The 71,529-nt window shown below is 45.4% G+C and overlaps 5 protein-coding genes, 1 long non-coding RNA gene and 1 other non-coding gene across 8 annotated transcripts in view; 5 read left to right on the forward strand and 2 right to left on the reverse strand.

The window, feature by feature from the left end:
* LOC136488113 (disease resistance protein Pik-2-like) overlaps positions 1-3,594 on the forward strand; it is a 7,714-nt gene extending 4,120 nt beyond the window's left edge. Inside the window, exon 3 of the mRNA XM_066485145.1 lies at positions 2,779-3,594. Within this exon, the coding sequence (XP_066341242.1) occupies positions 2,779-3,594 (816 nt within the window). The remainder of the gene's footprint in view (positions 1-2,778) is intronic.
* A 6,848-nt stretch (positions 3,595-10,442) lies between these two features.
* Positions 10,443-11,216, forward strand: LOC136488114 (uncharacterized). The gene has a single exon (XM_066485146.1). It carries the CDS (start codon positions 10,443-10,445, stop codon positions 11,214-11,216), a length of 774 nt encoding a protein of 257 aa, XP_066341243.1.
* A 12,272-nt stretch (positions 11,217-23,488) lies between these two features.
* LOC136488115 (uncharacterized) lies at positions 23,489-26,567 on the forward strand. The gene is made up of 3 exons (XM_066485148.1): positions 23,489-24,739; positions 24,819-26,180; positions 26,274-26,567. The coding sequence occupies exons 1-3, from the start codon at positions 23,489-23,491 to the stop codon at positions 26,565-26,567; spliced, it is 2,907 nt and encodes a 968-aa protein (XP_066341245.1).
* A 6,278-nt stretch (positions 26,568-32,845) lies between these two features.
* Positions 32,846-33,391, forward strand: LOC136488116 (uncharacterized). The gene has a single exon (XM_066485149.1). It carries the CDS (start codon positions 32,846-32,848, stop codon positions 33,389-33,391), a length of 546 nt encoding a protein of 181 aa, XP_066341246.1.
* LOC136490420 (small nucleolar RNA R71) lies at positions 33,140-33,246 on the reverse strand. Its single transcript, XR_010767711.1, has one exon. It is a non-coding gene; the product is annotated as a small nucleolar RNA R71 (small nucleolar RNA).
* A 9,680-nt stretch (positions 33,392-43,071) lies between the features above and the next one.
* LOC136487783 (uncharacterized) lies at positions 43,072-45,449 on the reverse strand. Of its 2 annotated transcripts, none has more exons than XR_010767359.1 (4): positions 44,863-45,449; positions 43,935-44,371; positions 43,771-43,841; positions 43,072-43,303 (listed from the first exon to the last, which is right to left on the reverse strand). It is a non-coding gene; the product is annotated as an uncharacterized lncRNA (long non-coding RNA). The 2 variants fall into 2 exon arrangements; XR_010767358.1 differs by having other exon boundaries at positions 43,771-43,849.
* An 18,866-nt stretch (positions 45,450-64,315) lies between these two features.
* On the forward strand, positions 64,316-64,849 carry LOC136488117 (uncharacterized). The gene has a single exon (XM_066485150.1). It carries the CDS (start codon positions 64,316-64,318, stop codon positions 64,847-64,849), a length of 534 nt encoding a protein of 177 aa, XP_066341247.1.
* Positions 64,850-71,529: the final 6,680 nt, after the last annotated feature.

Below are 71,529 nucleotides of genomic sequence, written 5' to 3' on the forward strand. Positions count from 1 at the left end.
CCATCGAAGTGCGGTGGTTTGCCGGAACCACGCTCCATGTCGCCTTCGTGGATCACGGACCGATTAAGGTGGAATGATCCTTAACCGACTCTGATACCAATTGAAGGACCGAAAGCGGCGACCAGAGGGGGGGTGAATGGGAGCCACAAAATTTCTCGTTAAATATTACGGCCACTGTCCCAAGTTCACCGCCAAACGTGCAAATAAAACACCGTGATGTCCACGACCCAAATGAGTGGGTGGATATTCTCTAAGAGCACAGCGGGACACCACAAAGCCAATCGCAACAATCGAAAGTCAAATCGAAGCTCAAACACGCAAATTTCGGATAAACAAGAAACTGGACCGGTACACTCTATTTTTGCAACTGGATAATAGTACTGCAGTAAAACCACACGGCTGGGAACGGCTCCTGCAAAAACTCACTGCCTGTATACTGGAGCGATAACCAATCCTGCAAGGACGAGAACCAAACAAGTGCTGCACTGATGGAATGAGAACAATGCAGCTCGCAAGTAGTACTCCACCAGCCAAACGAATGCTAGTAGTCCACTACGAACATGACAATGATTTAGGGGGTGTTTGGTTTCCCGGACTAAATTTTAGTCCATGTCACATCGGACGTTTGGATGCTATTTAGGAGAACTAAATATGAGTTAATTATAAAACTAATTACACAGATGGAGACTAATTTACGAGACGAATTTATTAAGCCTAATTAATCCGTCATTAGCACATATTTACTGTAGCATCACATTGTCAAATCATGGACTAATTAGGCTTAAAAATTCGTCTCGCAAATTAGCCACAATCGGTGCAATTAGTTATTTTTTCGTCTATATTTAATACTTCATGCATGTGTCCAAACATCCGATGGGACAGGGACTAAAATTTTCCTGTACGAACCAAACACCCCCTTAATAATCAAACAAAGTTTTGGTTCCTGTAGATCGAAAGTGACTACTCATAAATTGGAAAAAGCAAATCACGATCAAGCGAATCTCTTGCTTCTGTCCATGATGGCGTTACTTGCGAGAGATCAGACAAGAGATACTACAAGCATGTAAGGGGAGGCCACCACCGGTACTCTGCTCGACGCACAGGCAGTGTGCGCCGATTTGCTCAAGAGATGCAGTACCCACGAGTGGCCATTGCTTCCTCTGGTGCTCTGCGTACGGCAGCAATGAGTCAACTGGTCAGAGCAAGCGCTGCTCAAACAAGCAAGCTCAGCGCTTTCGCACCGGCTCTGGTAGCGCTGCAGCTGAAACACATCCCCACTTGAAGAACAATGAAGAACAGAGAAGTCACGCTGCAAGAACAGAACAACAGGCGGACACAAAACTTCTTGATTTATGACCCAAGCCAAATCCAACTGCCACGAAATCGAATCCAGGTAATCCCAAGGCAGTAGATGGGCTATCCCTAAGAAATAATCGCCCAAAGTTTGATCAATCCATGGGAATTTCAGATCACGGCCAAGAACGAAAATAGACGAACACAGTGAAACAAGAGCAACAAAAATCACACGAAAAATTGACGAATCCCAGAGGGCACGAGGAGGATTTGGGCCTCCATTCACACACCAAAAATCACAGAATACACCCACGAATTTTTCAGTTTGGGGGACCTCTCTTAAGAGCCAAGTGAGGAAGAAAACCTAGCCTAAAATGATAAAACGAAAAATGGGAGAGGTGAGGAAGATGGGGGCTCCCTCATCCTATTTAACAGGGCTATTACACATTCCCAGTTTTACCCCTGGATACAAATGAGTTGAACAGCTAAGCCCAAGGGCGTTGTTGTCCAACCCGGTGTAATCTTGATCCAACGGCCACCGCGCCTTCTCACCGGTAGCTTCGCCTCGACGCGAACTCCCCGATGCCGCCACGTGCCGTCCACCCCTCCTCGGAACCTCCGCCTAGGTTTTGAGGCCCAGACCCGTAAACCGTCCATCCGATGGTTTTGAGACCCAAACCATCAAACCGTCCACGGGTAGCGTACTCCATACGCGTCCCCCGCCATCCGACGCGTGTCACCGCCGTCCTCGACCGGCCGGCACGCCAAGTCCTCTGAGCCTCGCTCGACCCGTACGTCCGCCGTCTTGACTCGGTCAACACCGTCACTCCCATGTCTTCTTGCACTTGTCGATGTCCCAAGTGTCAGCCACCGTGGCTAGTCACCCGGCCTCTGGGTCCCTCGGTCCAAGCCTCACGTCCGTCCTTCACCGCTCCCGGTACGTCGGCACGGCACGTCCTCCTTGACCTTCACCTCGCCGTCGACCACCGCATCCTAGCTCCACACCTGCACAACACAAGCCAACAGACATGTCGCACACATAGCTTTCGCCATGGTAGGGTTAGTCACCACTCAACCCACTTCGTGGATCACATTGACAATCACTCATCACAAAATGAACACACAAGGATACTTGTCAACCTTGTGTTCGCAATTTCATCAGGAACATCGTAGTGTAGAGTTATGGTAAATTGTTTTTCTAAATACAGATTGGGGAATCTTTCTGTAAAGATTAGCCCATAGTACAACGGAGTCTGTCACTACTGGCAAGAATTTCTCTTCTGCCTCTGGATTTCTAGATTGCTAGCGTAAGCGAATTTTCTGTACCATGCACCCTTACGACATAATGCTTGAGCAATTTCATTTCATTCACATGACTCACCAGCAAGGAGACAATTTCATTATCTATCAATAGACATCAAAGAGAAGTCTAATTGATGTTTGGCATGCCCAACTGATTTTGATCTACAATTGTTTGAACAACAGGTATCCAAGAAGACAATCTCGTCTCGCGACGATGATGTGCTGAAAAGCCTTGTTCCAAAGTCTGGTGGACTTCCCAAAGTTATAGTTGCAATTGCCAGCATGATGGCCCGAATGACAGTTGGATGGATGGATCGAGCACGCTCTATCAATAATAAATTTATACAAGAGTTGAAGAACAATGGAGAGTTCGGCGGACTGCAGGGTCTGTTTTGTTGGATGCAGCTCTACTTCCGCAACTGCCCAGATTCTCTCAAGCCATGTATGCTCTATCTGTCAATTTTTTCTCCAGACGGTCTAATTCGGCGGAGGCGACTAGTCAGGCGCTGGATTGCAGTGGGATACTCTAGAGACAGCCATGAAGAATCTACTGAGGAGAAAGGGGAGAAGCAATTCCTCGACCTCCTTAGTCTGAGCATAATCCAGCTGCCATCCACATTGGGGTTGGATGGCAGAAGGACAAGGATTGTCATGCCAAGTCAATGGGTTATTGGGTTTTTCCGGGAGTACATCGTCTCACAACGAATGGAAGAGAACCTTGTGTTTGAACTGGATGGCACTTGTTCCGTAACCACTCAGCGCACAGGACGTCATCTATTCATATCAAAAGATTGGGACAGGGACAGAATTGTTTTCAAGAACATCGACTTCTCCAGGCTACGGTCATTAACTGTGTCGGGAAAATGGAAATCGTTCTTCATCTCTGAAAGTATGAAGCTGCTTCGGGTGCTTGATCTAGAGGATGCATCAGATGTAAAGTATTGTGACCCTAAGAAGATTGTGAAGTGGTTTCCTCGCATCAAATTCCTCTCCCTGTGAGGATGCACCGAAATCCGTCATCTCCCAAGTTCAATCGGTGATCAGGGGAAAAAAATATCAGCCGATAGAATCCAAAATTTCCTAGATATCCCGTTTACCGGCTAGGCCTGAATTTTTTCCTCTATCGTCTGGAATGTTCATATTTTTAAAATTTTGTCATCCAAATAAATGCCAAAGCCCATCCAATACTCCTGTCGCTGCCCTCCTCATTGAATAAGCAATTGATAATATGTTTTATTTAGTTTTTTATGTTAAGTGGTTTAGAAATGATCTATGTGCTTTCCTGAACAAAATGAGTCATTTTTTGTCTAAATTTTTTCTGAAATTTTATTTCTATCGCCGATAAATTTCCGATATATCCGATATTCCTGTTTATTGGTGACCACCGAGATTTTTAAAATACCGGTAGAGAAAACCTTGGGTGATCTGAGGCAGCTCCAGACCCTGGATGTTAGACACACCTCCATAAAAACTTTGCCAGTAACCTCACCAAGTTACAGAATCTGCAGTACCTCCTGTTGGTTTGATCTCCCAACCATAGTGGCCCAACGGCCACTTGGGCCTTGATCTCGCGCCCTGATCGGGGGCGCCCAGTCCATCTATGGCTGGCGGGCCCCCGTCACACTACGCATTAAATAGAAGTGAGGGTCAGCGGCTCTCTGTACGAGGTTCGCCTGAGCCGTACGCCCCACCTAGAAACCCTACTCCGATCTAACAGAGGGGCGCAGCCAGTGACGGGAAGCACCGCCGCCGTCACTGCACTGCGCCACCACGGTCTTCACTGCGTCGCTCTCTTCACCGACCGTCGCAGCCTAGCGTAGAACTTCACCGATGAACCTGATGGCCGGATCCCCTACTCAATGGATGGTCAGTGCCTAACCCTAGCTCTTCCTCTCCCTCTCTGTCCCTCTCCGTTCACACCATTACTACGAGAAACCCAATGAAACCCCACTGGATCCACTCCTAGATGGTCCCAAAGTATCTAACAATGGCATCAGAGCCGGTTTCCCTAGACGTGGATCTTGTCAGGGGCGAGAAAACGATTAGAAAAGAAAAGATAGGTTAGATCCGGTTCGGATCGAAAGAAAAGAATTACAAAGGGTTCATCGAACCCCAAACCCTAATCGGGTGAAGAAACGGGGAAAGAAGGGGTTTCGATTTCTAAAAGTATTCGAACCCTAACCCTAACCCGCGTGGGGAAGAAGAACAGACTCTAACTCTAGCTGGGTGAAGACGGAAGGGGCTCGGCTTCAAGACCGCTTGATCCGAACCCTAAACCCGTGACCAGATCTCGAGGCAAAGAAAAGAAGAAAGAAAAGAAAGAGAAACGAACTTCGGTTCGGTGAAAATGAAACCCTAACCCTAAATGAACACAGAGAGAAGGACAGATTGGAAGGGGTTTTCTCCTACCTGGGGATCCCCTGCGCCGTCACCACCGCCTGCCGTCGCACTGGACGCCGCGCGGGGAAGTGGAACACCGCCGACCGTCGTGGTCACGCCGCCATGCGGCCACGTCTCGGGCTCGGCGGTAAAGGGCACCACCACAAAGCCGCTCGACGACGGCGCGCTCAGCCTTGGGCGAGCGCGCGCGTCGGCGAGGGGCCCCATAGCGGCGCCGCCATCTCTCCTCCCAGTCGCCATGGGCGGCTACCTCTTGCTCGATGCGGGGCTAGAATAGAGGAGAAAGGGAGGGAGATAGATAGGCTGGCCGGCTGGAGACTCGCAGCGGAGGCGGCGGCGCCACCTCCTCGCAGTTGCCGGCGGCCACCGCCACTTTTTTTCCTCCGCCGCAGCCGCTCCGTTCGGTGGAGAGAGAGGAAAGGAAGAAGAGAATGGACTAGGGTTTGGGGAGGGGCGACTGGCGGGCGGGGTTTTGATCCCGCGGAAGTCACGCATGGCCGTCCGATCAAAATGAATGGCCACGATTCGCCGGGCTAAATGAGGCCCAGGCAGGAAGACGAATTCCCGGCCCAGGCCCAGGTTGCGGCCTGGGCACGGGGGAGAGCAGCGCACGCGGCTGGGCTGCTGGGCCGCACGCGCGGGCAGGCCTTCGGGCCGAGCAGGCTTCAGGCCGGCCGGATTACTGCTGCTGTAGGCTGGGCCAGAAGAATAGTAAATGATGTTTTGAAGTTTATTTATTTTCAGAAGCATATTTGAATGAATTTTGATCAATTTGAAGGTTTAAATTTCTGGTAAAATTGCACCAACGTGTTAGATTTTTCAGAGAGTAGAAAAGTACAGTAAAATGCTTCTAAAAAGTATATAAAGAAATTTTGTCAAGTTTCCGCTGCAAAGTTAAAGATGTTGTCTTCTTATTAAATTCAAACCAACGGGAGAATTTAATTTGAAGACCAGTTATAGTTATTCGGTAAATGATGAAAAGTTTATCCTCCAGTTAAAATTGGAACCAACTGGAAAATTTTTAATTGGAGGAATAGTCGGTTGATAGTTAAGATAAATTTTAATATTGTTATTTTCTGACCAACGTTGATGATAACAATATTATAAGTTTATTTATGAGTTTAAGTTTAAAGTTAAATTATGGTATTGTTATTTTCTGACCAACGTTGATGATAACAATATTATAATTTTATGAGTTTTATGTTTAAAGTTTAAATCTCTGATGAATTTTGCATCAAAGTGACCAATTTTTCAGAGAAAAGATAAAGATCAAGGAATGCTCTTAAGCTAGAGAAATGTATTTTTATGTTTCCGCTGCAATGAAGTTGATTGCTTCTAATTAAATTCGAACCAACGGGAGAATTTAATTTTGAGGAGTAGTTCTATGTTTTCAAGATTATTGAATTTCTATACGTTAATTCCATTTCTGCCCAACGGTGATGTGGAATTAATGTAGAAGAATGGTGTTTTATTCTATTTCTGCCCAACGGTGATATAGAATAGTACATAAAGATTTCAAAGTTTAATGAGCATTATTGTTGAATATATTTTTTTCAGACAAAAGACCTCCATGCTTTCATTCTTGAAGGCAGTAAGAGAAATGAGCTGGGTACTTATGACTCAGATGATGAAATGCCTAAGGGCAAGTTATGTATGAAAGAATGTCATTGTTTAAGAAACGGTGTTCTCTTTAAAGAATGGCTTCAAAAGAAAAGAATTCTAGGATATTGATCCAAGAAAAGAGATAGATCAATGAGAGTCTTCATTGAGAAATGTCTTTTATGTACTCTCTATGAAGAAGAATTTATTTTCAGTTTCACTTATGAGAGTTGTAAAAGTCATATACATGTTTAATTTGACTAACATTGGATTACACATGTGTGTTAAAGAATATTCGGATTTATTTCTGAATTTGATGATTGAACACGAGCCAATCCTGGCAATTATGTCTGTTCAAGAGAATTATCTCGCATGGCGGGAAAAAGTTTGTGATTGTACCCGCATGGCGGGAAAAGTTTGAGAAAATACCCGCATGGCGGGGTAAAGTTGGCATAGTACATATGTTAACCAATCCTGCATGGCGGGAGAGTTTGGCATAGTAGTTATCCCGCATGGCGGGAGGAGGATGTGATGATTCATGTGCTCTAAAGAAATATCCCGCACATGGAGAGAAGTTTGGGATAGCTCTTATGCTATTCTAATATTTACCGTACACTCTGATTGTGTCATGGTCATAAGTACTCAATGAGTTTGAGAACAAAAGAAAGTTGCATGTGAACCAAAAGATAAGAATGATATGCAAGTGTGACTTGCAGAAGTATTGATAATAATAGACTATGTTGAGTTTTGAAGTGTAATGAGGAAAATGTACTCCCATACGAATTTTGTTTGCATGATGTAATCATGTGGATGAAGTAAGTAATCAAAGTTTCCTTATTCACAAGAGTTCTGAATGTTTCGAAATTGTGGTAGAAAAGTTCATACCACATTTTGAGGGGAAGAAATGTAAGATTAATTAAGAAAGATAATTAAGAAAGATACTTCCCCATACTTCAGATAATGCAATGCATACTATGCATTGAAGGTAAAAGTAATCTATAAAAGATGAATGTGATCGTTGAAGGAGTAAGACGGTCATAATAACGATACCCCTAAAGTAAAGAAATAGCTAAATTCCTGGACCTTTTACAGTCCCGATAGGAAGATAGCATAGTCGACTAGTATTCATACTGGACGAGTCTCAAAGTTATTAAGGCGGTGCTTAAAGCACCATTCGAGTTTTGAAAGATTAAACCCAAAATAAGAAATTTGAAGATACACCATCTTTAAAGAAGATGGAGTAATCTGGGGGAGCATGGTATGTAGATACCTAAAGCTTGAATAGAAGTGGGATTACATATCCACTACAGTGTTTTAGAGCAACAAATTGCTTAATACATGTTGATGTTGTATGACATACTTAAAGAAGATGAATAAGTAAATAAGGATCTTATAATACAGGAGGCTATAGAACAATTGCCTTTTGGCAATGAAGAGTAACAATAGCCCCATATGAAAGAAGTGCCACGAGGCCCCAAAAGGTCTCAAAGAATAAGAAAATCAGATATTTCTTTTGACTAAGAAGTCAATGTTAAGAAAGAAATTCAAATAGAGGATAATTCCACCTCATTTGAAAAAGCCATGAGAGGCGTTCACTCATCTAAATGGCAAGAAGCAAAGGAAGATGAAATGAAATCGATAAATACCAACGATGTTTGGGACTTATAAGTAATTCCCAATGGAGCCAACACAATAGGCTGTAATGGGTCTACAAGACAAATGTGACTCCAAAGGAAATATGAAAAGCTATAAAGCGCCACTTCTGGCGAAATGATTTACACAAAGAGAAGGAATAGATTATAATAAGCTTGCAAGGATTCTTTTAGAATCATAATGGTATTAGTGGCACATTACGATTTATAGTTACATCAGAAGGATGTAAAGACACATTCCTCAACAAGGGATTTGTATGGAAAAATTTACATGGCATAACTCAAAAGGTTTTGTCGTGGAAGGAAAAGAACGTAAAGGGATGTTGCCTAAAGAAATCCATTTATGGATTAAAGCAAGCTTCAAGACAGTGGTTCTTGAAGTTTGACAGTACAATAAGAAAGTTTGGGGTTTTAAAGAGAATGTAGAGGACAATTGTATTTATGCAAAGTTTAAACATGGGAAATTTATTTTCCTAATCCTGCATGTGGGTAGCACCTTACTCGCTAGTAGTGGTGTTAATCTACTGTTGGAGAAGAAGCAGTTCTTGTCCTCAAGTTTCAATGAGAATGGTCTTGGTAAAGCATCATTCGTTCCAGGAATTGGAACTTACCGAGATAAAAGGAAAAGGGGTATTAGAACTATCTTAAGTGTATACTTAGAGAAGATTCTAAAGAAATAAAGTATATATGTGAATAAACCTGCGCCTGTTCCTATAGTCAAGGGTAATAGTTTTTGGAACTTTCAGTGTTCCAAGAATAAATGTGAGATCGATCAAATGGACGTCCTATATGCTTCAGCTGTTGGAAGCTTACTGAATGCTTATAAGCAAGAACTTACCCTTACACAGTTTATGTATCCGGGATATTTTTGGCAGAAGTCCAGTCCATATATAGATCACTGGAATAGAGTTGAGAATGTTTTATAATTGTGCAAAGATTTATAGGCCTCATGGTGAGTAAGAAAGAATAAGTACTCTCAAATAGTTGTGGGTACAAAAGTTAAATTTTGGCGAGATGTTTAGTGAAACCCACATAGTAGCTAACACTCGCAGTTGGAGTTTTATTGTGGAAAAGCTCCAAAGAAACAGTTGTGGTGTCATCAAAGATGCATACCCATGGTATAGCTTGTTATGAGGCTTAAGGACAGGCGAAATGGTTAAAGGAACTTACACCCGGAATTGATAATGGTATACGACAGCAATAACCATTTAAGAAGTTCGCTCCTATAACAACGGGTCAAGTGTGCTGCGAAACACATTGACGTTAAAGTTATACGTTGTGAAGGAGAAAATCCAGAATCATACTAAAAGTATTGAGCATATAAGTAACAAGCAAGTGCTTGCGGATCCACGTACAAAAGGCTTACCACCCAGTGTGTTTGGAGAACACACAGTCGACATGGGTTTATGGTATAGCCTATGATTTCCGGACAATAAAGGGCCCAAAGTTAAAGAATCTGTTTCAGAACAGAGACGTGTATTGTAGCTGTTAAATCTATCGGCGATTGACCATGACGATGAAGCATGCTCTATGCACTAATCTGTGATGGAACAAATAAAAGTGAAAGGGATTAAAGTCAAAGTTTAAAGTTAAAGTATGAGTTGAGATCAAGGGGGAGAATGTTGGTTTGATCTCCCAACCATAGTGGCCCAACGGCCACTTGGGCCTTGACCTCGCGCCCTGATCGGGGGCGCCCAGTCCATCTATGGCTGGCGGGCCTCCGTCACACTGCGCATTAAATAGAGGTGAGGGTCGGCGGCTCTCTGTACGAGGTTCGCCTGAGCCGTACGCCCCACCTAGAAACCCTACTCCGATCTAACAGAGGGGCGCAGCCAGTGACGGGAAGCACCGCCGCCGCCACTGCACTGCGCCACCACAGTCTTCACTGCGTCACTCTCTTCACCGACCATCGCTGCCTAGCGCAGAACTTCACCGATGAACCTGATGGCCGGATCCCCTACTCAATGGATGGTCAGTGCCTAACCCTAGCTCTTCCTCTCCCTCTTTGTCCCTCTCTGTTCACACCATTACTACGAGAAACCCAATGAAACCCCACTGGATCCACTCCTAGATGGTCCCAAAGTATCTAACACCTCCAGCAACACCTCCCCAGCAGACCACGGACCATCAACACAACATCTTCCATTGTCTCGGTTGTCAGATTCCTGCAGAGTTCGTCACCTAGTTGGTGTCAAGATGCCTACCGGGACTCGGAAATTGACAGCTTTGCACACTCTTGGTGTGGTCAACGTCAGTGCTTCAGGAACAAAGTCCATTCTGGAAGATCTCAAAAATATCACACAAGTGTCTGGCATCAACAAGAGCGAGAAGCTTTTCTCTGCAATATCAGTTCTTGTCCATTTGGAATCCCTGTCGGTGTGGCTCGACAAGGACAGTCAAGGTTGCTTGGATGATATTTCCCTTCGTTTGAAGAGCTTGGGGAGCCTTAAACTGCATGGGCTTGGAGACAAGTTGCCAGAATGGAGCGGCAAGCACCTTACCAAGCTCACAAAGATAGATCTGGAGATGACCACAGTAATGAAACAGCCAGAAGAAACTGGAACAACGGAAAATGCCTCCTCGCAGGGAAAGAAAGGTGTCATGATGTTGCTCGGCATGCTCCCAGAATTGTGTATTCTGCGTATTTGTGCCAAGCAGTTTCAAGATGGAGAGCTCATTGTTAAAGTCATCAAGAATGCAATTGAGGATAACAGTTTTGAAAAGGTCAAGGTCCTCGAGATTGCTTGCGGCTCCAGCGCAAAGGTTAGTTTTGGGAACAAAGCCATGAAAAAGCTTGAGCAGCTTAAGATTGACTGCTCCATTGGGTCCAAATACGAGTTTGCTGGCCTTGAGCATCTACCTGAGCTCAAGGAAGTTTGGCTAAAGGGTTCATACGATGACGCACTTAAGCAAGATCTGCAGAGCCAGCTCGACAAACACGAAAAGAGACCTGTTCTAAAACTGGAGTAACTTTTCATCAGCCTCTAGATGCAATTATGCACTTCATGTACCATGTTCCATTAACTTTTTCTGTGTTTATCAAATTCTAAAAATTGTACTAGGTGCCGAAGGGTCCTCCTGTTATGACCAGTATTAGTGTAGATAGCTAGCCGACCTACGGGTGCATTAGACTCGTCTTTTTTTTGATCAAATTAGACTCGTCTTGGTTGGGAAGGAGACCAAACAGGAGGGAGATACTGACAAAAGAGAGAATGAGAGGCTACGATTAGAGGAAGTGAGGGACACACCACCCCCCCCCCCCCCCCCCCTTCTCATTTGTCCTTGTGCTCTATCTATAACTAGCAAGGTAGCTCGCGCAAATACCACGGGTAGCTAGTTTTTTCACTTTGTAATATTTGGAGCTTTTTACTTGGAAAATAACTTTTTTTGGCAAATAGTTATGTTATTGTTTTATTGTGATATCACCGCAGGTTGGTGGCATAAAACGATGGTGAAAATGTGTCACCAACCGGCGGTGAAGATCATTTTCACCAACGGTTTGTATTACGAATTGGTGGTGATAACCATGGTGCAGCATAGTAAAACTAATTACATTTTTAAGTCAAGATAGATGAAAACGAATTTTATATCAGAGTTGTAGGTTTCCATGAGATTGACAGCTTTGTAGTTGATGATTTTTCCATTTGAAACCATTTATAGTTCAAAATTTTTGCTTGAAGTTCTCACATTTTGAATTTTTTCGAATTCTACAAACTATCTCAAATCGAAAAAGAACCAATACCAAATTTGTAGATAAGGACTACAACTTTATGATCCTAAAATTATGTTTCAAGTTCTCACAATTTGAAATTCAAAATTTTCAAACTTTCTTGGATGGGAAAACGACCGAAACCAAAGTTGTTGTTCTCGATGAGTAATATAACTTTGTAGTTGATGCTTTTTTTATTTGAAATTATTTGCAGTCCTAAATTATGTTTCCAGTTCTCATAATTTTAAATTCAAAATTTTCGAACGACATTGGATAGTGAGCCGACGAAAACCTAAGTTGTAGTACTCGATGATATCTACATCTTCCCGATTCAATTATTTTTCATTTGAATTCGCTTAGAGTAACAAATATTAATTTAAAAATTCAGAAAAGTGAATACAAGGGGAATGTATATGCCCTTTAGAAATAAGTGACTTTGGCGTGGAGTAGTCAGAGGAGCACACATGAGGCCATAGGTGGTTGGAATCCCTCCAACGCGCAGCGTGTGAAGGATCCTGTGACTTATTGGTATTGGTGGGGGCTTTTCATGGGTTTTAAAATAAATTGCTATTTTTTGCCTAATTTTTTTTATTTTTGGAAAACCCCCATGACCTTGGGTTAGCAAAAAGCTAACCGACAATGGTAACCTATTATCACTGCCAGTTGCATCAACAACTTTCACCATCGAGGGGCCAAAACCGGCAATAATATGTAGAGAGAAACACACTTTCGTATAGGTTCCCGATTGGTCCCCAGTGTTGCTAGGCCATTAACGGTGTTATTGCCCCGACGAGGATGTGGTGTAACTCTAGGTAACATCATGGTGTTAAGCATTCGCATTAATAATCATCACTAAATCATAAGCATCTCCAAGAGTTTCCAAGAATTTCTTTCTAAAACCATGCAGTTTTTCAACTTGCCAAAAAGTGTTGAGAGGAATAAATAAGACCATCTCCAATATTTTCACTAATTTGCTCCTAAAATATAGAAGATAATTTTACATCCGGAATCCTATTTCTAAATTAACCTAACCACTTTTATATATTTTTTTCTCTTGTACATTTGCATCAGAAACCCTTTCCTACTGTTTATTCTTTCCTACATCCTTCCACATTTAGAGCAACTCCAAGAGTTCTCAAAACACTCTCCCAATTCTTTGATTTTTGGCGAGTTTGAAAAAATTCATCTCTAACAGCTCCCAATCCTACGTCCCAATCTTTTAGCACCTGGAAAAAAAAAAATACCCAACATGCGCATATATCCGCGCAGGCTCCGACCTCCCAATCGATGGCCTCGTCCCCACCGTGCAACACTGCATCGAGCACGCTGCGGATGTCATACTGGCGGCGGCTGTTCACAGGAGAACGGCCACGTCGATTTCTCCAACCTCTCGGTCAAGCTGGCCACGGACATCATCGGGCAGGCGGCGTTCGGCGTGAATTTTAGCCTCACGGCGAGCGGTCCTGGCGGCGAGGCCGCAGAGTTCATCAGGGAGCACGTCCACTCCACGACCTCCCTGAAGACGGACCTGTCTGCGCCTGCTCTCCGTAGTGGTCGGCCTCGTCACGCCCGCGCTGCAGGGACCGGTACGGCAGCTGCTGAGCTATGTCGCCGGATCCAGTTCGAGTCCGCGTCGCCTTCGGCAGGCCGTCGGTATCCGCCGACCGCGAGAAGGCCGACCCCACACCAGCCTTCCCCACGACTGCCACCGCCACCGCCGGCACTCAGGAAGCTTTTCTGTAGCTTCTTCTAACGAAGAAGATGATGATATTACAAAATTGCCACTGAACGCTTGGAAAGTTTCATACGGATTTAGATTTTTGATATTTTGGGATTATTTTTTTTAGAAACTGTTGGAGAAGCCCATCTTTTTTACTCCCAATTAGTTTTGGTGACTTAGAAAACTCAACGATCTTGCGAGATATATTTTGGGAACTCTTCGAGACGCTCTTAGATTGGCCGACCAACAACGCGCATGGTAGATTTTTTTCCGAGTGTCAAAAGATTGGGAGGTGAGATTGGGAACACTTGGAGATGAATTTTTTTCTATTCTTGCCAAAAATCCTAGATTGAGAGATTTTATTGGGAACTCCTGGAGATGCTCTTAGAGTTCCCAAAACTCCTAGAGATGCTCTTAGAGTTCCCAATAGTTTTTTCCCAAAATCATGGTGTTTTCCAACTCGTCAAAGGAATAAATAAGATCATCTCCAATAGTTTCCAATAATCCACTCCTCAAATATAGAAGACAATTTAACATCAAAAATCATATACTATTTCTAAATTATCCTAACCACTTTTATTTATTCTTTCTTTCTTGTTCATTTGCAACGGAAACTCTTTCCTACTCTTTATTCTTTTCCACACCCTTCCACCTTTAGATCGACCAATGGATACGCGTGTGGTAGACGCGCGGATATATCTGTGCGATCGGTTTATTTTTTCCAAGCGCCGAAAGATTGGGAGGTGGGATTGAGAACGGTTGGATATGGGTTTTTCCATTCTTGCCAAAAATTCTAGATTGGGAGGCTTTAGTGGAAACTGTTGGAGATGCTCTTAGCATAAGCATGTTTGGGGCATACAAATTTTTCTTTGAAAAATAATTATGCATATGTGATGATGATAATAATATAGAAGTCAAACACTATTCAACTAGGTCAAACTTATTTTTGGAGAAAAATAATTTAAATATTATTTAATGTCAATAAAATGAAAGCAATTCTAATTTAGAATTCACATGATTCAAAAACATTGGTTCACCTAAATACATTGTTATAACCAAGTCTCCTAAATGCACACTATCACATGTATGTTGTAACTAAAAACGAACACCTTATTTATATCAAATAATAAAGAGGCAAAATTTCTGTCAATTTTAGATTTTCGTCCAACCTAATCATCGTGTTCCTGTTGTATTCACGTTCTTTTTCTCTGTTTCCGTCTCTGTTTCTACCCCGCTGCTTTCTCTTTTTTTTCTTCTACCGTTTCTAGGTGGGTTCCGTACGTGCGGGTCTCGATGAAAGTGGCGCCCCCACCCCCACGGTGATTTCCCGTAACTGTTTTTTGTCGTTGTCATCCTTTCCGTGTTTTTTTTGTAAGGATAAAGTAACTCTGGTTTACTTATAAAAATAGATAAAGAATAAATACAATATTAGGGTCTTTGAAACTTTATCCTTACTTAGTAAATAAATATTTCTATTACTAAGTTGTTAGTTTTAAATAGAAATAAATTATTATTATGACATGAATAGGCTGATGTCTTAACTAATTATTAAACCGTAAACTAATCTTGAGCAATTTGACATCAAATCTAATCAAAACAAATGTTTCTTCATGTACCAAAGTATATGCACGTAGTATAAATTGCCTTGCCCTGCACCAGTACCATACGTCCTGTTTATAATAACACTTGTGACCTGATTATATTATTCAATTAACTAAACATTTAGGATAATTAAGGTTGTAGCTTCATAATACACATAAAGCAGTTAATTGAAGCTACTAATAAGCCATCCACGCTTCTTATATCAACTATAAGATAAGATAAAGACAATTACATCACATTAAGCTAAAGTAAACTTGAACTTAATTAACCTACTTGGCTGATTCAACTAAATAAATGAGGAACTTAATAATTAATGCGCAAGTGTGTGGCAACGGGAGGGCAATCGAGAGTAGAATATAAGGACGATTAGTTACACTAGTATACCACAACGGCCTATTACTTGTTTTACTCATCTTAAAAAACACCTTTGTTTACGCATGTTTCACTTGAGCATATTGCATCACTGCATATTCTATATGTTCAATATATAGTGCTTGATTGATCAAATAAAGGTCTTTGGAGTTAAACCTGAAGAGGTCTAATGGTGACCATGTCTTGAAGAATTGAAGAATGCTAACTTTGTATAATACAAGTTAACAGGCAAGCTCCGGTTCATAACCTATTATTTTTCAAGCACATCTATTATGTTGTATTGTGCATTAAGTTTAGAGGAATTGGTTGAAACCCACCTGCATAAATACTTTAACAATGAGTCTTATTAGTATGACAGGATTCGTGTAGATGCCACGCTTAGGAATTTTTGGTAGTGAGTAACCTACTGTTGCTGACCATAAGGGTTATATTCTTATCACTAATATTGCTATCATATGGATTTGAGACGGATACTAAAATGGAGACTGGGCAGTAATATGGTTGGTTATGAATAGGGAAATAGAGCGAGGCTCTGAGTGCACTAGTCCTGCGTGTATCAATTGAGGACACAATCGAAGTTAGTGCTTTGGCCAAGTTTGAAAGTACAAAGCTCATACCTTCTTATGGGGTTGGCAAATCTATGTACCTTTCTTGAACTAAATTTTTGAACCTCTACACTCGCCCCTCAGGATGTAGATGGGTTGCACAGAACTCTAGCTGTAACTCACAGTGGACCTTGTCCGGTACATGGCCTGTGGGGTTGGATTCTCCATGGCGGCCATGTCAGTTCAAGCCTTAGTCAGCGAGATCGGGAACTGTGGCCACGTACAAACCCAACGGTGTGCATATAGGTGTGTGTTTGCGTTTACCCAGCTGGATGTACATCAATTTGAATTGTTGCTCTCCTCGGATATGGATACTGACGAGGGTATAAATAGGGGTATGTTAAGTCCCGGGGAAAGAGGAAGTGGATCGACAGATTCCCCCTCCGATCCTACAGATCGCTCAAGGGCTATACCCATCGGGTACGCTCACTCGTACCCTCCGAAGGAGTCAGGACGAGCTTGAGCACGCCCTCAGCTGTCGCTCGAGGCTCGGCGGCTCGGCCATAACCCTAGGTTACCAAACAACGGGAGCCCGAGCCTGACCTCCAACCAAGTGACCACCCGAGCCTCGCTTGTGCGGCAACCAACGACGCCCCGAGCACAACCAGAAGCTGGCTTAGGAATTTGTCAGGCGCCTAGAGCCTGACAGCTACAGAGATGCTCCACTATCTGCCCATTCAATGGCCACGAGGCACTATCGTCCACTCCCTCGGTAGGGTCACACAGCAGGCGTCAGATCGGAGATGCGCCCCTCTCGCCCGAGCATTCCTCCCACCAAGGGAAGGACCGAGGGATTCTTGAGCAACCATAAGTTGCTGAAATCCCCCCAACCTCATAATGGAGCTAAGGCGAGAGCACCTGGAGGCTACCATAAGCCGCCCCAGTGATGAGGAAGCAGGAGGTGGCCGACCGTACACACTGCTACGGATCTACTCCTGCCTCTTCGGCTCGCCATCACTCTACCTATGCTAAAATCCCATCAACCTCACAAAGGACTTTGCGGTGTCCCGAAGACTTAAGGCATGTTTAGTTCCCAAATTTTTTTGCGCAGTACCCATTACATCGAATCTTGTGGCACATGTATGGAGTACTAAATGTAGACGAAAAAAACTAATTGCACAGTTGGGTGAGAAATCGCGAGACGAAACTTTCAAACCTAATTAGTCTATAATTAGACACTAATTGCCAAATACAAACGAAAATGCTACAGTAGCCAAAACCCAAAAAAATTTGCATCTAAGACTATCTCCAACGTCTGGACCTAAAATAGAGACCCATATCAGAGTTTAGGTCACGGTACAGTAAAAAGTAGCGAACCCAAAACTTTCGATCTCCAACAGCGCGACCTCGAAGCTTCCTACGGACGGATCCAACGACGCTGCCACGGCGTCCACAGCCGCCCCGGTCTTCACGCCCCCTTCCCCCTGCGCCGACTCTGGTCCTCTCCGCTGCCCCGGCCTCCCTCCGGCGTTCCCTCCCTGCGAGATCTGGCGAGCGCTGGGCGAGCGCCAGCGAGCACCTCCGCCCCTCCCTCCCTCCGGCGTTCCCTCCCTGTGAGATCCGGCGAGCGCTGGGCGAGCGCCAGCGAGCACCTCCGCCCCCACGCGACGCTGCTCATCACCGGCGGCGGGGGAGCGGGTCTAGATCCGGCAAGGCAGCCAAGGCCGGCGGCTCCTCTCCGCACCAGCGGCGCGCATCCTCCTGTGGCGGCGGACATGGCGACGGTGCTGCAGCGCGCCTCCCTCATCGAGCGCCTGCGAGCGGGCAAGGCACCCGCCCATGGTGGCCCTCCCCAGATCCGGGTCGGCGGTGGGGGCGCGGCGCGGATCTGGGACGGCGATGCGGAGCCCCCCTCGATGCTGGCCGCGGCGAGGCGGAGCTGCCGCGAGGCCGCCATGTTGACTCCGGTCGTCCCCTTCCTCGTGGTGGTGGGCCTGGCGGAGACGCAAAGACGCGGAGGGAGGACACTTTTTTGCCTTCCGCGTCGCCTCCGACGCAAAATGCGTGCTGTGTTTGCCTACTCCGTTGAAGCTTGTTTTTCGCGGTTAAAACACTGTGCGCGACGCAATTCTAGGGATGGATCGCGTTATTGGAGACAGTCTAAACGCGCCCTTACACAAAGGGCTCCATCCCATGGCCTCCATTGTGCTTGGGGTGAAAAGAGGCTTGAATCATTCCCCGGTCACCCTCACTCAGGGCTATTTATAGCTCAGGGCAAATAGACCCAGGGCAGGGACATCCGTCCGATCTCTCACCAAAGGAGGATCCCCACGAGATCATCGGTCCTCAAGGGCCGATGCCCCTACCACTCCATGGTTGTGTGGGGAGAACTGCATGTCATAATGGCATGACGTGATGGAATGCTCACGACTGGTCACATCTCACTATGTAGACCACGCCACCACGTGACAAAGTCACACCTCCTTCCATGCGCCCTCCTCGGCGTGGGATTCGAGGAGCCGCACTCCCCCGAGCTCTCCGCGTGGGGCCAATGACCAAGATCCTCAAGTTCGAAACGCTATGGTTTCTTGGCCCTTGGATCACCACCGTGTGGTGTGGCAGATCACCCCTCATGGAGCACGGGGCACCGAGCACGCTAAATCCTCCTACTAGTGCAGCAGCCAAGGAAAGTCTAAAAAGTACACCGAGCATCAACGGGAAGGGCGCACATGGAGAAACCGCCCCGCCCGCTAATAGATCAGCCCTAGGACACACTCGGGGGCTGCGCCAGCCCCCTCCACCAGGAGTTTGATGGCTCGACCAATGAATGCCTCATGACCGCTTAGGCCCTGTTTAGATTCTAAAAATTTTTCGCCCTAAAGTGTCACATCGAATCTTTCGACACATGCATGGAGTAATAAATATAGACGAAAAATAAAACTAATTATACAGTTAGGTAAGAAATCATGAGACGAAACTTTCGAACCTAATTAGTCCATAATTAGATACTAATTACTAAATACAAACGAAAGTGCTACAGTAACCTAACAGTAGCCAAACCCAAAAAATTTTGAGAACTAAACGCGCCCTTATTGGCATGAAGAATCAAGAGCAATGAGCACGCTAGCCGATGGGCCCACCGAGGGCCTCCAAAGCTCGGGCGTGCAGAGTTCTCCCGGCCATTGAGATGTGCGCCCCAAGCCAAGAGGGCCTGTCACCAAGCGCTAAGATGGGCGTGGGAAGCCAAGTGATAGACTAGCATCGAGCCAAGGCTCCAAAACCCAATCGCTCGACCCACAGCAGTCCAAGGTAAGCAGCGCCTCATTATGGTTCAGAACCAGCGACCCCCGACGAGTCTGCTGGGCCCTCACTCAAGTCTTACCTAAACTATGTGTCGCGGGGTAGATGCCACGGCAGGCATCGTTGTTTGTCGGGTGTCACTGAGTGTGGGTCTCCAATGGCTCGGGTGGACTCAAGAACACATTAGAAGACACGGCGATGTATCCTGGTTCAGGCTATCGGAGCCCTACGTCCAGCAGTGGTTGTTCTTTGTATTCGAGAGCACCCAAATCGGGGGTTACAACAAAAGAGAAAGAGATTTGGAAGGGGATCTCTTGGTGCTATCCTAAGGCTCATCGGTGGTGTGGTTACTTCCCCGGCGAGGAAGAAGAACGCTTCTCTCTCTTGCTAGGTTGTCGGGGGTAGGAACGCTAGGTCTTTGCTTTCGGCTTGCTCTGCGCTTAGCGGGGCTCAGAATGCTCTGGTCTGTTCTGTGAGTTCGACCTCCCCCCTCTCTAGGAGCTGACCTCCCCCTTATATCTCGAGGAAGGTCAGGTAGAAGGCGGTTCAGGGTTTCAATCTATAGCCTACCTGTGCCGAAGTCCAGGAGGGCACTGCTGCGGCGTGGATGGACCTTGGCATTGTCGTGGAGTCGAGGGAGCCTTGGGCGCCGCTTGGCTCGACTGGCCCTGACGCTCTGACCGTTAGGGGCTGTCTGCTTGGACTGGCCTCCACCGGGTGAGCCTTCTCAAGGCTTCCTTGCGGTGAAGGCGTCTGGTTCGGGAGGCTGGCGAGTAGGCCCGGGAGCCCCCGCGCACAAGAGACTAAGGAGGGATTTGTCCTCTTGTGTCACACCGCCTGCGTGACCCTATCAGTAACAGCGTCGTGCGCCCATCGGTCGGGGCGATGCCGGGGAGCCCCCCAAGCCTTGGACGCTTGACAGGCAGGTTGATGCTCGGGGCATAGGATTCCTACCTAGGCACTGGCTCGGGCTAGGGTCGAGTCGGGGATCAGGCTCGGGCTGCCGTCAGTCGGGAGCCTGGGGTTCTAGCGATCCCCTGAGACCTGAGTAGAGGCCAAGGGTGTGCTCAGGCTCTGCCAGATCCTCAGCCGGAGGGTACGCGCTAGCATACCCGATGGGTATAGCCCCCGAGCGATCTAGGAGAGGTCGATCGGGGGGTCTCTTGGTCAGGAGTCTTTCTCCCAGGGACTCGGCGTACCCTTATGTCTGACTCTCGTCACCATGCTCGCCACAACATTGCCCGTCCCAGAGGCCATGCACAATGACCCCAGTGCCCCTAGAGGGGCGTCCGACCGAAGACTGCCAGAGCTCGCCACACCTTGACTGACTCATTTGACTAGATCGGGCACAACCCCTCGTCGCCATCCCGAATGTGGCTCAGGAGGCCACGAAGGGCTCGGGGGCTCCTAAAGAGAGTCTAACATAGGGGTATGTTAAGTCCCCGGAAAGAGAAAGCTGATTGACAGATCCCCTGACCAATCATACAAATCGCTCGGGGGCTAGGGGCTATACCATTGGGTACGCTCGTGCGTACCCTCTGGAGGAGTCGGGAGGAGCCTGAGCACAACCTCAACCGTCGCTTGGGGCTCGGGGACTTGGCCAGAGCCCCAGGTTACCAAACAAGGGAGCTCGAGCCTCACCTTCGCCCAAGCGACCGCCTAGGCCCTTGCACTGGTAGCAACTGACGTCCCAAGCCATGACCAGAAGCCGGCTCAGGAATCTGTTAAGCGCCCAGAGCCTGACCGCTATAGAAATGCTCCACCGTCTGCCTGTTCAATAGCTGCGAGGCACCATCTACCACTCCCTCGGTAGGGTCACGCAATGGGCGTGACGCATCTGGGGAAGGGACTTCCCCAAGGACTAAGGGGCAGACGACTCCAGGACCACTAGTTAGCCCCTTCGGGTAGGGAAGGCATCTTGCATGCCAAGAAAGCCTTGAGAAGGCTCACCAGGAGGAGGAGGCATGACAGTAGCTAGGCCCTTACGGTCAAGCGCCAGACCCTAGCAACAGTGCTAGGGGGTGGTTGCCACGTTGTCGGCCCCCTCCTAAATGACAAGGAAGGACATGTCTCTATTTTTAGGGCCAATGAGTATTGCCAACCAAGTCCAGAAATCAGTTTTCGGCGAAGGTGGGCAAAGCGACCGCTCCTACAAATGGTGCCATGCAAATAAATACGGAACTTTTCCAGATTAAGTTCGATGGGGCATACCTTTTACCGGAATTGCGGAGCTCGTTGAAACCTAAATCTTTGTTATTGATCAATTCTCTTATTTTAGATCGTCTTGGAGACCAAATTTATCTTTTCAGTTCTCACATTTTTACATTAAAAAGTTGGAAATTTAAACCAACCTCTGATGGAGTCGTACCATATAGCAAAGTTTAGAAAGGCTTGGGTGATGCTATAGTCACAGACTGGAATTCTCGAGAACGCAAATGGGTGTGCGTATTCTCAAAAAAAATCACGTGACTCATGATTTTCTACCAAGGTGCTAAGTTATTGGACTTGTCACTACATTAAAAAATTTCTATTTTGCGCATGCTTCTTATTTTTCGAAAAATAATTTCTAGATTAAGCAACCAGTCGTACAAACCGCCCAAATAAATCATGTTCGTCTGATGCTCCACAATACCTACCACCCTAACAAGTTGATATATATAATCAAATATTCAGATTATGAAACTGCACCCATACTCCAAGATTCAATTAGTCTAAATCATATTGCGTGTGAAGCGCCACTATGCTATAATAAATCATTGAAACAAATCTAGGACCATCTCTGCATGTGACAAGTGGTTAAATTTTTCTCAGTGTAAAATATTGTGAAAATAGGTAACTGACCACAAGGAGGTGCTTGGCGATCAACTAATGCACCTTCAAGTGGATTTCTTATCTAAAAAAGTGTTTTTTTCTTATCATACCAGTAGCATCTGATTCTTAGAAGGTGAATAACATGATTAAGTTAGTACCAAAGCTTAATGTATGGATGCAAATAAGGTGGCTCAGCCTATTCCATCGAATATTTGCATTTAAGGAATAAACTACAATACACAGATGCTTTGTGATTTGAACATTCTCCCTTTGTCTATGCACATTTGATTTTCCATGCCCCAACCATGGTGCATGTCACTTGCGAGGTACTCGTGTGAACCACAAGGAGTTTTAAAGGTGCTACCAGATTCCCAAATACTGATGGGATATTTGGATTGTCTTAAGAAACATCCAGGTGACTGCATCATACGATATGACATGCCAAAGTTAGAAGAAATATTTTCTTCTTATCTTCAAGTTTATATTATTATTCTTGGCTATCTACCACTACTTATGTATAATAAGAACCCTTGTGTTTACATTGACTTAGACTATATATAAGACAAGTCATTTAGTATTGAAACTTCCACCGACATGTTTATTTGTGGACGACGATGTCATGGTATGTGTTTGGATGCTAACTGATGTCCTTATAGCTCCCCAGCACCTGTAGCGGCCATCTATAGTTGAACAAAGTACACTTATTTTGCGTACCTGCACCGGTATACAAATGACAATTTGGAGGCGGGTAGCTTTTTAAGATGCAGTTGCTAGGCAAACCTATGAATGGTTTTAGAGGGCCCAGCTAATGGACCAATGTTATGGTCGGTAGGACCTATGAGAGGAGGAGTCGTAATAGTGGCTAAGTCCAGGGAGTCTGTTAGATATTTGCAGTAGTTTAAGGAGGAGAATTAGGAGAGATTGGTTATGGATTGTAATCTGGCCTATAAGGCTCTAAACCGTGAGATGAAAGGAGATTAGCCTGGGATTGAGACTATTGCCTCCCTTGGGCGCCCAGCCCCTGTTTCCCGTCATCTGTGTTGCCCTCTTCCTGTTCTCCTTCGCAGAAGCCACCACGGCGCCGCCCTCTCGACGCCGAGACTCCAAACCTCGAACCTTTCCCTCTCCTCCATATTTTCTACGCTCCAAGGTTTGCCGCCATACCAACCTGGTATCAGAGACCATGTCTTTCTCCTCACAGCCACCCTCTCTGCCCACCACCACTGCAGCCGCCGCCATCGCATCTACTACAGCACCACCACCCACCACCACCGCCGCCATAGCCAACACCACACAGCCGCTCGCCGCCACCACCACCCCACAGCCGATCATCCCCACCCTCCCGCTGGCTTACTCCCAGCCGCCGCCACCGCAAACGCCGCAGGAGGCCTTCAATCAACTTACGGCCGCCATCTATGGGATGCAGCATCAACTAGGGGCCCTGGCACTGCGCGTGACTGCGCTGGAGGATCGCAGTCCCGTCCCCTCGCTGCCCTTGCCGCTGTACGGCATGCCTGGATACGGTGGCATCCCGGCTCCGCCGGCACCCGAGCCGGTCATCTCCGCGCTCGGCACCACTTCGCCATATCACATCCCGTTCCAGCCGCAGCGCTCGCAACCCCAATTGCCGCCACCGTGCCCACCCCCATCCACAGGCGTGCCCATCACCCAAATCAGCTTTCCGCACTCCCCATCACCTGTCCCATCCCTCTCGTCCATCATCAACGGATCCAGGGCTTCACCGTCCACCACCGTCCCCATCCAATCAGCCCCGTACCTTTTCCACACGCCGGCTGGCCATGACACCGCATTCACTCCCCGGTTTCCCAAGCTGTCCCTACCCATCTATGAAGGTACCGAGGATCCTCTCGGCTGGCTGACGACCTGCGAACAATTCTTCCATGGATATCAAACTCGGCCGTCAGATCGTGTCTGGTTTGCGTCTTACCACCTCAAGGGGACGGCCAAGCAGTGGTACCTGGACCTGGAACGTGATTCGGGACGCCCAGAGTGGGAGCCGTTCAAACAGCTCTGTCAGCAGCGGTTCGGCCCTCCCTTCAGCACCAACCACCTGTCCAAGCTGGCGTGCCTCCCCTTCACCTCCACGGTGGAGGCCTACGCGGAGCTGTTCCAGGCCCGGGCAGCGCACGCTGGTGCTCTCACACCGCTGCAGAAAGCGCAGCTGTTCACCGGTGGCCTCCTAGAGCAAATCCGCGCTGATGTCGAACTCCAAGAGCCCCAAGACCTACAGCGCGCTCTGCGTCTCGCATGCGCATATGAGCGGCGCAACTCGTCAGCCCTGCTGGCTCTTCCGGCGCCCCCCACGAGCGCCGCGCCGGTTTGCGGGCAATCAGACCGCGTCGGCTCCGACTCCGCAATCAGCTTCAACGTCATCGTCTTCGCCTCTCCAGCCGACTCGCACTTTCAAACGCTTGTCCCCGGAGGCCATGGCGGAGCGGCGCAAGCAAGGGCTCTGCTATAACTGTGATGAGCCTTATGTTCGCGGCCATAAGTGCGCCCGCCTATTCTACCTTGAAGTTGCAGACTTCATTGAGGAGGAGCCGGCTGAAGATGATCCTGCTGCTCCGGCCATCCAGGACCAGGGGCACCCTCCGTTCGATCCGGATGCCCCTTTGATCTCCCTGTCCGCGATCACCGGCATACGCACGGCGGACATGATGCAGCTGCGTGTCCAGGTTGGCGACCACGAGCTCACAACATTACTCGACTCCGGTTCCACGCACAACTTCGTCAGCATGAACGCTGCGCACCGCGTCGGACTCCACTTCCACGACAGCAGTGGCGCCCACGTAGTGGTTGCCAATGGCGACCGCGTGGCTTGCCGTGGCCTGGCGCGCGACGTCGCCATCAAGATCGGCGAGGAGTTCTTCTCCGTGGATTGCTTTGCCATTCCGCTGGACTGCTATGACATGGTCCTCGGGATCACGTGGCTTCGCACCCTTGGACCCATACTCTGGGACTTCGATGACCTTTGCATGGTGTTCACTCACCAGGGGCACCGCGTCCTGTGGAAAGGCATTGGATCGACGCGCTCTGACATTCCTCCGACAGGCCGTTTGCACGCCGGTCAGCTCTTCCCGGCCAAGGGGACGGAACCCATGCTGCTGGAGCGTCTGCTCAATGCTTATGCAGATGTGTTCGCAGCCCCGATCGGTCTCCCTCCTGCTCGACCTTGTGACCACCGCATCCATCTCAAGCCGGCTGTTGATCCTGTTGCTGTTCGGCCCTACCGTTACCCACAGCTTCAAAAAGATGAGTTGGAGAAGCAATGTGATGAGATGCTTCGGCAAGGGACCATCAGGGCCAGCACCTCCCCGTTCTCAGCACCAGTCCTGCTTGTCAAAAAGCATGACGGCTCCTGGAGGCTCTGTGTCGATTACCGCGCCCTGAACGCAGTGACGATTAAGGATAAGTTCCCTATACCCGTGGTGGAGGAGCTGCTGGACGAGCTGCATGGGTCCAAATTCTTCTCGAAGCTCGACCTACGCTCCGGTTATCACCAGGTGCGGGTGCACCCCGCTGATGTTGCCAAGACGGCATTCCGCACGCACCAGGGCCATTTCGAGTTCCTAGTCATGCCCTTTGGGTTGTCCAATGCGCCATCAACATTCCAAGCCCTCATGAATTTTGTTCTCAAGCCGTTCCTCCGTCGCTGTGTCCTAGTGTTCTTTGATGATATCCTGATTTACAGCGCCACACGGACAGAGCACCTACAGCATCTGCGCGCCGTCCTCGACATCCTTTATGAGCACCAGCTACATCTGAAGCGTTCCAAATGCTCCTTCGCTGCTGCATCAGTACACTACCTGGGGCATGTCATATCACCGGATGGCGTGGCCATGGACGCTTCCAAGGTTGTAGCAGTCTAGTCCTGGCCGCAGCCGCGGTCAGCCCATGGCCTGCGTGGGTTTCTCGGTCTAGCGGGCTACTACCGGCGTTTCGTCAAGGACTACGGCATCCTCGCTGCACCACTCACCAGCCTGCTGCGCAAGGAAGGCTTCAGCTGGTCCGACGACGCAGCAAAGGCCTTCTCGGCGCTCAAGGAGGCCCTGTCCTCCGCGCCGGTGCTTCACTTGCCGGATTTCAGCAGCGTGTTCACGGTCGATTGTGATGCGTCGGGCTCCGGGTTCGGTGCAGTGCTTCACCAAGGCGCCGGCCCTATTGTGTTCTTCAGCCGCCCCTTCGCAGCTCGCCATCTCAAAGTGGCTGCATACGAACGCGAGCTGATCGGACTCGTCTAGGCGGTGCGGCATTGGCGCCCGTACCTATGGGGCCGTGTTTTCGTCGTCCGCACAAATCATTATGCCCTGAAGTTCATGCTCGACCAACGGCTGTCCACGATCCCGCAACACCAATGGATAAGTAAGCTATTCGGATATGACTTCCACGTCGAGTACCGCCCGGGACGGTTCAACGTGGTCGCCGACGCCCTGTCACGACGCGATGGTGATGCTCCGCTGCTGGCTGCGCTTCCGGCTCCAGCTCCAGCCCTCGCCATGGTGTCGGTGCCCACCTTCCATCTCTTCGATGTTCTTCGACAAGAGCTAGAGTCGTCGCAGGAGCTCCGTGACCGCCGGGACGTGGTCACGGCTGGCGCACAGGGCGCTGATTGGTGCGTGAAGGACGGCCTCCTCATCCACAAGGGCCGTGTCTTCATTCCCTCGGCCTCTGCTGTCCTGGAGGACGTGCTGCAGCAGGCACATACAGGCGCCCATGAGGGCATCCAGAAGACGCTGCAGCGACTCCGAACTGAGTTCTTCATCGAGCACGACCGCCATGTCGTTCGGAATTTCGTCTCCACCTGTGTCGTCTGCCAGCACAACAAAATAGAGACCTTGCACCCGGCGGGGCTCCTCCAGCCGCTGCCGGTGCCGTCTCGTGTTTGGGCAGACATAGCCATGGATTTCATCGAGGCTCTTCCCAAGGTACACGGCAAAAGTGTTATTCTAACCGTGGTTGACAGGTTCTCGAAGTACGCCCATTTCATCCCGCTAGGGCACCCGTACACCGCGACGTCCGTCGCCCGCGCTTTCTTCCACGATATCGTCTGCCTGCACGGGTTCCCGGATTCCATCGTGAGCGATCGCGATCCCGTGTTCACCGGCCAAGTTTGGCGGGATCTGTTTCGCCAGGCGGGCGTCCAGTTGCGCATGAGTACTGCCTTCCACCCCCAGACGGATGGGCAGTCCAAGGCGGTGAACAAGACCATCACCATGTATCTGAGGTGTCTTACTGGAGATCGGCCCAGGGATTGGCTGGACTGGCTGCCGTGGGCGGAGTTTTGCTACAACACCGCCTAACACTCAGCTCTCCGCACATCGCCGTTCGTCGTGGTGTATGGCTGCACTCCTCCAGAGCTGCTGCCGTATGCTCCTGGTCGCGCCCAAACTGATGTCGTGGACTCTATCCTCTCTGACCGCGATGAGTTTATTGCCGAGGTTCGTGCTTGCCTTCTGCAGGCCTAGGAGCATGCCCGCAAGTACTACGACGCCAATCATCGCCGGCTGGAGTTCCAAGTGGGGGACTGGGTGTGGCTCCGCCTTCTTAACCGCCCTACTCAGTCCCTCGCGCCGGGCAGGCGTGGAAAGCTTGCTCCCAAGTACGCCGGCCCGTACCAAGTGCTGGAGCGCGTGGGGGAAGTGGCATACCGGCTCCAACTTCCGCAAGGCGCGCGCATTCATGATGTCTTCCATGTTGGCGTGCTCAAGCCTTTCCGAGGGCCTCCTCCGTCGACGGTGCCATCGCTGCCTCCTCTTCGGCACGGTCGTCCTCTGCTTCGGCCTGATCGTGTGCTCCGTTCCAGTCTTCGTCGTGGAACCTGGCACGTGTTGGTCCAGTGGGCTGATATGCCAGCTTCAGAAGCAACATGGGAACCAGTTGATGATTTCCGCGCAGCTCATCCGTCATTTCAGCTCGAGGACGAGCTCTTTTCGAAGGAGGGGAGAGATGTTATGGTCGGTAGGACCTATGAGAGGAGGAGTCATAATAGTGGCTAAGTCCAGGGAGTCTGTTAGATATTTGCAGTAGTTTAAGGAGGAGAATTAGGAGAGATTGGTTATGGATTGTAATCTGGCCTATAAGGCTCTAAACCGTGAGATGAAAGGAGATTAGCCTGGGATTGAGACTATTGCCTCCCTTGGGCGCCCAGCCCCTGTTTCCCGTCATCTGTGTTGCCCTCTTCCTGTTCTCCTTCGCAGAAGCCACCACGGCGCCGCCCTCTCGACGCCGAGACTCCAAACCTCGAACCTTTCCCTCTCCTCCATATTTTCTACGCTCCAAGGTTCGCCGCCATACCAACCAAAGTCTGAAAATAGATTTTGTGCCATGGCTGTTAACACAGACAACCCATGGACATGTCTCTAATTTTAGGTTCTGCAGGTATTGCCATCCATGTCCAGAAATCGGTTTTCGGCGATGGTGGGCAAAGCGGACTGCTCCTACAAATGGTGCCATGCAAATAAATACGAAACTTTTCCAGATTAAGTTCGATGAGGCAAGCCTTATATCGGAATTGCATAGCTGGTTGAAACCTAAATCTTTATTGTTGATCAATTCTTTTATTTTAGATCGTCTAGGAGACCAAATTTATCTTTTAAGTTCTCACATTTTTACATTAAAAAGTTAGAAAATTAAGACGACCTCCGATTGAGAGGTACCATATACCACAGTTGTAGAAAGGCTTGGGTGATGCTATAGTCAAAGGCTGGAATTCTTGACAATGCAAGGGCATATTCTCTAGAAAAATTACGTGACTTATGATATTCTACCAAGGTGCTAAGTTATTGGACTTGTCAGTACATTAAAAATTTTCTATTTTGCGTATCCTTCTTATTTTTGAAAAAAAAAATTCTGGAAGCAACCAGTCATACAAACCGCCCAAATAAATCGTGTTCATGTGACGCTCCACATTACCTGCCACCCTATCAACAAGTTGATGTAATTAATTATTCAGACTATGAAACTGCACCCATACTCTAAGATTCAATTAGTCTAAATTGTCTAGCGTGTGAAGCGGCACTATGCTATAATAAATAATTGAAACAGAACTAGAACCATCTCTGCCTGTGACAAGTGGTTAGATTTTTCTCACAGTGTAAAATATTGTGAAAATAAGTAACTGACCACAAGGAGGTGCTTGGCGATCGAATAATGATGCTTCAAGTCACTACCCCAGAGCTTAACATTAGTGTCGGTTCAAAACCACCCTTCACTACCGGAGTTTGAACCGGCACAACCAAACCGGCAGTGATGGATGTACACATCAGTGCCGGTTCTAATAAACCGCAGTGATAGGAAATGTCACTGCCGGTTTGTGACACAACCCGGTAATGTCCAATTGAGCCAACACTGCCGGTTCTTTACACGAGCCGGCAGCGTTCTCTTGACCAACACTGCTGGTTTTTTATCAAACCGGCAGTGTTCCCTTCACCAACACTGTCGTGTTCTCTTGACCAACACTGTCGGTTCTTGGCTTAAGCCGGCGGTGTCCTCTTTTCCATCACTGCCGGTTTGTGTCACAAACCGACAGTGTTAGTCAAGAGAACACTGCTGGCTTGAGCTACAAACCGGCAGTGTTCCCTCGACCAACACTGCCAGTTTTTAACTCTAGCCAGCAGTGTTGTGTCTGCCATCACTGTCGGTTTTTTGCTAACCGGCAGTGATCTCTTTTTTGCATTTTATTATTTTGTAATTTATTTTATTGTTTTTTTGTGCAATCCGGTTTCGCTATGAATTTGCTACGTAGACGACAAATCATTCAACATTAAATATTACACATGTTACAGTTACAGTTCAAATGTACTTATCAAGATCTCAAAATTATAATAGTCTAGTGAGCCGCTCTGGCCCATACTGTGCCTTGTACTTCTTGGACTGTGCAATGGAGAATGTTTCTTCTTTTTCCAAGCATTGGGACAAGATGAAGGATGCTAACTCCTCTGACAATCCTCTGATCTCCATGTCTAACAGTCTTTCGTGCTCAAATTTGTTGCGCTGTCGTTCAAAAAAGATATCGAAAGGCACAAATGTAAGACAAAACAGTAGGTCATTTTGATGAATTAATTGATATAAATGAAATGGGAAGTATACACACCAATGCATCTACCTTATGCGATCTCCCACCAAGGTAGTAGAACATTGCCCACATTACGTAGAACCCGCATTCGTTGTTTCCCACCGGCTACTGTAGGGTCTTCATTCCCATTTCTGCAACCTGGAATGGGACCTTCCTCCCCCTGATCATTCTTGCCTAGACACTGTGCCACATTATAAAGTGTGAAAAGGGGCAACATTAGAATTTGCTATGTGTAATCAAAAAATAATATGTTGTTAGGTTCACTTACTTATTCAACACTTTGACTAGGGGATTGATGTGAGAAAGTGGCTTTTTCTTCGAGTCCCACACCTCGATACGATTTTTAGGAATATTGATATCGATGAAGACGAAATGGTTGCAGCAATCACAAAGTCCTAGTTAACGAATAATCTTAACTAAAAAAAAGAAGCACAAAAATAAGAGCCGAGAACACATACTCGCAGTTGTAGGTTATAAGTATGTTCATTTTGTTATGCATCACAAACTGTTCGAAAACCTCAATCAAACGTGTTGTCAGATCTTCCACGTCACATCCATGAATGCCTCCACATATTTTCTCATTGACTCGCTTGGGGTCCAAGAAGGCTACATGTTTGTATTTTGGCCACAAGCAATGTTTTGCTACACACCTACATAAACCATGGGAAATGTTCAAATGTTGAAGACTGTTGGCGGTCCTTATTGACCATATTTGACCGCCAATTAAGAGGAGAAACTAGCATGATTACACACATATGTTTTTCATATTGACACATTTCCACATGTCTTGGAGAAAAAGTGCCTTGCAGAGTATTTTGATAAAAAATGTGGAGAATGTGATCAAAAGTGCGCAAACCAACAAAGCATAAAGCTGACTCAAGCAAGGAAACAAGGAAAAGCCCACCTACCTGGACATTCTAGGCCTCAAGCGCACATGGATGCAGCCCAAGACTAGACAGCAGCCCGTGAGCCGAAGGCAGTCGGGGGGACGCGCTAGCTAGGGGCGACCGCACCAGGCCACCCCCTGACTCTGCCACTCTGCCCCACTCGGTGCATGGCGGTTCAATAATGGCCAAGGAGGGCAGTTTGCGTTGATTCCACGGAATATTCTACCCCAAACCGCCTATAGCTTAGTATAAATAGGGTAGGGGAGGCCACTAACACACGCACCTGACTCAAGAGCCTCTCCTCCCACTTGTTACCCTTTTAGTAGTCTTTTGGAGCTAGGCAAGGTTTTGTTGGAGAGCTTGAACACCTTGGAGATCTTTGGTATGAATATGAAGAATTTCTCTGTGTTCTTGCTCTCATTTTATCAAACTACTTATGCTATAGAACTAGAGCAAAGTTCTTATGTTAATTGTTTAGCATATGAAACTTTATGCTTAATTATTCATACAACATGTCTGGTTAGACTAATACCTAAGTTGAGATGGCGGTTCGTTGTGCCTTCTGGTGTGCCCAAGTTCTATGCTTGTCAATCCGTAGGGTCAGAGTCCTAGGGTAATTTGGGTAGTTTCTTTGTACATAGGCATGGTGCTTGGGTACACGGGAACCTTCGGATATGACGGTGCTCGACGGTTGAGGGGTAGGCGGTAGGTGGTGACAGCCATGTCCGTCCCTTGTAATCCCCCACGTTCGGGTACAGTGTAGGAGTTCGTAAATGCCTTTCTAGCTTGCTGGCAGACCAGTGCTCAGGGGTCTCCACGTCCATCTATATGTTTAGACCTAAGTCTTAACCATGTATTTGTATGATCATATGCTAATCTTAGCATAACCACTTTAGGAAAAGCTTGCTCAAGTTTAGGAATATTCTTTTATTCTTTATTCTTTCTTTTCACTTTATCCTTGAGATTGGCTTGAGTGTGGGTCACACTATCCCAATATTTATCCTGGCTTACCCCTATTATGAACATTGGTCTTTTATACAGTCATGTCATCTTGTTTATGCATCAAATAGATACTTTTACACCATGCCTTCCTTTGGAAAAATATAAATTAACGATACCCTAAATACTTTCGGGTGAAATGCTACAACGGTATATCCGTTTGATTGAAGATTATTTCTTTATGCGTTAAGAAATACCAACAAGCATTTCTGGCACCGTTGTCGGGGAAGGCACTAGTTAATAGAATCTATTAGGACATGATCATGATAATATGCATGTGTAGTAGTCATTGCTCATGCAGGCTAATCTTGCTGTTTTCTCTTGTTGTAGATGAAAACAGGATAGTGTATGACTGGTTTCATCTTGACGACAAACTTCATCGAGAATATGGAGTCACTCCTAAGGAAGACCGACACCGTCTCGTCCTACCTTCCGACACTCTACCGGCAAACAAACCTGTCAACCCAGCACCACCTGCACCAAACACCATGGTCTAGAGACGCTCCGCGAGTATTCCATCCCCGCTGTTGCCAACGTGCCCGTTGGGCCCGCTGTCGACATGGGTAACACAAACTTTGAGCTCAAAACTGGCCTTATCATGATGGTGCAGGCAAATCCATTCTGTGGATTGCCTAGTGAGGACGCCAACGCGCATCTCCACCACTTCCTCGAGCTGTGCGACACCGTCGTTATAAAGGATGTCGCATCAGAGATCATCAGACTCCGTCTATTTCTGTTTTCCCTCCTGGGGAAAGCGAAACAATGGTTCTACAAGGACCAGGAAACTGTTGACACATGGGCCAAGTGCTCCACGGCGTTCCTTGCAAAGTTCTTCCCAACGGCCAAAACCAATGCCCTTAGTGGGAGAATTTCAAACTTTCAGCAAAACGCATCGGAGTCCATCCACGAAGCGCGGGAGAGGCTACAAGAATACATCCTTGCCTGCACACACCACGGGATGGAGAACTGGCTCATACTCCATAATTTTTACAATGGGTTAACCCCCATTTCAAGAGCACACGTCGATGCTGCTGCCGGAGGCGCCTTCCTCTCACTAACGATCAATGGGGCTACAGCTCTGATAGAGAAGATGGTGTCCAACTAGGGTTGGAGCGAAGACAGGCTCCAAATCAAAAGGGCTTGCATACAGTGAAGGAGACGGATATGCTTGCTGCCAAGCTAGACCTCCTAATGAAGAGACTGGATGAACGTGCCACTAAGAAAGAAGAAATGCATGGCACCAATAAAGCCCTAGACTCGTATATGACATGCGAAGTTTGTAGTAACGCCGGACACTCGGGGAATGACTGCTCCGAGACCTGTGACGAAGCATTCTACATGAACAATGGATTCCGTCTGCAGGGAGGTCAGGGGTGGAACAACCAGTCGCGCCCCCAATATCAAGGAGGTAATTCAAACTTTAACTCAAATTACAATTCAAACCAACCCTCCTTGAAAGATTTAGTTTTAGGGCAAGCTAAAATAAACAAAAATCTCACAAAGAAGCTTGCTTCTAATGACAAAATGCTAGAAAATATAAATTCAAAAATAGAAGGTTTAACCTCCTTAGTTAAGAATGAATTAAGTTTTAATAAAATGATAGAAACCCAATTAGCTCAAATAGCTGCTGCTATACCTGTCAACAATTCGGGGAAAATCCCGGAGCAACCTGAGAATTTTCTTGAAACTGCAAATGCAGCGGCTACAAACAATTGAAGGAGAAAAGTCCTGCTCAGCGGACTTTAAATGGTGAGCCCTTGCCGAAGGTAAATCGGTAGTTATCATATATTTAATTGGAAAGCTTATTTAAGTTTTAAATTTCAAATTGCGTGTTTAAATTTTTGCATTAACATTCTCAAAACCCCAAATATATCATTCTCCAGTTACTAAAATATATAACGAGAATGCAAGGCAAATGCTTGAGATGGCTACATTGTTTTCTCAATAACATAAACCTGCACTCGAGTATTATTTGTCTTGTCATTACTCTGCGTCACCACAAAGGAGAAAACCTTCCGGCGCACTCAAAACGGCTACTGGCGGTCGCAGGGGTATAACCCCAGACCGTAGGTCATGAGCTAGCTTAGGGGAGGACCCCTACTGTAGAGGTGACTTGTATCGTGCATTCATGTTTATTTTTATTATCTTGCATTTATAAAAAAATGAAATATGATATAAAGAACAAAAATATTTATTCCACTCCACATATGTATAGTAAGAATGTTTAGTTCCTCCTTGTTGAAATGATGAAAAGTTGCTCTGTCTTATATTTCTTCTGTACCTAGATTATAACTTAGTATTTATCAAAATTTAAGTTTGTTGGCTAAAAATGTCTCATCCTAAAAACTTGAAACTAGTGGGCTGCAAACGCATGATCCTTGTCTAAGTTGTTGCAAGTTATGATATGGTACAATGTAATTTGGTGTGAATTTGTTCTAAGAGAAACTTAACATCCGGAGTTTTATTCAAAAATGCTAAAATGAAAAGTTCCTCAATGATGATGTGTCCTACCAAAGTCATATGCTACTTGTTATCATGTTGAGCTTTGTCAAATTGTTGTGACCCATGTGAGATTCTCGTCATGCACCCATGATCAAGATTCACGTACACTCCAAAAATAATATGCTGACTCTTACACTGCGAGTTACGCAAAAACATGCCATTCGTCTACCAAATAAAGATACTCCATCCACATATCATGGCTCTCTCTAATACAATATTTCTTTGCCAAAAAGAAATATGGGCCATATACAAAAAAAAATGCATGCCAAAGAGCATGAGAGAAAAAATACATGCTAAAAAGCATGAGAAAAGAGAAAAAAAAGAAGGGAAAATGGTGTTCTTGTCCTTATGCAGGAGTACAATTGTGATTTTGCCCTTGTTTTTTCAACTTTGTGATTTTGCCCTTGCTATTTTGAATTGAATCATCCGTTTGCCCCTGGTTTGGATGCCGTCAGATGGTCATGGAATAAATGAATTAAAAAAATTCAAAATCTGAAAAAAAACAAAGGCAAAAAGACCAAATTGCCCCTTATCCTTATATTCAGCCTCCATAAGGAAACTGTGCCTTTCTCACGGGCTGGCTGCATCGACCGGGGCGTCGGGGGCATCCGGCGGCGGCGGCGTTGGCGGCGTGTGGCGCGCGGTGCGGGGGCACGTGAGGGCCGTGGGGCTTGGCATGCGACGCGCGGTGCGGGGGCTTCGTCCGTGCGGCGCTCGGGCGCGGACGTGCGGTGGCCGGCGTACGGTGGCAGGCGGCGGCTCTCATCTGGTCCTCGTCCTTCCAAATCTCGGAGGCCGGCGGGCCGCTGTGGGGCGGCGCCGCGTTGGGCGACCGGCAGCGGGTGGCTAGTTGCGCTACGCGCCTGCGCCTGCCCGCTGGCCCACGTGCGGTTGGTCAGGGCGTCCGGCGTCAGGCTGGACCATGGGAGGCACGGCCGGGGGGCTCGCGGCGCGGCAGGCGCAGCAAGGAGGGCGCTACGATGGATGCGGCGGCCGCGTCGGGGGCGCGGCTAGGCGGGCCCTGCGGCCGTGCGAGCTCGTGGCGCGGCGGGTGCGCAGGCGCGCAACTCCCTCTCTCACCTCTGTCTCTCGCCACTGCTTTGCTTGCTCGCTCTCCTTCTCCGCCCTCGCCGAAGCCGCCGCCGTCGCTGCGCTCTTCCTCTGCTCTACCCTCTCTCCCTCTCTGCTCCACCCCACCGGACCGACGCCGGCGCACAGCTGCTCCGCTCGCTCTCGCTCTGCCTTGCTCCCTCCTCTCTCCCTTTCCTCTCTCCCTCTCTCTCTCACACTTTCTCTCTGCCTCTCCCGCGACCGAGCCAACAGGGGGATGAGGACGGACCGAGGACGTTCACCCCAGGCCACGTCGCCTTGGCCAATGGACGGGCAACACCTCACCTTACTGGTCCCGCTTGTCATTGGTATAGAGACCCACCCCTCTCTCTTTCCCTCTCTGTAGACCTGGTCTTCGTAGACCAAAGGGAGAAAGAGGATAGGTCTATAGATCGGTGCACAGGCACAGTGCCGGTCAGCTCTGACTGGCCACACGCGTCAGACTCTAAAGCTGCAGGGAAAATGCTATGTGCACACAGGGAAAAAGTCTAATTCTAAATCAGGGCAAAATTACAATTAGGCATAAAAACAAGGGGCAAAATCGCATGGGCATTCATGTCTTTTGTACAAAGTTTAACACCGTTAGGGGTGGATGACGGAGCAGGGGCAAATTGGTGCTTCATGAATAGCACAGTAGGGGTAAATTCACAAAATCAAAAAATAGGGGTAAAATCACAATTTCGATACAAAACAAGGGTACAAATGCAAGAGCCCCAAAAAAGAAAGATAGCCCATATTTTCAAAACAAAAGCCAAGGGAGAGAGCCATGCAAAATGGAGTCCAAATTAAAAAGACTTTAAAATTCCATACACTTGCACTTCTTGATCAAAGTGTATGACTTACATCTCCTTGGATCCGGTTTTCGACTTAGCAATATTATGTGATGCAAGTATGCCTCTCTTTTCATCCCTACCTAAAACCCCACAAAAGCTTATTAGAAGTAGGATGAAAAAGAAGGCAACATCAAAAGCCTTTGGTGAGGATCATACACATTGAGTGATCAAGTGAATCATTTGAGGAACTTACTTTTATTTACAAAACTTTCAAAACCTTTGGAAAGAAAGTTGATCAAAGAATGAATGACTAGTTGTTCTGTAAAACCGTTCTATCTTGCAACTGCCCAAGACTTGGAAAAGCAAAAAGCCCCATAGTTAACTGTTGACACAAAAATATAGCGATGTGCTCAACACACAACAAGCCGGACGATCTGAATGGAGCAAACCCGAAGATCTGCTTGGCTTCAACACAGAAACAGCCGATCTTAAAATCCTGAAGACGTGCCAGTCAATTTGACCTGTAATTGACAAGGAGAGAAAATCTTATCAGTAATTTAAGGTGGAACATGTCAGTGTTGCTCCAGACAGTTCTAAATATACGGCTAGATAGCCGATCCAATAAGGCTATCGACTAAACAGTCGATATCCAGCATATCAGTGAAATGAGGATCACTGGATTAAAGATCATCGGCTAATATCAAATAATAATGATATGAATTTAAGATAACCGATGCGCATAGGTCATAGCAAATATATTGTGATTGATTAATCTAGACAAAAATAAGTACAATACACCCAAATATAAGTGATATAAGAAAACATCATCGGCTAGATGAACATGATCAGTATAAAGCGTTGAGCCGATAAGTTTGACGAAAGAGAGTATAACATGCGAATAAATCGACTGTCTAGTATAAATGAATCTACAAACACCCTGAATCTAATCTATTATCATCAACAGTGAGGTTCGATCGGATCGATACAGCTATGATAATGATATCAAACTAAAGCCAAAGAATCTATAAAACTATCTATATATTGACAGGTTTATGAAATCATGTTATATACATAAAAGCACAGACAAATCGGCTAAAATAGACGATGCATGCATAGCAAACAAACAGAGTACGTGTCTCGATCATGAACAAAACTGCTAATCGATAATTTCCAATCTAAAGTCTTCCAAGTGAGGTTTGACTGGGTCGATGCAGCTATAGTGGTGTCATTAGATTAGATCTCATTAACTAGTGAATTTATTCAAGATTAGAACATGTCTTTGAATGCATACTATGTTTGATTGAGATAGGGATAAAACAGCTGATCTAGCAGAACTAAATCATTAATTATAAGATTTAAAGCGTAACCAGGTCAAATGACGACCAATTAAGATGATAAGATGTCGGTCTATCTCAATCTCAATCGGGTGATTTGTTATAATTAATAAAACATTAATTATAACAAGATCGATAACTGGTAAATCAACCAAAAACAGTAAGGAAAATCCTACTAATCTTAGTTGATTCGATAACTGGCAATATTATATTAAACAAGTTATTTAACACAAGATTGATAACTTTGATCTATATTGTAACACCCAAAAATTTACAACAATTTTAAAATAGGTGAATTGGATTTATTTATGCATTAGTGTGTGCATGCAACATAGAAAAATAATAAATTTTATCAAATTAAAATCAAATATAAGGTTTACCCATATGTATATGTATTCATGTTGCTGCATATTTATTTTTGTGCTGAGTGGATTGATTCAACATTCAAAAAGGGATTCAAAAATCCAATTCAAAAATTTGCTTTGGAAATTTAGAAGAAAAAAAAGGAAAAAGAAAAGCTCTCTCCCTTTCCCCCTGTCGGCCTGTTAGCCTAGTCGGCCTGCTTTCCTCTGCAGGCTCAGCCGCTCCTCTCTCCCACTCTTGGGCCGCCCTGCTTGGCCTTCCCTCTCCTGCGCCCCGCTCCTAGACTGGCCCAGCCCAGTGCAGCCGCCCGCGCTCTCTCCTCTCACTGACATGTCGGGCCCGCATGTTAGGGTAATCACCTTCCTCCAGCTCGTGGCCGAGCCGGACACCGCCTCTGTGCCGCTGAGTCCGCCTCCGTTACGCCGCCTGGCATGCATCCTACCCCTCTATCCACCCATAAATAGCAGCCCTGGGTGCGCCGCCCCGTTCCCAACCCTCTTCGCTAGCCGCCGCCCTCGTTTGAGCAGCAGCCGTTGCAACCCTAGCACCGCCGTCATCACTGTCCGCCTCACCGAGCGAGCCGCCGCCGCAGTCCCGCCTTTGCTGATGAAAACTCCTTCGATGAGTTCGCCTTGATCTCTTTCTCCCCATGTTCTTCCCATGTCCAACGGTGGCCGAAGTCACCGATTCGACGAACGCCAGCGAGGTCGGCCATTTTTCGGCCATGGTGCCGCCGTACCTGTCAACGCCGGCGACAACACTCTCTCTCTCCCCCACCCGATCCAATCCGCGCCGTCCACTCCTGATCCAACGGTCCAGATCTTAAGATACCCCTTCACGGGTCGTATTTGCTAAAGAGCCCCTCGGGTTTTTAATTATCGAACCCGCAGTCCAAAGCGCAGTCACAGAATGCACCTTCTTCTTTTAAAAGCGTAATTTCTTTCGGTTTAGATCCAAAATACGTTTTCATCTATTTATAGTTTTGCCACTAGTTTCTATAGGCCATAACTTTCATGTTTTAACTCTGATTTGACCCGTTCAAGTTGCGTTAGATTCGTAATTAGGTAATCTACATGTTCATACTATTGTTAGGCATGTTTTCAACTTTTAAAATTTGAGGTTAGATTTAATCTATTATTTTATTAAGGAAATCTTGTTTAATTCATAACTTCTTCGTTTTAGCTCTAATTTTCGTGATCTTCGCGTCTGTGTGTTCATAGCGAGACGTAGATTCGTTTTACAAACTTTTCATCTTGATTTTATGCTGTTGGTGTACTATTCTAGTTATAGATTTATTTTGCTATGCATGATTGCTTCTGGATGTTTATATGTTGCTGTGATGATCGAGTATAGACGGTGAGCAATTCGTGGGTGATCAAGGGTACTATTTTGACAAGCAAGATCAGCAAGAACGCTTTGATCAAGGGAAGTATAGCATGGGATTATCCTTGCTTCCTATTCACCTTAATACATTTCATTTATGTTTGCATGTGTCACCTTGATAAGGATATCCTAGAATTGGACTTATACCTTGTCTCCTATGGGATTTGCATTGGGTAGCTATTGCTAGTGCTCAACTAAACCATAATCTTGTAACTTGACCAATGGTATATCCAATACACATTAAAACATGACTTTTTAGCAACATGGAAATAGGGGGCTGGAGTATTTAGCTACTTTTTAAATGCTCTAGATTCCTCTTCCTAAGGACTTATCTGTAAGTGATCATCCAGGAATTACAGTACAGTTATGAGGGGCACATGGCTCTAGCTTTAGCTCAATACAAGGACCTTTTCCAGCTTGTTAGTGGTTACCTTTATGGCGCAAGAGGGGCTTGACGAATCGGGTATAGTGTGGCCTCTGTCTTTATGTGTATACCTTGCGTGGAATATGCCATTTAGAAGGGGAGCTCTACATCTGTTTGCCAATTGGAAACCTAGCGGCCCTAACTTGTTAGACGAACCTTCGAAAGGTTTCATAGTGAACCCTGCCCGCTCACCTTGGTAGTGTTTTGGGGAGTCATGACCACGGGCATACGGGAATCACGACTCACAGTGAAAGTGTACAACCTCTGCAGAGTGTAAAACTGGTATATCAGCCGTGCTCACGGACATGAGCGGCCTTGGAACATTTACGGAATAGATGAGCATTAATGATTGTATGTTTTTGCTATTCATTATTCATATTACCTAATCATGAGTTTATTATGGGAATTTTGACAACTTGTTGCTGCTCATATGCTAAAATTTTGACAACTAAAAGCTAAATGTTGTTAAACCTGTGTCAAGCCTTTTGAGCCTCATGAACCCCATGTTACACTTGTTAAGTATGAGATGTACTTACGCTTGTTTATTTTCACTATTTGGATAAAAATCCCGGATGGGTAACAGATTGCTATGGTAATGACAACTTTCCTGAAGATTACTAGTCTTGTGGTCAACCAGTTGACATCCCTATGCTATGGAGCTTCCGCGAGAGAGTTATCTTTATATTTCTGCTGTATTCATGTGAATAGTATGTGATATTATTCGTGATGTAATAAACACTCGTGATGATACTTCCTATAATTTGTCGGCTTATGTGTGTGATTGATCTCTGGGCGCACATAAGATTATGCATCCTATTTTATCCTTAAAATTGGGTGTTATAGATTGGTATCAGAGCAATGCTGACTGTAGGACGCAAGCCTAGTTAGCACTGGATGTTTAGCTTTCTTTCACTTGTACTTATTTCTTGCTGTTTCTCTAACCTTGGTATTTTCTAAAGGTTGTGCTTACTTCTGTCTCTATTCTATTCTAAAAACTTTGACTCACTTCTAAACTTTTCTCAATAGATGGATCGTAACAAGAAGACCGCCAGCATTAGCTATAGAGGACCATGCTTCACTGGAGGAAATCATCCCCTAGGTGTGGGGTGGACCAAGGAGTTCTATTTCAAGCGTGGGGATGACACGGCCTACTTCCATTCCCTACTGATGACGGTGCTTGTATGCTACTACTCCGACTTGTATCCTACTGTGCAATATCATTGCACAGAGTACCGGCACCCCCATGAAGCTACATACTGGAAGACATACTTGTTTGTCACCACTTGGGATGAAGCTAGGAAGGATCATAGGGTGGAAACCAGTCATACCCACCTTGTGAGTCGTGCCACTATGGAGGAAAGTATGGAGGATGCAGCCTATGAAGCTTGTATGATATACCGTGCCCAATGATTTGAGAAAATGAAGGAAGATCCATTCAGGTTCCTTCCTCGCTGTGACCTTGGAAAAGATGGATGGGAAATGATGGAGCCTCAAGGTCTTGAAGCAACTACAAAGGCGATGGTCTGTTTTGCTAAAGAGATACTCCAAAAGAATGATGTACTTAAGGAAGAGTTGGAAAAGGAAAAGAAGGCTCGCAAACGAGTTGCAAGGCAGCTTGATGAGTATAGGACCCAGCTCAAGATGCCCAAGATCTATGAGAAACTACCCAGAGTTCATCACCATAGGAGTTTTTGTGTCCCTTATGTAATAAAGACGCTAGTGGCGTGAGTCAAGTCAATAGTCTTTATGTGTGGCTAGTGAACCTTTTGTGTTTGGTTGGTTATCTTTATGATAATGTTTGAGTTGGATCTTTGTATTGAGTGCAATGATCTTGTGGGGTTTGTCCACAATTTCCTATAGCTTATAGGTATAAGGTATAAGGATCAATGCAATATATAGTTGGGTTTTGGTTTATTCTGTTTTCTCTATCCTGACCTTTTCGGAGCAATCTTCCTTCTTCAGTGTATATCTCGGTTTTTGGATGACCATAAATCATCAAAAAATTCTGGACAATAGTAGTCTTCAGCATCTTTCTCCGACCCCAAGAATCACCCTGATAGCTGCTATGGTTTGGGAGTTACGAAAATCACAAGATGATACAACTGTGTTGTCTGCAACCTGGAACAGTTCTGTTGTGCACTCTTTTCGACCAAATTAACTGCAGAATCTGGAAAAGTGTTCCATACCAAAGTTGTAGATAATTTGTTAAGCTTTCCAACGGTATAAACTACAATTTCATCGGATTAACGAAACGAGAGTTACAGTTGTTTTACTGCACTGCTGTTTTTCATCCCACGAGGAAATTACAGGTTACTTGTTTATAACCTTGCACATGAGTTTCACTGGGATGTCAGAATGTCTTTATGCTAGTTAACTCATTTAGAATAAGGTGCAAACTACCCTTTAGTTTCCCCTAGTTAATCTTTTCTTAAGGGGGTAGCCAAGTTAAAGGAGTTGCAAGGATTCATACATTCTAGTGCTTCACTTGGGAGTATCGGTTATCCCCGGGATTGAGAAGTTCACACACTACAAAATGACAACCCCTTTTGCAATGCATATATGTGTTGCTAAAAGTCTATATATGCATTGGTAGGGTCTATACCAACGCATCTAATATGCGTTGCCTAAAGTGGCGTTGCAAGGGTTTATTGCAACAATTATATATGCGTTGGTAACACCTACGAATAACCGTTGCAAGTTTACAACGGATATTAATGGGCTATAGCAACACATATACGTGTTTGTACCAAACGTGGACCGATGACTTCTACAGGTCCTAGCAACATAAAGATTTGGATTGCTACAACGTTTATATGCGTACCTAGGAATAAACTATCATTGAACAAATATTGGAAATTAGAGACCATCTCACACATGAGAAATACCAATACTTAGCCATATATTAAAAATCAAATTGTTGCATTACAATGAGTACCATCCATACAAAGATTTGTGCTTTGACAAGCAATCTTGTCAATACAGCCCAAAGAAAAGGCTCCAATCTTGTCTCTATCAGACAATTTCACGTTCTAAAACTGAAATATAAAGCTCCAATCCTGTCTGGCATAATCTTCACATAAAACTCTTGTTGATGAAACTTAGCCAACTTTACTCATCTGAACACTGACCTTGAATAAGAAAAAACAAACATGATCTTGTAAGTACAAGTATCCAAATGTATCACTGCTAATTTCTTAAAGCATCAATATATCTCAACATATAATTCGAGGTATATAGCACATTATTCTGATATCATGTGAATTGTAGAATGTAGTTCAATCACTTCTGTAGGTTCCAAAATTTTGTAGGAAAGCACAGGTTGCAGAATCTTATTGAGCAGAGTGTAAAATGTCAAAATATTGTCGACAGGACAGTTCATGCAATGACATCTAATTACATCATGGAAGCAAGATGAGCAGGAACCAAAGCAAAAACAAACTAGATAAACTTATAGAAATAGCCCTTACTAAAAGTTGACCACAAACAATAATTAACGAGAAAAGAAAATAAGGCAAGGCTACAAATGCAAACTATCAGCAAGATGGAATAAACAATGAATTATACACACTATTACAAGCAAAGATTACCTTCTTACCTGCATACTTTGTCGAAGTGCTGCTGTTGCTATCTGAAAGCCAGGGAGCTTAATGAACATGTGCAAATTATCTGCTTACCTGCTTAATGAACAACTGCAAATTATCTTGATGTGCAAGCAAAGATTAGAACACTAGTGCAAGATAGGAACAGCAGGGAGCTTACCTGCTTACCTTTGTCAAAGTGCTGGTGCTGCTACCTGAAAACAAGGGAAGGCATGGACTGATGGCTGCCACTGATGGAAATAGAGAAGGAATAGATGCAGACAAGCTGCTGAAAAAGACAGATGAGAAAAATGTCAATTCAGAAACAACTAGCAGAAATGAAGTCAACTAGCAGCGATGAGTTAGGAATGAACTACAAAGACTGCTAAGCCGGATTGAACTGCAAGAGGGACAAACAACTTGTTGTTCTTTCACTTAAATGAAACGATTCAGTTCTGATGTTTCTGCTTCAGAAAAATATCCTTTCACAAGTAGCACAGAAAATTGTCATGCGCATACTTCGATTGATACAGGACAATATGTCACCGATTCTCTACTATGGAGAAGCAACTCTTTATGGTCCCTGATGTTTTCTCATGCTTGTTTCAACCTGTCCACCTGAATGGATATCAGAAAATAAAGTCATAAATCAGTTAACAAAAAAGAAAAAAGTCAGGAATTTTAAGAAAAGATATAGAATATTGACACTTGGTAGCAGAAATATGGACATCCGTTAGTCACTGTAATTGAATTTCCGCCTACCTATTAATTAATAAACTGAAGAAATAATCTAGTCAGAACAAACAACACCCTGTTTCATCAGAAGAAACTAATAACGACATATTCATATAATCAATTTCGTTACCATAGAAATTGATAATGAAAAATATGCATTTATTTAGACGAACCACCTATCCTAATCCATAATGATATAGATTCAGTCAACAACTGTAAAATTAACCCCAATCAACTATGGAATTGAACAAACATTTGATATCCTTCATATTTGATATAACAATTTGACGGATCACACAAAATGACATGGTTATCCAATTGAATAATTGAATGTATAGGACTTCAGAGCTGAGAAAGTGACAGGCGAAAAATACCGGTCGGATGGGGATCTGCTCGAGACTGCCCTTGCTCCATGGACGTGGGTTGGCTCACTCGTTGTTGAGGTCTTGTCGCTGGGGGTGGCAGCGAGGCACCTGGGGCGGCCCTGCAGGGAGCGCCACCGCGGCGGTGCAGGGAGACTGGGAGTGGTCGGTCTTCCTCGGCAGCTGCCAGTGGCAGCGAGGCTCTGCGTCCTAGACTTGGAGCCCTGGGCCATCGCAGCCTGGCCCTTACCACCCTGCGTGGCCAGTGGATGACGGCGCGGCGGCGCGGGTGCCGGATGCCGAGACACCGGCGCCGGGCGCGGGTGCTCTCATCTCTCGGCTGGCGGCGCTGGCGAGTCGCGCCACTCAGGGAGGAACGGCCCGACGGCCTGCCCCTGATGGTGAGGAAGCAAGTTGCCACTGCCGATTTTGAAGGTAAGGAAGCAAGCCGATGCTAGAATCTTCACTGGATCACCGGTGCCAGTGATCCATCACCGCAGGGGATCACATCTGGTGCCGCATATGGGAGGGAAACATGAATCCTGCAGTTGCGCCGCCACTAGGAGGCATCGGGAAAACTGACTAGGCAAAACCGTGCGAATAGGGAGGAATGAGTGGGGGAGTGGGGGCTGAGGAGGTACGGGATTATAAATAAATAATAATATATATAAAAAGAAAGTGGGCAGGCAGGCCGGCTAAGCATCCTAGTGGGCAATCGGCCCATTAGCTACGGATGCTTCCTCCGTTGCAACCTATGTGTTGGTAAATGGGGGTTGCTGTTGTAGTGACATCAGGCGCACATATCCTTCACTTAGGAATGAAAATTGTTGGACCATCTACAAGAAGATGAGAGAATTCCTTATTTGACACTGGGAAAATGAGTCGTTCCTTTCTTGGCCCTGAAATTTTCTTCGTTCCCTATTTGACACTCACTTCAACTTTCGTTCCTAATTTGACACTGCCGTCAAATCCGTTAGCTAACGGTGTTAACTGGCCGTTAAAAAGACGTTTTTGCCCCTAGAAAAAAAAGCGGCGAAGCAAATTTGAGAGAAAAAAAAATATGCGCCTTTTTTTTTGTAGCTGGGCGCATGCATCAGAGGCGGGCGCAGGTTTTTTTTCCTCTCAAATTTGCTTCGCCGTTTTTTTTCTAGGGGCAAAAACGTCTTTTTAACGGTCAGTTAACACCATTAGCTAACGGATTTGACGGCAGTGTCAAATTAGGAACGAAAGTTGAAGTGAGTGTCAAATAGGGAACGAAGAAAATTTCAGGGCCAAGAAAGGAACAACTCATTTTCCCAATGTCAAATAAGGAATTCTCTCCAAGAAGATTGGGTATTCATCAGGATTGGTCTACACTTTGAGCTGTCAGTGGGAGTTCGACCTTCAACATACCTGGTATTGGAAGGAGATATTGGACATCTATAGTTAGTTCTACGTTGGCTCAGAAAACATCAATGTGACACCAAGCTAGACAAGTGAGTTCTCTACATGGATATGCTATTTTCTAAATAGTGGAAGTAGGGGGAAAAGGTACCAAGAAAGTTGGTGATGTGATTGGAACCCACACAAAAGATGTGAGAGAAACTTAGAGTTTTCAATAAGGAGATTTGGTTAGAGGTTCAAGAGAGGTTTATCCAAGACCATCGAAATATTGAAGGGCTACTGGAGAAGGTTTTAAGTTTGTTTGGATCAAGAAACTCTAGGTGGGTATTTGAAGGAGTAAAAAAACAAGGTTGAAGTAAAACCTATGTATTAGCTTTGCTAGATCAGGACAAGAGCTTTATACCTACTATGATGCACCCTGTCAAGGTGTAGGATGGGTCCTTATACAAGAAGAAGTAGCGGTTTATGTGTTAAGTCAACTAATGAAGCGTGAGATGGGATATCTAACATATGAACTGAAGTTATCTACTGTGGAGCATGGAGATACTATCTACAAGGACAAGAGAGTATATTTTCATGAAAGATCAGATTGAAACTTGAGACACTATAGATGGATTGGAGTAATCAAGAATTATGACTTGGAAAGGAGCTATCACCGGGAGAAAGAAATGTCGTTAGCAAAAAGGAGTTGTGCTAATGAAGATTCAGACGACACCAAGGACTAAGGCTATGTGATTCAAAGTTTGAGCTTCTTAATCGAAGAATAGTCAGTAATGTTTTGAAGTTGGTGGTAGAACCTACTTTGGACGAAGAGAGTAAGGATGATTAGGGACAATGTGAGAGTGGCACAGTCTCAACAGAAGAGTTATGCTGACACTCAGAGAAGAGAATTGGTTTTCAAAATAGGGGATTATGTTTACCTGAAAGTGTCACCAATGAGAAATGTGAGAATGTTCAACATGAAAGGAAAGTTAGCACCAAGGTACATTGGACCTTTCTAGATCATTGAGAGACGTGATGAAGTGGCTTATCAGTTGGAATTGCCAGATAGTTCATTAGGTGTGCATGATGTGTTCCATGTGTCTCAATTGAAGAAGTGTTTGCATGTACCTGAGGAACAAATACCATTAGAGGAGCTTATAGTTAAGGAAGATCTCACCTATGAGGAATTTTCGATAAAGATTTTGGAAACGGCAGAAAGGGTTACGAGGAGCCGAGTTATAAAGATGTGTAAGGTTCGGTAGAATCGGTATACAGAGGATGAGGCTACGTGGGAAAGAGCAGAGGATATGAGAAAAGCATATTCGCAACTATTTGAGTAAGCATCGTCCGAATCTTGATGACGAGATTCATTTTAAGTGGGGTAGAATTGTAACACCCAAAAATTTACAACATTTTAAAAATAGGTGAATTGGATTTATTTATGCATTAGTGTGTGCATGCAACATAGAAAAATAATAAATTTTTATCAAATTAAAGTCAAATATATGGTTTACCTACATGTCTATGCATCCATGCTACTGCATATTTATTTTTGTGCTGAGTGGATTGATTCAAAATTCAAAAAGGGATTCAAAAATTTGCTTTTGAAATTTAGAAGAAAAAAAGGAAAAAAGAAGAGCTCTCTCCCTCTCCCCCTTTTGGCCTGCTGGCCCAGTCGGCCTAGTTTCCTCCACAGGTCCAGCCGCTCCTCTCTCCCTCTCTTGGGCCGCCCCGCTCAGCCTTCCCTCTCCCACGCCCCACTCCTGGACCGGCCCAGCCGTGCAGCCACCTCTTTCTCCTTCCCGTGGCCCAGCCCAGCGCAACCGCCCGCGCTCTCTCCTCTCGCTGACACGTCGGGCCCATGTGTCAGGGTTATCCCCTTCCTCTAGCTCGTGGCCGAGCCAGACACCGCCTCCGCGCCACCGAGCCCACCTCCGTTACGCCGCCTGGCGCACATCCCACGCCTCTAGCTGCCCATAAATAACAGCCCTGGCTGCGCCGCCCCATTCCCAACCCTCTTCGCTAGCCGTCGCCCTCATTTGAGCAGTAGCCATCACAACCCTAGCGTCGCCATCATCGCCGTCCGCCTCACCCAGCGAGCCACCGCTGTAGTCCCGCCTTCGTCGATGAAAACTCCTTCGGTGAGTTCGCCTTGATCTCCTCTTTCTCCCCGTGTTCTTCCCGTGTCCAACGGTGGCCGAAGTCACCGATTCGACGAACGCTGGCGAGGTCGGCCATTTTCCGGCCATGGCGCCGCCGTCCCTGTCAACGCCGGTGACATCACTCTCTCTCTCTCTCCCCCGCCCGATCCAATCCGCGCCATGCAATGCCGATCCAACGGTCCAGATCTTAAGATACCCCTTCACGGGTCATTTTTGCTAAAGAGCCCCTCGGGTTTTTAATTATAGAACCTGCAGTCCAAAGCGCAATAATAGAATGTGCCTTATTCTTTAAAAGCGTAATTTCTTTTGGTTTAGATCCAAAATATATTTTCATCTATTTACAGTTTTGCCACTAGTTTCTATAGGCCATAACTTCCACGTTTTAACTCTGATTTGACCCGTTCAGGTTGCGTTAGATTCATAATTGTGTAATCTACATGTTCATACTACTGTTAGGCTTGTTTTCAACTTTTAAAATTCGAGGTTAGATTTAATCTATTATTTTATTAAAGGAAAACTTGTTTAATTCATAACTTCTTCGTTTTAGCTCTGATTTCGTGATCTTCGCGTCTGTGTGTTCATAGCGAGACGTAGATTCGTTTTACAAACTTTTCATCTTGATTTTATGCTGTTGGTGTACTGTTCTAATTGTAGATTTGTTTTGCTATGCATGATTGCTTCTGGACGTTTGTATGTTGCTGTGATGATCGAGTATAGACGGTGAGCAATTCGTGGGTGATCAAGGGTACTATTTTGACAAGCAAGATCAGCAAGAACGCTTTGATCAAGGGAAGTATAGCATGGGATTATCCTTGCTTCCTATTCACCTTAATACATTTAATTCATGTTTGAATGTGTCACCTTGATAAGGATTTCCTAGAATTGGACTTATACCTTGTCTCCTATGGGATTTGCATTGGGTAGCTATTGCTAGTGCTCAACTAAACCATGATCTTGTAACTTGACTAATGGTATATGCAATACACATTAAAACATGACTTTTTAGCAACTTGGAAACAAGGGGCTAGAGTATTTAGCTACTTTCTAAATGCTCTAGATTCCTCTCCCTAAGGACTTATCTGTAAATGATCATCCGGAACTTGCATTATAGCTATGAGGGCCATATGGCTCCAGCATTAGCTCAGTACAAGGACCTTTTCTAGCGTATAGTGGTTACCTTTATGGCACAAGAGTGGCTTCATGAATCAGGTATAGTGCGGCCTCTGTCTTTGTGTGTATAGCCTGCGCGAAATGTGCCATTTAGAAGGGAAGCTCTATATCTATTTGCCAATTGGAACCCTAGCGGCCCTAACTTATTAGACGAACCTTCGAAAGGTTTCATAGTGAACCCTGTCCGCTCACCTTGGTAGTGTTTTGGGGAGTCATGGCCCCGGGCATATGGGAATCACGACTCACAGTAAAAGTGTACAACCTCTGTAGAGTGTAAAACTGGCATATCAGCCGTGCTCACGGACACGAGCGGCCTTGGAACATTTACAGAATAGATGAGCATTAATGATTATATGTTTTTGCTATTCATTATTCATATTACCTGATCATGAGTTTATTATGGGAATTTTGACAACTTGTTGCTACTCGTATGCTAAAATTTTGACAACTAAAAGCTAAATGCTGTTAAACCTGTGTCAAGCCTTTTGAGCCTCATGAACACCATGTTACACTTGTTAAGTACGAGATGTACTTATGCTTGTTTATTTTCACTATTTGGATAAAAATCCCGGATGGGTAACAGATTGCTATGGTAATGACGACTTTCCTGAAGATTACTAGTCTTTTGGTCAACCAGTTGACATCCCTGTGCTATGGAGCTTCCGCGGGAGAGTTATCTTTATATTTCTGCTATACTCATATGAGTACTATGTGATATTATTCGTGATGTAATAAACACTCATGATGATACTTCCTATAATTTGTTGGCTTATGTTTGTGATTAATCTCTGGGCGCACATAAGATTGTGCACCCTATTTTATCCTTAAAATTGGGTGTGACATATATTATGATTCGTAAGAGATCAATTAGATGATGCGGCTTTATAAACAATGATATTGATCGATAACTAACTTATATTATAGCTCATAAAAGATGAATCAGCTGATGCAGCTTTACAAGCACAATATAAGTCGTGACGGTACTTACAAGCAAGCTAGGGTCGATCAGTCGATGCAGCCCTGTTTGTTGAAGAACTTACCAAGATCTACAGTACTCCTACTCCTAATGCGATGGTGAAAGCAGGAAAGATTGTATTGATTGATTGTTCATGTCCTGTACAATAACCGGGGTCCAATATTTATACCCGGAACCTAAACATGAATCCTACTTAAATATGACTCATTACAATTCTTGGAATAAAAGAAAACATTCCTAACTTAATAATAACTTGGACCCTAATCTTTTCCTTATTTGTAGAGTCCGACACGTTTTCCCCGACGCCATCCAAACACAGTTCATTGACGCCATCTGCTGATGTCATCTATAAAATAGCTGATTCCGATACTGCATCCAAACCAACTGATACCGATTGACATCTAAAGAATTAGCAACATGAACAGTTGCACCTGAGTCAATCCACCAAGTAGATTTCGAATACTATACATACAGGGATTCATTTATGAATGTAATAATGTTCTCACCTTTCTTTGCCATGAGCAACTTTAAGTAATCGGGACAATCTTTCTTATAATGTCCCGCCTTCTTACAATAGAGACACTGGTCTTTCTCTACTGTGAACTTTTTCTACTCAGGTTGATGCAGCATGGGACCCTTTCTCTTTGACTTTAAGGAGGAGTTAGCATTATTATTCTTTTTCTTGTTGTCTTTCACATAATTGATAGTGCCACCATTGGCAGCTTTCATTCTCTCCTCCTCTTGCACACACATAGCCATGAGCCTCTCTAAATCCCACTTCTCGGGCTTAATGTTGTAGTTGACAACAAAAGTGTCAAATTCCTTTGGCAAGGAAGCAAAAATCAGATGGATAAGGAACTCTTCCTTAAGAGCCAGATCCATTGGTTTTAGCTTGGATGCCAAATTGCTCATCCTTAGTATGTGCTCTCTTATGTCACCATTTCTAGAGTACCTCTCTGTCACCAGCTGCTTTATCAGCTGGGTAGCATATGTCTTTGAGGAGCCAGTGAACTGATTCTTTATTCTATCGAGGTACTCGGTGACCGTGTCACACTATGGGATTGAGCCCACAATTGCAGGCTCAATCGTGTTCTTTATCACAGCCAAACATTTCTTGTTGACAGTGACCCACTTCCTATGCTCAAGGTCATAAGACATCTTTTGGGATTCAAAATCCCTCTCTCTAGTTGCCCAAGCGGCATCAGCCTCGCTTGTCTCCCTCACCGGTGCCACAGGCTCAGTGGGACACGGTGAGGTGACTATCCAGTCCACCTCAACCAAGATGAAGGTCAAGTCAATCTTTTTCTTCCACTCCGTGTAGTTGTCATCTTTGAGAGTGGGGATCTCTTTGATACAACCCATCAAGTTATATCCGTCTGAAAACATAATTCATTTAGAGTGATAACATAAATAATAACAACAATTGCATGAAAATTAAAACATGCAACTGTTTATACATTAAATCTACATCACCATTGGGAAGAAATAGAAATAATGCATAAAATCATTAAAATTACGATATTGTTATTAACAACGTTGGTCAGAAAATAACAACATCATAATCATGTCAAAATCTTTGTTTCTCTAATTAAATATCACGTTGGTTCAAAATAAATAGAGAATAAACAATTTCTTTAGCTGCGGAAAACGTAAAAAAATTATCTATTTTTCAGAAGCATTTCTCTGTAATTTTTCTATTCTCTGAAAATTTATCCCGTTGGTTCAAAATTTAACAGAGAATTAAAACAAAATTCATCAAATTCACTTCTGAAAAATAACAAAACAAAATTTATTGTTCTATTCATTTTGGCCCGGCCGCTGGAGTGCGGCCCGCGTCCCAGCTGGCAGCACCAGCGCGTAGCCCAACAACACAGCATAGTGCTTGGCCCAGCGGCGCAACAGCAGTGCCGCCCATCCGCAGTAGTGCGCGTGGCCCATTTGCGCAGCGCGGCCCAGCTCAGCGCGTGGTCCAGCAACGGCTCATGTCCGAGTCAGCGCGCGGCTCGCTCCCCGCGCCTAGGCCAGAACCTGGGCCTGGGCCTGGAAAGCAGCCCATCTCGACAACCCGCCGCGCCCCGCGTCAATCTGAGCCATTCGACTCGATCCGACGGCCGTCCGTCCATCTCGCGCGAACAAAACGGCGACAACGACCTCCCCAAAACCCTGACCCCATTTCCCTTTCTCTGCCGCGCCTCATGCTGCACGGAGGCAGCCAAGGCGGCCACCAGCGCCGGTGAGGAGGACGCCGCCGGTCCGGTGAGCCGTAGCTCGCCCACGTGTTGGGTCTCCTCCCTCCTCTCTTTCTCTTCCCCTCCTCCTATCTCTCTTGCGTGAAAAAACAGAGAAGCAGCGGCCGGCTCCATGGCCGGATGGAGGAGGAGGTGGCACCGGCACCGTGGGAACCTACGCCGACGCGCGCGCTCCTTGGAGGGAGAGCGCGCCACCATCGAGCGGCCCCGTGTCGGCGCCCTGAGCCCATGCGCGCACGTCGCGGTGACGAGCAGACGAGCGGCGGCTCTGTTCTTTTCTTGCCGCGCGCCGACGAAGATGGCGGTGCGGCACCTTTCCCCAAGTGGTGGCGGTGGTGACCGGCAGTTGAGTGATGCCCACCACCCCCCGGTCTCTTTTCATTTTCTTTTACCTGGTTAGGGTTAGAAATTTTGGATCAAAACTAGGGTTAGGGATTCGATTTCACTGTGTTTTTCGTTCACCCGATCTAGATCTAAAAGCCCTAGAAGACTAGGCTCCGATACCATTGTTGAGATCGAAAAGACCATCTAGGGTTAGGTCTAGTGGGTTCACTTTACTGTGAATGCGATATCGAGAGTAGTGAGACAGAGAGGAATAGAAGAAGAATGTGTCGAACCTGACACCGCAGAGGGAGATGATCCAGAAGCCGCCATCTCGTTCGTCGGTGAAGTTTGCACACGGGCAGAGATGTTCGGGGAAGAGGTCGGTGAAGTCGTCGACGTCGGTGGAGCGGGGTGGCGCGGCTGGTGGCTTCCCGTCACTGGCTGCGCCCCTCTCTGATCGGGATTAGGGTTTAGGTTTCGGTGGGGAGCTCGGCTCACGGTAAACCTCGTACCCAGAGACGCCAGCCCCCACTTCTATATATAGCGCAGTGTGACAGGGGCCCTGCAGCCATAGTGGGCTGGGTGCCTCCGATCAGGACACGGAGCAAAGACCCAACTAGGCCATTGAGCTCAGTTTAGGATTAGAGATCAATCTAACAACCGGGTCATCCTCGTCACCGAGCCATCGCCCCGTTCATGGATGCATTGTCGACACAACGCCAGTGAGCTCGCGACCAAAGCCTATCTTTTTCCCCGACCCCGTCGGTTTCCTTCCTGACCAACCACCGCGCAGCTATTGCCTCCTCTTCTCGTGCCAGGTCATCGTCGGCGAGCGCGCCACGGCAGCCTAAGCCACGCAGCCCCTGGCACTAAGCCACGCAGGCACCTTTTTGCCTGCGGCAACTCCCCAATGCCCTGCTCCGAGCGATCCACCGCCTCCAACCCGCCGGTGAGCTCTGAGTACCCAAGCTACTCCTTTTTCCCATCTTCGTAGTTGCCACCTACCCGGCCTTCGTGCCGCCTTGCCGGTCACCATGGGCTCGCGTCGCTTGGTCCGTCGAACACCCTTGGCATAGGCACGCACCACACCTCGCCCGTGGCCACAGCCGCAAGCACGATTATTCGAGGCAAGTCGCCTCCTTTCCGGCCCTGACCGTCTCGTTGCACAAGCACCACCGTAGTTCGGCGCTCGCGGCCACTCTGTTGCACGCGCCCGTTGCGGTGCCTCCGCACAGCGCACCCACGCTGGACTGCCACCGCCGGTTGCCACGACTGCGGATGCGCGCTCCCACGTGAGCCCCGTCTCGACGTCCGCTCACGAACACCAGCGAACATGTGCACGCACCTGTGGACGCACACGCACGCCACCATGGCCTTACACGAGTTCAAGACCCCACCTTTCGCCCTTGGTCGCCGTTCCTGCCTGTCCCGGCCTTCGTGCCGACGCTTTTCCTGTGCAGGGGTGCGATGCCACGCCGATGGCCACTCACGGTCGCCAAGCGGTCAGAGCGCCATTGCACACACACACCCGCACGCGGTGAAGCGCGGCCGTGTTCCTGCACGCTATTGTGCGAGCACCAGCACATCATGGACCTGCACAGGGCACGGCATCAGCACTGCCTTGGCCTTTCGCGAGCACAAGCCCTCTCATCGTAGTTCTTGCCCTTTGCTGGCCCTCATAGCCGTAGCCGCGGGCACGCCGTGGGAACGTGCACGCGCACGGACCCAAAGACCTCTCCTTGCTCCGCTTCCTCTTCACTCGGCGGCTCGGCGTAAGCAGATGCGGCAGGTCCGTTCACGTTGTTTCGGGACGCCTGGCTGGTGCCGCATCCCTTCTTCCCTGTCCTTTCGAGCCGCATCGTTGCACCGAGAGCCCGTAGCAGAAGCCGCGGTGAGCCACAGCGGCGCCGGTGAGAATCGCTGGCGAAGCTGCCGCCTTTCTTCTTCCGGCTCGCTTCTTCCCATGACATAACCGCCGCTCGCCCCGTCCTAGCGATGTCGACCGTCATGGGCACAGTGAGACCTTCCAGCTTTTCGTCGAACACCTAAGGAGCAGCTCCTGCTCTCTGTCCCTTAGCCACTCAGGGACCGATCCTAGTAGCAGGCCAGCCCAACTCTGGTTCGGGTCAGACCAAACCCGGCTGGTGAAGCCCATAGGCCAAGCGCAGCAGCAGCCCGAGCCCAGGATCCTGAAGCCCTAACCATATCCCCCTTCCTTGTACCGCGCTGGGCCAAAACCGGCCAAATGGCCCAGCTCACACCCACCTGATTGCCCTAGCCTTGGGCTGCGGCAGGCCAAGTCAAGCCCGCCTGCTCCCCAACCGTTTTTCTTTTCTCTATTTTTCAGAAGACCTATCCACCTTCCAAAATCCATAGAAAATTCATCCTAGCTCCGAAAATTATGAGACTAGTTTCATAATTTTTCTAAGATCCTTCTCTACCTCCTAGTGCAGTCCTTGTGTCTAGTTGAGTCAGGTCAGTTTTATTGCTTCTTATTGGTGGCCGCTCTCGGCCTTTTCTTCGCGTAGCGATGACTCGAGCTCGGATGGATCCGATGACGCACCCGGAGGTGATGGACCCTGCTAATGGATGACCCCAACTACTGGAGATGCGTACCACTACTTCCTCGAAATCGCATATCACAGGTGTCATGGCAGCACCTTTACTTAGAGAATCCTATTAGGCATTGCAAGTAGAATTGCTAGCGCTTTACTTTTATTCATTTGCTAGTATTTGTGATGCATGCTTTTGCCTGAGCCTTGATTGCCTTGATTGAAAACCTCTTCACCTTGACTACCTAGCTTCGTGCTTGCACTTATATATTGCCTACCTGCTTGCTTGCATTTACTTTCCATCATAATTACATATATGCCTTGTTATGTGATGTGATGGTTGGTTGGTGATGTGGTTGGTGGATTGGGGTTTCCCGTGAGGCTTCCCTATGAGATAGATGGTAGGTTGGCATGACAGGAGCATTGAATCCTAAGTGGGTGGTGGTGTTTCAGGAGTTCTGGAGGTATTCCTTGTCTTGACTTGTTTCTTTGGTGATATCGGCCGGAGTGAGAGGTTTTACCCTAGAGGGGTGCACAGAGGTGCATGGAGTGCCCCGATTTTGGTTATTGTGGATATGATGGTTATGTTGGTTATGTGGCAGGCGTGTGGTGGTGGCTACCTGTGAGAGGTGGGCCACGTGATATTGGAGGAAGGAGCTTGCTCTGGCCAATTAAGGACCATCGTGGGTTGATGCCTGGGACATGGGACTATGTTAAACGTGCACACCACAGGCCCTGTATGAGGCGGGGCCCATTCTATTGAGTTAATGGAAACTAAGCCAGTTCTGTGGGAGAACAGGTGCACAGGGTTTTGCCCTAGGAGCATAGTGAGAAGGATGCCGACGGTTTTTTTCGGCTACCCTAATCAAGATCCCAAGCATATGCGTCGTGCCGTATGCTACTCCACTTGGGGGCAGTCTGGTGAGGAATGTGCCAGTTCTTGAACGGTGTTTGCCTAGACTGCGGCCATGGTCGATAATGGTGATCCTGGAGGGTACAGGTGTACACACTCTGTAGAGTTAAAACTATACGTATAGCCGCGATCTCGGTCATGATCATTCCTGTGAACTATTTCACCACGCTAGTCTTCTCTTGTGCTTTGCTTCTCTCCCCCGAAGATAGGTCTGGCTTGAGGCCATTGAGATGAGGGGCGTGTGGAGGCTGCCTCATTGCTTAGACTGAGAGTATGAGGGTGATGTGAGGGATGATGTGGCAGAACCTCCTAAATTATAGGGCCCACATGCACCTGTCACTGTCCACTGACCTTTGACGACTATGCATATGTTCCTGATAATTTACAAAGACTGTCGGGTGTCCTCGGAGAACCCCGAATCATCCACAATTTTTTCGAGCAGGATCCCATTACAGAGTCATTGCAGTATTACAACAGTTTATTCATTAATATACATCAGAGTGAAATAACGGAAGTCTTACAATAACTTAGTTTACAAAACAGTTGTTTCAAACCTTACAAACTAAGTATGATTATTATTACAAACCATAGTAGTGGAGTAGCTTAGTAACATAAAACAAAGCACACAAATAAAGTACCCTGCCCAAAGGCCACACATTTACTCGACATCTTCGATTTGAACAACCGTCATGCAGCACGGTCCAAGATAGACCTGCTCATGAGGCTCACCTGCAACAAGGGTTTAACGAACCCTGAGTACAAAAGTACTCAACAAGACTTAACCGAAATAAAAACTGATAAGACTCAGGAATGCAGGCTCAGGGATTCAAGGTAAGGTTTTAGCAAGAATCAAAGTTCTTTTGCGTAAAAGTTCTCTAACAAGATTCTTTCTTTCAACAAATAACCCTTATCAATATCATATATGAATCTGCCATGATCCGTATTGAGATCATGAACTTCATATCAAACCCTTTCTCAAATCTTCCTCAAGTTTAATTTATTAACTACGATGATGAACAGTGAGTTGAGTCTCCATAACCGAGGAGCAACGACGATTCGAACCGATTATAACCTAGCTGGGGATTCCCAACCACACAACATATGCAGGTCCCTGACCTACATATACCAACCTACCCTCAGATCCTCTAAAACAAGAATGGGTCTGCGCCACCAGAGAATATAGTACTCCACCAATCTAGCCCATTGCCACGTGGGTACACGCTATTCTCGCCATCTCTCCACTCCCAGTGCGCGAGTAGCCATTCTCATAATAGAATAGCCGAGTTAAGGCTTACTGAAGCATGTGGCAAGTACTACAAAGTCTCACCTCATGCAATTCAACAAAGGACGGTTCTTAATCGACACAGGCGGAGAGAACCCGCTCACAAGACATCCATGTCTTGTGGCTCTCATACACCGAGTCTGCCCGGTCTAGATTTATTACTCCACAAGATTATATCTCATGATAACATAAATAACCAAATGTTTCCAAGAAACCATTTATATCTCGCAGGTGACCGGTAATCACCCGACTTTTATCGTTCTAAGCATGGCTAAGCATAATTAGACATTCTCGGATTGAAACGGGTAACAAGGTTGATATGGAAAAACAAGGTTGGTAATGCACCAATTAGGTTTCCACTCAATTCCTAATCACTTAATGCAATATTGAAAAGCAAAAGTGATATAAATTTGTAAAACACAAGGTAGGTTTAAATGCATCTGAGGCTTGCCTTGATTATCGGAAAAGTCCGGTTCCGGAGATGTTCCACAGATATCAAACCCGACCTCAATAGGTGGATTAACTTCCTCAACAACTTGGTTGACTACTACGTTCTCACTTTCGTTCACTACACGTAGTAACAATGCCATGTTTATTATGATGCGCGATATAAAACATGATGCTTGACGATGGATGCAAAAGTTAGTAACTTCAATACAACATTCCTTCGCGGTACAGTTGCAAACCAACAATTGAATAACCCTTTTCATAAACTCAAACACTTACTTTAATTGCCAAGGATAATTATATGATAATGACCCAAGGTCATCACCCAATCCAAAAATTCAAATAAAACCTAAGTCATTAGGGTTTACTATTTGTTTTTATTAATTAATAACTAATTAATAATTATGAAATAAATCAACTTTCTCCAAAAGAGCTCAAAATTTTTCTGAAGGTTCATCACATGATAACTAAGTGGAAAAATAATTTTCAAAATTTTTGGATAATTATTGAAGCCTAGAAAAATCATGGAAACCCATTTATTAATTAATTTGAGCAATTTTTATCACATTCAAAATGTACTGAAAAATAACATTTAATATTTTTTCTAAATAGTTTACATCTCACAGAGGTCACACAAAAAGTTTCATAATTTTTGGGGCTCTATTTAATTCTACACAAAATAAACAAATCATAGCACTATTTAAACAATTCTGCAAAATAGAAAAAAAATCCATTTTCAAATACACAGTCACAGACAGGTGGGTCACCCTTGTCGGCACAGTGCCCCGCGCTGACCACGGCGGTGAAGCTCGCTGACCGATGATTTCTCGTCGCTGGTGAGGTTTCCGGCCACGACCAAGGTACCGGGGTGATCACCACGATAAGGCACACCCATTGGTGGCACTAATTGCACCAACTAGTGCACAAACCGAGCTCGACGCCGGCCATGGCGGACACGGCGGTGCGGCTGCGCTACGCCGGTGAAGTGAGGTCGGTAGCGGTTAAACAAAAAGCTTGGGAGGACTCAGTAGCTCACCCCGAACACGCCCGAGCTGAAAGAGGAACTAGAGGAGCAATAGAGGAGCACGTCCTCGATCAAGGCAGGTATAGCGGCTCAGCTGGTGTCGACGGTGGTGTTCCGGCGGCTGCGGTGGATGAAAAGGTCATCCAACAAGACACAAAGCATCATGGCAACATGGTGAAGCTAGAGCTACGCTGAGCAAGAGCAGAGACGCACCGTAGAGTGCTGGCCACGGTGATGCCAGCACGATAGTGACGATGCCGGCCGCGAGGAAGAACGACGGCGAGCAGCGTATCTTGATGAAATCAGGCGCTTAGAACCGGTCGGCTAGGTTCGCAAGGAGTAGGTAGAGCTGTGACAGGCTTTGCTGCGACTAGGTGGACGCTACGACGACGGCACGAGCTCGACGGAGCTGAGCGGCGATGTTGGGAAAAACAGGGGAAAGGAACGGAGGAGAACGACGACGGCGTAGGCTTTATAGCGCGGCCGAGAAGCAAGGAGAAGCCATGCAATAGCCTTCCCATGCCAGTGCGAAGCCGAAGGTGGCCACGGGCGCGACTGGAAGCCGATGGAAGCTCACCGACGGTGAGGTGTCGCTCGGTGGCACTGTTCACTATATTTACTGAATTGCCACCTGATCCATTTTTCAAATTACTGCCTAATTTGTATGGTAACTCAAAAATCTCCAAAAATAAAAGTTGTTCCAAATTCAAAGTTCTACAACTTTGCTTTAACAACCATACCCAAATTATGTCTACACTTTAAAATGCAAGTTTAAAATCAAAAGGGGACACTTTAAGAATTTATCCCTTTTCAAATTACTTCAAATTTTATATAACAACTTTGAAAACTCCAAGAACCAACTTTGTACAAAATGACAGGCTCTACACTTTTCCTTTTAGGCTCAACCCCAAAATGTGCTTAGATTTTGAATCAGGTTTTCCAGGGTAGAATTAAACGCTGGAAATCAAGGTTTTTCGGAAATCCAATTCAACACCAATGTTTTGAAATTGATTCATTCTATACAAGTCAACACATATAACATAAAAGTAAACTTGTTTTAGTGGATGCATATCCAAATTTTCTCTAACACAAAAATGATGTGCACTGCATATGATGGCATGCCATATTTTAGGGTTTAAAACATCATAGGTGTTATAGACGATGAGTGGTGAGATGTGATGATGAGTGGATTGTGATATTGATATTGTGGGTTGGGTTTTAGAGAAGATTAATACTATACACTTGATGCTTTTCCACAAGCGCTAAGGATGCAAACTACAGCCAAACTATTAGGATCACCAGATGCCCTTTCTTTTCTACTTTTCCACTAAAGCCCATCGGTGCTGACCATGGCCCGCACACATCTAGCGGTGTGCAGATTTCTTGACTTGCAGTGATGTTGAGATTAGTAGTTGGTTTGTGGTCTACTCTCAAAGATGCCCGTGGATTGGAGATTCACCAAGCTTCACTGCTACGAGTAGATTATCGGTGTTTTGTTTGGTTTAGCCCAGAGGGCTTGTATCTAGATTATTGTAATAGGCTTAATTTCTGTACTATGTTGTTGTATGACTTTGTAATCATCTGTAAAGTGGACGCCCATGATAGCTAAGGTATCCTAGGACTATCAAAGAGGGGCAAGAGAGTCGGAATTTCTATTTTGGAAATCCTAGTTCGTTTCACATGCAGTAGATATACCTATGCTCCCCGTCTGGTGTTGCTTGTATGAACTGATACAACCAAATAACAACCAACCACCTTATTAGAAATGAGCCCACTGCATGCCACCACACTGGTACCAACTGACTAAATAATATGACGCTCCCACGTCAGTTCCGCTAGTAGCGCTCATCTTGTATGTTCGTCTTCCTCTTATCTTCCTTCTCCTCTATTCATCTTCCCCAACTACCCCTTCCCCCGCTAGCCTTAGCCACCTCCTGCCCTCGCCTCCGCAACCCCGTCCTTCACTAACATTGTGCTCAGTTGCCCCAGCTACCAACATCGCCCACCGGTTGTCCTCCAGCGCCCGGCTAGCAGCGCCATCACCACAGCGCCTCGCCACCCACAAGCCGCCACCGCTACAGGGTCAGCCACCGCCGCCAGCCATCTCTCTAGGTCCAGAGGATATTGGAGATTTCCCAAGCTCAAACTTAACCCTAAACCCATCTACCCGACCACCACCCACCCGCAGATGGTGACGAGGACGTCTTCGCGCCACTACACTGAAAGCCCTAGTTTGGTTTTGAATAATTGATGAAACCCATTGGACTAATCCTATGCTTAAGTGTGTAGTTAAGATAGGTTGGTCCAAGTTCAAGTGATGGAGTTAGATGGCACTCAAGTGAAGGAGTTGGTCCAAGTCCAAGTGATGGAGTTAGATGGCACTCAAGTGAAGGAGTTGGCCAAGTGATGGTGATCAAGTGCTCCAGCTTGGAAAAGAAGAAAGAGAAAAACAAAATGAGCTCAAGGCAAAGGTATAACCAATAGGGCCATTTTGTTTTGCCGGTCAAGACACTATAGAGAGTGTGACAGGGTTTAGGATAGGTAGCCGCATTATGAAGAGGGGAAAATCATGGTAATTGTGGTTATCAAGTGCCACTAGGTAATGTCATTCATGTATATGCATTAGGACCTAGTGTGTGCTAACTTGACCCTTGAAAATGCTTTTGAAAAGAGGCGAACACACGTGCACAAGTGTTGGGACACATTAGTGTTAGCACATGGAAGCAAGGGTGGAAGAAAGAAGTTGAAAAGGAGTGACTTTGGGGCGCTAGCCCCTAGTGGGCAAGGCGTCCAGACCATGGTGCATGGGTCCGGTACCCAACCCTAGGTGCACAGTGTTGTCGCACAAGCGTCGGACCCTGCTGAGGTAGGCAGCCGGACCATGGAGCGAGAGCCCGGTTGGGTGCAGTACAGCGTCGGACCCTACTCGGGTAGGGATTCGGACCTTGGTGCGTGAGTCTGGACGTTGATCCTAGCTACAGGCCGAAGGGGTTCAAGGGCATCGAACCCTGGAGCTTGGTCCAGCTGGCTTGGTCGGACTGAGTTCAAAGCATTTTTAAGCTCTCAGGAGCCCTCTAGACTGCATCGGACTCTGGTTGCCATTGGTCCGGCCAGCCTACTGTGCACGTCTGGAGCTTGGTCTGGAGGGTATGGCAGGGAGCCGTTGAGCGCGCCAATAGCTACATCGTTTGGCTGGGACACATGGCGGTCGACCAATGGCAGCAGCTGAGCATTGGACCCGCAGTGCTTGGTTCGAAGCTCCCATTTCCAGGTCCGGAGTTTGGGTCCAACGGCGTTTCGAGGAGTAAAGGCAAGTTGAGAGCTTGGCTCTCTATTTAAGCCCCTTGGCTGGCTCTAGCTCATTCTCTTGGACATTTTTACATGTGATTGAATCCTTTGAGCTAAGCCAATCCTCTCCCAATCATCTCCTTGCTTGATTGTGCATCCAAAGTGAGTTGGGAGTGATCCAAAGTGCATTTGCTTGAGTAATTACATCTAGTGGCACTTAGGGATTGTTCTTGCTGTGGTTTTCTTATTACCCTTGGTGGTTGCCGCCATCTAGACGGCTTGGAGCAGCAGTGGAGGTTCGGCACGTGTTGGAGATTGTTCGTGGCCGACTTTGATGATCTTGTGAGGGGTTCTTGTGCTTATTCCCTAGCGGAGCGCCCAAAGCAACTCTAGTGGATTGCTCATGGCTTGTGTTACCCTCATCTTGTTGTGGTTTTTACGGTGCCCAAGTGTGGGCTAGGCGTGTGATACCTATTAGCGTGTGAGCCACCAAGTGAGTGAGTCACCACAACAAGGACATAACTTGCCAGCAAGCAAGTGAACTTCGCGATAAATTGTGTGTCAAATTGTCTCTTGGTATTCTTATTGTCACTTGCCGAGCTTGGTATACTCCTCACTACCTTTTCATTACTTTCATTACTTCACTTGTGTAGTAGCTCTTGTCATGTGTAGTTGTAGCTAGCTTAGTTGTTTTAGTTGTAACAAGTTGTGCTAGCTTCACTAGTGGTAGTAGTAATGACTTAGCTAGTTTGTGTGAATTGGAGATCATAGCAACTAGCATATTGGTAGGTGGCTTACAACCCTTGTAGAGCTAGAGCAAAACTTGCTTTGTGCCGTTTGTTTTACTAATTGGTTTGCTCTAGTAATTTTGTACAATTTTTATTAGGTTATTCACCCCCCTCTAGCCATTTAGGACCTTTCAAGTGGTATCGGAGCCGTGGTCACCGTCTTTTTGAGGCTTAACAACCTTCGGTGTCAAAATGGCTCAAATTACTCAAATTGAAAAGCTACCCTACTTTGATGGCACATGCTATGATCATTGGAAGAGGAAGGTGGCAAATCACTTGAGGACAATGAGTCCAGATGTTTGGGATGTTGTGGAGACCAAGATTGAGATAGCAGATAAGGAACATCCAACCCCGGCCGAGAAGGAGAAGCTCAAGTGCAACTCTCATGACTTAAATGTTTTCTACAATGCATTTGAGGCAAAAATATTTGAGCAAATCAAGGATCTTGAGTTTGCATTTAACATTTGGTAGAGGTTGCAAGAAACATATGAGGGCACCAAGGAAGTCAAGAATGCAAAGGCTTACATTCTCAAAGATAGATTTGCAAGCTTCAAGATGCAAGATGAAGAAAGTGTTGCGGAGATGTTCAATAGGCTTCAAACCATTGTGAATGATCTAAGAAGCCTAGGTAAAGAAGTGAAAGACAAGGACTTCTCTCACAAGTTCATGAGAAGCTTACCATCAAGATTTGGAACTTTGGTCACCATTCTATTGAGAGAGGATTTGGAGAAAATCACCCTAAACCAAGTACTAGGTGAGGCGATCACTCAAGACACCTACCGTGTGGAAAGGGATGAGGATGATCTTGATAAAGAGAAGAAGAAGAAGAGTGTGGCATTCAAAGCCACTTCATCCAAGAGCAAAGGCAAGAAGAAGAAAGATGAGTCAAGTGATGATGAAGACTGAAATGTTTGTGATGATAAAGATGAAGAAGAAATGGCTATTTGTGAAGAGATTTAGCAAATTCATGAAGAAGAAGGGCTATGGTGCTAGAAGAAGAAAGGACAAATTCAAGAACAAGGAAGAACCAAGAAGGTGCTTCAAGTGCAAGAGCAAGGATCATCTCATTGCCGATTATCCTTATAATAGTGATGATAGTGATGATGAAAAGAAGAACAAGAAGGACAAGAAGAAAGACAAGAAAGAAAAGAAGATGATATTCAAGAAGAAGAAGAAGAAGGGTCACTCATATTGTGTCACATGGGATAGTGATGCCTCATCAAGTGATGACGACGATGATGATAGTGATGATGAGAGGAAGACCACTAAGAAGAAGGCTCTTGCAAGCATTGCTATTCATAACAAGCCTTCTCTCTTTTATGCTCCATCGTCATGTTTCATGGCTAAGGCCACTAAGATACAATCTGATGATGAGAGTGATAGTGAAAGTGAGGATGAGGAGGAGCCCTCCAAGGAGGAACTCTTTGCCATGTTGGAAGAGGCTAGTGGAAGCCCATGAGAAGCTTGAAAAGGCTTATGCTTCTTTTGTTGCTCATAAAGAGAAGGAACCTATTGCAACATGCAACGTAGGGGTGACATGTGATATACTTGATGAATCTTTTTATGAACCTATTATTGTTGCTCCTACTAACCCCTCATGTAGCTCAACCTCCACTACTACTTCACCTATGAGTGATGGTTTCACTTGTGATGCCTCACTTATGGTTGAAAATGAGACCCTCAAGAAGGAAGTAAATGAGCTCACTCATGCCTTAGGCAAAGCCTATGGTGGTGAGGCCCGCTTGCTAAAGTGCTTGGGTAGCCAAAGGTTTTATCTCAATAAAGAGGGATTAAGCTATACCCCTAAGAAAGGCAAGGCGGCCTTTGCAACTCCCAAAACTAGTTTTGTGAGGAGTAATGGTTGGTTTTGCAATGGATGCAAACAAGTTGGGCACCAAGAGCAATATTGCAAAAACAAGAACAAGAACACTAATGTATCCTCAATTCAATTTGCTTCTTGTTATTTGCTTACCAAGGGTGTAAATGGTGTGTATGCTAACTTAATTCATTCGTATACCAATTGTGGGCTCAAAGAAGAAAGTCATTTGGGTGCCAAAGACCTTAGTCACTAACCTTGGAGGACCCAAAAAGGTTTAGGTACCTAAAAAGAATTGATTTACTTTTATAGGTCAATTATAAAGCTGGAGGAAGGCATTTGGTGCTTGATAGTGGGTGTACTCAACACATGCCCGGTGATACAAGGATGTTCAATTCAATTAACACAAGTGGCAATGATGGATTTGATAGTATCACATTTAGTTACAATGGCAAAGGCAAGGTCAAAGGGCTTGATAAGATTGCTATATCAAATGACATGAGCATATCCAATGTGTTTGTCACACCCCAAAATTTCTTATTTTGGGTTGTGCAAAGAAAACACTAAATAGAATAAATGGTTAAATATGTGTATAAAACTCGACAAGATCAATTTAAGTTTTTACCAATTTAGATACAGAAAAGTGTGGTTTTCCATATTTTCTAAATTAATTTGACGGGCTTTTGGATGATGTGATGCTTGCTCGTTGTTTAATTTTGTGTAATGAGTGAGTAAAGTTTTCAAAACGCACTTAGTAAGTCGTTTATCTGTCCCTGGCTCGTCTCAATCTTTTACTATAATCAAATTCTTGCTTTCTCGATCCAAATAATTTCATTCGGAGTTTCTCAAGATCCTCTTCTTCTGCTCCAAATCATTCCTTTGAGTTCATCATCCATCTACATATCTCTAAAAACTTTCCAGAAATTATTTCAGCTTTTTCTGAAACTTTTTCTCCCTTTTCTACGACCATAATTTAATTTTTGGATGCTCCAAAATTATCTTATCATGAGCTCCAAATATTTTATTTTAGTTCTTCGTCCTTTAATCTGTCTCCAGGATTCTTCCAAGGATTTTTCTAAGCTTCGGAGCATTTTTCGTGATATAAATGATAATTCTAGACTTTCTAGAATTATTTTTATTTCATGATATTGATTAATTTCGAAATTTGGAAAATGCATGCCCAATTTTCCATAGTCCCTCGAAGTCCGTGTGCAATAATCCTATTAAATCCTAAATGCACATGTCTTTATTTACTAATGGACTTTAATATTTATTTAGGCCCATTAGTGCAGGTGGATGGCGCAACGTCAATTAGTATCATATCGCTAGTGGACGTGAAGGTGGGGAGTTTTTCTCTCTATATATATGTACCAACCCCTTGGGCAAATCACACCAAAACTACTGTAATAGAGAGCCTCTAGTTTGAGAAATCTCTCGTGTAGTAAATTAGATTTTTCTCCTCCTTCTCTGGTCGTCGCCGTCACCGATCTCAGCTCTGCGTTTCTGCCCATCCATCAGAGTTTCGCCGCATGCCACCATCGCCTCGTTACTTCTCGAGCGTCCTAGCCACGCCGTGAGGAGCGAGCTGCTGCAACGCTGTCTCACGCCAGAGAAGGCCATCGTGCATGTGAGCAACGGATCGAGAGCAAGCCTTCATGCATGCGAGGAAGACAACCAAGTTGTCGCCGTTTTGCACATGCACGTACAAGTCAGCGATTAAGCGCTACAAAGCCAGCAGAGTAGGTGCACAATCCATCCTGCACGTCGATCTCCTATATCCCTTCGATCTATTTATTTTTATGCTTAATCGTGTTCCTTCCTTTTGTCAATCAACTTCACTCCATCTCATGCAGCTGCAAATCGATCGCCCTATCCTTGCTACTAGCAAGCTACATCGTGCAGCATGCAAACGAGCACCCTGATGAATAGTTGAAGGTCAGCCGCTCCATGCATTGATTCCTTTGCCCATGATGATAATCATCTTTATCTTTAATCTATCGTTTGAACGTGAAGTACCAAAAATATCATTCTTGGCAAACAATCCTTTCTAAACCTTAAACTCTTGATATCTTTATCGTTTAGCTCCGATTTAGTTTGTTCTTGTTGCGTTAAGCTCGCGTCGATGTAATCGATAATTTAGCAGCGAAGTTGATCATGCCACATGTTTCACTGTTTATAGATAAATATTAATTAATTTGATTAATGTACAGGCAATGAGTTTTCGAATTTAAAAACAATATAGGTGTCACACTTCGACATTTTATATGCAAATATTTATATGGTTTAATTAATTACAATCACCAATGTGTTTTTTATATTATAATAATTTCTTTAGCTTGAATCCACACCACATGCGGTTCGAGTAGGTGCTCTCTTTTATTTTGGCAAAGATAAAATCTAACTTGAATTATACTATAATATACGTTAGTAAAATATGGCTAGTTTAACTCAGCTTTCAAAATAAAATGTGATTTTGTGTAATCTGGATTAATATACTTCACATGGTTTTGCTCAATTAAAATATATCAAGCGTGTAGTTGTTCTTTTCCTTTTATAATATAAAACTCCCGATAGTCGTTTCTTTTCAACCGCAGCTCCGTTTTTCGGTGTCTCTTGTGATCTCGTGACCGTAGAATTAGCTCTCTTTGAGGAAGCATATAAGGCAAGTATAGCATGGGATCATCCTTGTTGTCCTATTCACTTTAATAACTTAATCATATGCATGTCTCTACCTTGGCAACCATAGTCATTTTCCTAGCTATTTGATATCTTGGATTCCTTGTCGCCTATGGGGTATTGCATTGGATAGTGTGATGCTAGTGCTTAACTGAAACTATGATCTTATAACTTGACTAATGCTATATGCAATAAACATTAAAAATGTTTTTTAGCAACATGGCTCAAGAGGGCTAGAGCATTGGGCTATTATTATGGTGCTCTAGATTTTTCTTCCTAAGGACTTATCTGTAAGTGGTCAACCGGGACTTACAGTACAACCATGAGTGCTACATGGCTCTGGCTTTAGTCAAGTATGAGGACATTTTCTAACTTGTTAGTCGTTACCTTTATGGCGTAAGAGGAGTGTGTTCCGGGTTGGGTGTAGTGTGGCCTCTGTCCTTGTGTGTATAGCCTGCATGGAATGTGCCATCGGGAAGGGGAGTTCTACATTCGCAGGGCATAGAAACCTAGCGGCCCTGACTTGTTAGACGAACCTTTGAAAGACTTTATAGTGAACCCTGCCGACCTTCCTTGGTAGTGGGTCAAGAGGCTCGCGACCTCGGGCGAAAGGGTAAATCACGACTCATGGTGAAAGTGTACAACCTCTGTAGAGTGTAAAACTGGTATATCAGCCGTGCTCACGGTCACGAGCGGCCTTGGAACTCTTACAGAATAGATGATCACTAATGATAATTTGTTTATGCTATTCATTATTCATGTTTACCTAATCATGTGTTTATGTGGGCTTGTGCTGAACTTATGATAAACTCGTTACTACTCAATCGCTTAAAATTATGACTCACTAAAAGCTAACCGCAGTAAACCAGTGTCAACCTTTTGAGCCTCATGAACCCCATGTTATATTTGCTGAGTACGACATGTGCTCACCCTTGCTATTTCCCCGCACCGCCAGACTTTAGAAAAGTTGCTCCGAAGATTGATGGAGTTACGGAGGAGTTTCCAGAAGACTAGTAGAAGTGCTAGGCATATGTTACCCCTAGTCAGCCGTCCCTGTAAAGAATAGAGCCTGAAGATTAGCTACCATTCCACGATACTCTGATGTAAGTATTAAATATGAGTATATTTTGTTATATAATAAAGCATTGTCTCTTGATACTATTGTAAATTTGTCGCTATATGTGTGATTTGACTTCCTGAGCACACATATAGTTAGTACTCAGTTTTGTCTTTAAAACTGGGTGTGACAGATTGGTATCAGAGCGGTGTTGACTGTAGGACGTATGCCTAGTAGCACTGGTCGATTTGCAAAAGCTTATTTTGCTATAAAACTATTTTCTACCTCCTTGACCATTGATTTGACTATTTCTCATCCTTGTGATATTGTCACTACTCGATAGCTTCCTTTGAGCTATTGCTTCTTATCTCCTGGTTTTTTTACTTCATTGGTTACTAAAGTTTTCTGTCTTCACCTTGTTCAAATTCGTGATGACCTTTCATCTTCTATAACCCATTCTTTTAGTCTGCCCACCAGTTGAACAGAAGCACGTGTAGAGACGATGCTATGTTGTGATGCATGCTTGACTTGTTTGATGTGTTGATTGTGTGCCGTCTCCATTCCTGTGTTCCGAAGAAGGCCCCGAAGGTAAAGTTTGAAGTCAAGCAAGGCCCTTGTTAAGTGGGATAGCGTCGGCTGCCAACAACAGTAAGTCCTGAGTATCTCAAGTGACGAGGCACGAAGAACTGGAGATCAAATTTTATCTTTCTTGTCATCTTTTGGCTATCCTCGATCCATGTCTTATATCTCACCAACACAAATCAAAGAAGCATGAAGACTTGAAGATTAGTCTTATCCATCTCCCTAGTCTCTCTGAATCTCGTTTCTACCTTATCCTGTCTTTTCAGAGCAGACTGTCTTCCTCAGCTTATGCCTTTGTTTCTGGGTACCCAAAAATCATGGAAAAATTCTGGACAATAGTAGACTTCAACATCTTTCTCTGACCGTAAGAACCGCCCTTATAGCTATTATGGTTTGGGAGTTAAGAAAATCACAAGGCGACGTGTCTATGCTGTCAGCAACCTGGAACAGATTCTGTTGTGCACTGTTTTTGTCTACCTTAACTGTAGAATATGGAAAAGTGTTCTATAAGAAAGTTGTAGAGGATTTCATAAGCTTTCTAACAGTATAAACTACAACTTTATTGGATCAAAATAATGAGAGTTACGGCTGTTTTACCACACTGCTATTTTCTGCTCGCAAGGAATTGCAGGTGACTTGTTCTTACTTATGCACATGAGTTTCTCTTGTATTTCAGAAGGTCATTATGATGGTTAACTTACCCAGGAAAAGATGCAAGTAACTTTGGTGTCTCCTAGTTGATATTTTCTTAAGGGGATAGCCATGTTGTGGAAGTTGCAAGATGAAGGTCTCATATATTCTAGAGCTTCAGTTGGAAGTATCAGTCATTCTTATGGTTGAGAAGTCACTATCAAGCACAAGTATCCTTTGCTCAGGATTGGTAACTTGTTGGTTCATTTACAAGGAGCTCATGTATTCATCAAGATTGATCTTCAATTCAAGATATCATCAGTTGAGAGTTCGGTCTTCGGCATACCCAAGACAGGTCGGCATTGATGACATAGGAAGGAGATATTGGAAATCTACAGTTGGTTCTACAGAAGACCTCATTGTGACACCAAGATTGGCAAGTGAGTTTTGATTGAAGGAAGTTCTCTTCTTGGGTATGATATCTCAAATGGTGGAATTATGGAGGAGAGCTCAAGAAAGATGTGTTGAGTTGGAACCCACCGAAAGAATGTAAGTGAGACTCAGAGTTTCATGAGAATGATAAGCCACTATTCGAGATTCACGGGTTGCATTATAATCATGGACGTAAGAGTGACATCTATCTGGATCATAAGAACCTAAAGGACACCTTCACAAAGTTAGTTTTGAGCTTGTGGCATCATCCTTGGATAAGAGTTGATCAGGGAAGAATGAAGACTTGAAGATCAACTTTATCTTTCTCCCTAGTCTCTTCAAATCTTGGGAAGAGATTCCTGTTAAGTGGGGTAGTTTGTCACACCCCAAAATTTCTTATTTTGGGTTGTGCATAGAAAACACTAAATAGAATAAATGGTTAAATATTTGTATAAAACTCGACAAGATCAATTTAAGTTTTTACCAATTTAGATACAGAAAAGTGTGGTTTTCTAAATTTTCTAAATTAATTTGACGGGCTTTTGGATGATGTGATGCTTGCTCGTTGTTTGATTTTGTGTCATGAGTGAGTAAAGTTTTCAAAACGCACTTAGTAAGTCGTTTATCTGTCCCTGGCTCGTCTCTATCTTTTCCTATAATCAAATTCTTGCTTTCTCAATCCAAATAATTTCATTCGGAGTTTCTCAAGATCCTCTTCTTCTGCTCCAAATCATTCCTTTGAGATCATCATCCATCTACATATCTCTAAAAACTTTCCGGAAATTATTTCAGCTTTTTCTTAAACTTTTCTCCCTTTTCTACGACCATAATTTAATTTTTAGATGCTCCAAAATTATCTTATCATGAGCTCCAAATATTTTATTTGAGTTCTTCATCCTTTAATCTGTCTCCAGGATTTTTCAGGGATTTTTCTAAGCTTTGGAGC

Source organism: Miscanthus floridulus, chromosome 10 (assembly GCF_019320115.1).
Source record: "Miscanthus floridulus cultivar M001 chromosome 10, ASM1932011v1, whole genome shotgun sequence".
NCBI classification, from domain to species: domain Eukaryota; kingdom Viridiplantae; phylum Streptophyta; class Magnoliopsida; order Poales; family Poaceae; genus Miscanthus; species Miscanthus floridulus.

What these genes read in the sequence shown, in the direction of transcription:
- LOC136488117 (XM_066485150.1), top strand. Translation starts at nt 64,316, where the DNA reads ATGAAGAAGAAATGGCTATTTGTGAAGAGATTTAGCAAATTCATGAAG.
- LOC136488114 (XM_066485146.1), top strand. Translation starts at nt 10,443, where the DNA reads ATGCCTACCGGGACTCGGAAATTGACAGCTTTGCACACTCTTGGTGTG.
- LOC136488115 (XM_066485148.1), top strand. Translation starts at nt 23,489, where the DNA reads ATGTCTTTCTCCTCACAGCCACCCTCTCTGCCCACCACCACTGCAGCC. An exon ending in ACTCGCACTTTCAAACGCTT is followed by an intron (nt 24,740 to 24,818) that starts GTCCCCGGAGGC and finishes CGCGGCCATAAG; the next exon opens with TGCGCCCGCCTATTCTACCT. An exon ending in TGGCCATGGACGCTTCCAAG is followed by an intron (nt 26,181 to 26,273) that starts GTTGTAGCAGTC and finishes CGTTTCGTCAAG; the next exon opens with GACTACGGCATCCTCGCTGC.
- LOC136488116 (XM_066485149.1), top strand. Translation starts at nt 32,846, where the DNA reads ATGGGTAACACAAACTTTGAGCTCAAAACTGGCCTTATCATGATGGTG.